Source organism: Neoarius graeffei, chromosome 17, assembly GCF_027579695.1.
Source record: "Neoarius graeffei isolate fNeoGra1 chromosome 17, fNeoGra1.pri, whole genome shotgun sequence".
NCBI classification, from domain to species: Eukaryota; Metazoa; Chordata; class Actinopteri; order Siluriformes; family Ariidae; genus Neoarius; species Neoarius graeffei.
Genome location: NC_083585.1, coordinates 14,180,322 through 14,252,410, shown reverse-complemented (window position 1 = coordinate 14,252,410; position 72,089 = coordinate 14,180,322). Strand labels below are relative to the sequence as shown.

Below are 72,089 nucleotides of genomic sequence, written 5' to 3'. Positions count from 1 at the left end.
TGAACGACCACATGTCAATTCCAAATAGGGCCTACTTATTTATGGGTGGTTAACATAACATTTCAGGGGTGTGGCCATCACAGCTCCACCCCAAATGCACCCCTTGACCACTTTATTACTGCTATGCAAGTTATGAACCTTGATGAATGACTTAATGAATTATCTTAATGTCATATCTTTGGCCAATTGGACTATAGACAGGTTTAATCATTAGAATTAATCCTGAGGCCAAATGTTTATATACACCTAGGCTAAAGACATTCAAACTCACAACTCCATTTCATCTATTTTAATTTTTAAAAACCCAAGTGACAGATTTATTTATTTATTTATTTAATATATCAGATTTTCAGTTGGAAAAATGTTTATATGTTCTTAGTATTTGGTGGGATTGCCTTTGAATTGCTTGAACTTGAATCAAACACTTGGGCAAGCTTCTCACAATACTTTTGGAATTTTTGCTCATTCCTCTTGGCAGAACTGGTGTAATTCAATCAGGTTTGCCCTCCTTGCTCAGACATGCTTTGTCAGGTCAGTCCACAAATTTTCGATGGGAGTCAGGTCAGGGCTTTGTGATGGCCACTCCAATACTTTCATTACTTGTCTTTAAGCTATTTTTTGGACTCTCTTAGTGGTGGCTGTACATAAGTTAGTACCTGATGCCTTCAACTCCTTCACCAGTTCTTTTGTTTTTGTCTTGGGGTTCAGTTGAACCTTTCAGACCAATGTTTGTTCATCTGGGATTTAATTTGTGCCTTCTTCATGAACAATACAGTGTCTGTGTGCCCCTAAGATTTTTACATTTGCATACAACTGTTTGTACAGATGCTCATGACACATTCAGTTGTTCGCAAATTGCTCCTATGGAGGAACCAGGCTTGTGGAGGTTTACTTTTTTTTCTTTTTTTTTTAAGGCTTTGGCTGAGTTGCTTGGATTTTCCCATGGTATCGACAGCAAAAAGGCACTGGTTCTGAAGGTAAGCCCTTTTACAGCTACAGGTGTGCTCCCATTAAATCCTAACTATGATAATTGGCCAAGTAGTAGCTTCCAAAAGAAATAATAATTTTCTGGACTCTTCCAGACTGTTAAAATTTGGGGGCAATAAGGAAAATGCAAGTAAAAAAAAAAAAAGAAAGGAGTGATTTCCAAATTTACTTTGACTTCTATTTCACTGCAGACAGTATGAACCCAATATATTTCATGTTTTGTCGTGAACTTCATTTCATTTGTGAATATACACCCATTCTGTCAGTAATCCCAGTGTGAAGGAGCAGACTACAAACACTCAGGACTACAACTCCCATGACACACAGTTCTGTCCCCAGCCTACTGAACTACAGCTCTCACGCATTTCCTTAATCACCGCTTCTGCTATTTAAGCCGTTCATTCACAGCACTCCAGTGCGAAGTATTGTCCTGCCATTTCAGTACATACTGAAATGTACTTGTATCTTTTCTGACTGTCTCTAGCATTTCCTGATCTTTTGATATTTCCTCTCTATTTTCACTCTTTGTCTTTTCCACGTCACATTGTTCGCCGATCGCCTGACCCTTGCATAGTTTACCAACACTGATTTCAGTCACACATTTTGGCTTTGTTGACAGTCTGCTGATCTGCTTCCTCTGCGCATACATCAGTAAGTGCCTGCACTCTCACAGGATACTTCACCATAATGGATGTAGCAGAGGGTCCTAAACAGACTGCTCTAAATGCGCAGGGGCATTTGCTAGGAGAACATCAACCGCCGCCGCTCGCCGACCTTAACATTCGGATGACACAGCTCACATCTGTGATATCACAGATGTGATATCTGATGATGTGATACCAAGTCTCCTCTTAGCCCAGCGCTTCAACTCCCCACTCTAGAGAAGTTTGCTGGAGATGTCATCGCATGTAAGGGTTTTTTACTGCAATGTTCTATGTATTTTTCCACCATGCCACATTTATCAGAGGAGCACAAGATCACAAAATTTATATCTTTTCTCTCTGGCAAAGCACTTCACTGGGCCACCCCAGTTTGGAATAAGGGGCATGAGCAAACCAAGTCCTATAAACAATTCCTCACCATGTTTAAAAGAGTGTTTGATCATGAACCAGAAGGGATAGAGGTTGGAGAGAGTCTTCTCGCCAGTTCCCAAGGCTCCAGAAGTGTTTCTGAATATGCCTTGGAATTCAGAACACTGGCAGCTGTCAGTGGGTGGAACGATCTGGTGCTGAAAGTGGTCTTTCACCAAGGCCTATGTCCAGAGATTGTTAGTGAGCTGTCTTGTAGAGATGAGAACCTCACTCTGGACTCCCTCATTGACTTAGCTATTTGACTCGACCAATTGTTAAAGCACCGACCATCTATCCACTTCAACACCAAATCTGCCCAGTCTATGGAGGATGGCTCACCCATGGAGGTCTCACGCACCCGTCTAACCCATGCCGAACGTGCTAGGTGGCGCAAGGAGGAGTTATGTTTCCTACTGTGGGAGCCCTGAGCATAGCATCCAGCAATGTCCCATATGACCAGCCCGAGAGACCCCAACAGAGAGGTCTGTAAGCTCCACAAGTCCGGTGAGAAAATTCAGTTCTAAATCCTTTACCATCCCAGTCCTACTCAGGGTAGGGTCCTCCACTCATGTCTTATCTGCTTTTGTTGATTCAGGGGCAGAGGGGAGCTTTATCAGTAGTGCCATCGTGCAGAACCTCGACCTGCCTACCATCCCCCTGCACAGCACACTTAGTATCAAGACCATCAATGGAGGACCCATAGGCAATGGACTGGTCACCACTCGCACACAACCAGTACAGATTCAAATAGGGGCTTTACACAAAGAATTCATATCACTCTATGTAACCACCACTGTCGATCATGACATCATCCTTGGCTATCCCTGGCTGCAGCTGCATGATCCATTGCTTTCATGGCAAAACAAGGAAATTCTTCAATGGTCACCCACATGCTTCTAGAACTGCCTCTGTCTCCCTCAGACCAGAGTAGCTTCTACCGTACCTTCATAGAGAGCCCCAATCAAACTCCATAGACAATATTCTGGATTGTTACTTAGACCTTGCAGAAGTCTTCAGTAAGGGGAAGGCCTGTGGGTTACTTCCTCACAGGCCATATGATTGCTTGATCAACTTACTGCCAGGTATGTCTCCTCCACATGGTCATATTTATCCCTTGTCCCAAAAGGAACAGGCAGCCATGGAGGAATATATTCAGGAGGCTCTCAAACAGGGATACATCTGGCCTTCCAAGTCACCCGCATCAGCTGATTTCTTTTTTGTTGAGAAATGAGGAGGTGGACTGAGGCCTTGCATTGACTACAGAGGCTTAAACCAGGTCACCGTAAAGTATCCTTATTCTCTTCATCTGGTTCCAGCAGCTCTTGAACAGCTTCGATCCACTAAGATATTTTCAAAGCTCAATCTACAAAGTGCATACAACCTGATCCGAATAAGGATGGGTGACGAATGGAATACGGCCTTCAGCACGACCGTGGGGAACTTCAAGTACCGGGTCATGCCGTATGGCCTTTCTTTGGCACTCAGTGTGTTTCAGTGCTTCATCAATGATGTGCTATGGGACATGCTGGGCAAATATGTCATTGTCTATATTGACGATATCCTGATTTACTCTTCAGATGTCCAGAGTCACCAGGAACACGTCAGAACCATTCTCAAGTGACTGTTAGAGAACAACCTCTATATAAAGGCCGGGAAGTGTGAGTTTCATCTAAACAAGATTCCCTTCCTTGGCTTCCCTTCCTTGGCTATATCATTAGCACCGAAGCAGTGTGCATGGACTCCTCCAAGGTAGCAGCCGTCATGTCCTGGCCTACACCCAAGTCTGTAAAGGAGCTCCAATGATTCCTAGGCTTCACAAACTTTTTTTTATTGCCGGTTCAGTCAAGGTTTCAGCTCTCTAGCAGCTCCCCTAACCACACTGTTGAAGAAGGGCCCCAAGCACCTACAGTGGAACTCTGTGGTTGAGGAAGCCTTCGGTCGACTTAAGCTTGCATTCACCTCGGCCCCCATGCTCCAACACCCTGACCCCACTAAGCCTTTCATTGTGGAAATAGATGCATCCAACACTGGGGTAGGGGCATCCTGTCACAACGCTTTGGGGAGAAACCGAAGCTACACCCCATAGCCTTTTTTTCTAAAAAATTAACTTCAGCAGAAAGGAATTATGATGTGGGGAACAGAGAGCTCCTCACTATTAAATTAGCCCTCGAAGAATGGTGGCACTGGTTAGAGGGAGCCACACACCCCTTTGTCATCCTCATGGACCACAAGAACCTCGAGTATCTCTGAAAGGCCAAGAGGCTAAACCCCAGGCAGGCCAGGTGGGCATTATTAACCCAGTTCAATTTCTCAATTTCTTTCTGTCCAGGTTCCAAAAACACCAAGGTAGATGCATTATCCAGAACTTTCAGCCCTTCTCAACAATTTCTCAATTTCTTTCCATCCAAAAACAGATGCATTATCCAGATGCGCCCCATTCATCTCCCACCTGGTCTTCTCCATATGCCCAAGCACCTACACAGTCAACTTATCACCTGGGCTCACTCATCTCCCACCACTGGACATCCCAACAGCCGACATACTCACCAAATGCACCGTCCTGAGAACATCCCCCCCGGCAATTTAGGACCTCTACCAACTTGCCGGGGGGGGGGGGACTGAAAGTTCTGGATAATGCATCTGCCTTGGTGTTTTTGGAACCTGGACGGAAAGAAACTGAGAAATTGAACTGGGTTCCAAAAACACCAAGGCAGATGCACTATCCAGAACTTTCAGTCCTTCTCAACAAGACTCTAGCTCTCATCCCATCATCCCATTGCACTATTTTGTGCAATCCATCACCTGGGAACTGGACAAAGAAATAAGCAAGTCTCAGCCCCAAACCCATCCCATTCATCTCCCACCTGGTCTTCTCTATATGCCCAAGCACCTACGCAGTCAACTCATCACCTGGGCTCACTCATCTCCCACCACTGGACATCCCAAAAGCCGACATACTCACCAAATGCTAAGAAACAGGTACTGGTGGGAGAACATGTTGTTCGAAATCAATCAGTTCATCGCCTCATGCTCCGAATCCACCCAAGCAAAGGTCCTGAGAACATCCCCCCCCCGGCAAGTTAGGATCTCTACCAATTCTGCAAAGACCCTGGTCACATCTGGTGATTGACTTTATCACAGATCTCCCACCCTCTCAAGGGAATACCACCATAATGGTAACTATCGATCGATTCTCAAAAGCTCTGAAACTCATCCCTTTACCCAGCATCCCCACAGCTTCTCAGACCACTGAGCTGTTATTTCAACAGGTCTTCTGATACTACAGCATCCCTGAAGATATAGTCAGTGACTGGGGTCCCCAATTCATCTCACAATTCTGGGAAAGTTTCATGGAAAGGTTGGGAGTATCATTAAGTCTCACGTCCAGCTACCAACCCCAGTCTAACGGCCAAGTGAAAAGAGCAAACCAGGACTGCTTTCTGAGAATATATTGCATGCACAACCAGGGGGACTGGGCACGCTTCCTACCAAGTATGCACAAAACTCGCTCAAACACTCAGCCACCCAGCTAACATTGTTTCAGTGCATACTTGGCTACTAGCCGCCCTTGTTTCCCTGGGATGATGCACCCAGCCAAGTACAGGCCATCAACGACTGGTTTCAATGAAGTCAAACCATCTGGGAGGAGGTCCACCAATGTCTGGAAGCAGTCAGCACCAAGTACAAGGAGTATGCAGATAAACATAGAGGTGAGACTCCCGACTTCCTTTCCAGCGACAGGGTGTGGGTAGCCACAAAGAACTTGAGAGAAGCGAACACCTGCAAGAAGCTCCAGCCACGCTACATTGGGCCCTTCAAGGTCTTGCACCGAATCAACTACATGTCATACCATCTTGAACTCCCACCTCACTGTCGAATATCCCCTACGTTCCATGTTTCACACCTCAAACCTGCTATCCCTGGGCCCCTTGCCCACAACTCACCAGACCAGGGACACTCTGCACTCAACCTTGAGTGAGATCCAATCTACCAGGTAAACAAGATCCTCGACTCCAGACAACGAGGAGGCCAAGTCGAGTACTTGGTAGATTGGGAAGGATATGGACCTGAGGAGCAAAGTTGGGTTAAGTCCAAGAACATTCTCAACCCACTCTTGAAGCAAGAGTTTCACGCCCAGTATCCTAACAAGCCAGCACCCAGAGGTAGAGGTTGTCCTAGAAAGAGTGTAGCTCCCGGAAATAGCTCCTCGGGGAGGTTCTGTCAGTAATCCTGGTGTGAAGGAGCAGACTACAAACACTCAGGACTACAACTCCCATGACACACAGCACCCTCTGTCCCCAGCCTACTGAACTACAGCTGTCACACATTTCCTTAATCACCACTTCCGCTATTTAAGCCACTCATTCACAGCACTCCAGTGCAAAGTGTCATCCTGTCATTTCAGTACATACCGAGCCTTGTGGCTTTTCTGACTGTCTCTAGTGTTTCCTGACCTTTTGCTATTTCCTCTCCATTTTCATTCTTTGTCTTTTCCACATCACGTTGTTCGCCGATCGCTTGACCCTTGCTAGTTTACTGACACCAATTTCAGTTACACGTTGTTGACAGTCTGTTGATCTGCTTCCTCCGTGCATACATCAGTAAGTGCCTGCACTCTCACACATTCCTGCATTTTAGGCCAAAAAACGTCATTCCAAATAAAGTTGGGGTTGAGGAATTTAAGGCTAGTAATGACGTAAAACAATGAAATAATAATGTGATTTGAAATTAAAAAATCAGTATCCAGGAAAGGTCTAGTCTTTGAGGATTCAAAAGACGGGTTGAGGATCTCCAGTTTGTCAACAAATGCATGAGAAAAGTATTGAAATATTTAAAAACAATGTTTAAAGATTAATGTGTCAAAGATAGGAAGGGATTTGGATATTTCACCCTCCATGGTGCATAATATCATTAAATGATTCAAGGAATCTGGAGGAATTTCAGTGTGTAACGGTCAAGGGCACAAGCCTAAGCTAAACACCCATGATCTCCGATCCCTCAGACAGCACTGCATCAAGAACCATCATTTATCTATAGCTGATATAACCACATGGGCTCAGGACTACTATAGCAAACCTTTGTCAAGCACTACAATGCAGAGTTCCATCCACAGATGCCAGTTTAAACTGCAAAAGAACCCTGATGTTAACTGTGTCCAGAAGCACCACTGACTTCTCTGGGCTTGGAGGCATTTGGGATGGACCATCACACAGTGGAAACATATATTGCAATAAGAAATGGATGCTATATGTTCTGGACCAAAGATAAAAAGGACCATCCAGACTGTTACCAGCAACAAGTCCAAAAGTCAGGCTATGGTCTGTCATGGTATGGGGTTGTGTCAGTGCCCTTGGTAACTTACACTTCTGTGATGGAACATTTAATGCAGAAAAGTACACTGAGATTTTGGAGCAATATGCTGCCTTCAAGACCACATCTTTGCCAGGGATGCCAACAAGACAATGCAAAACTACATTCTGCACACATTACAAAGACATGGCTGTGAAAGAAGAGGGTGTGTCCCCTCTGTCCCCAATAGAGAATGTGTGGAGAATTTTGAAATGAACAATATGACAGTGATGACTCCATACTGTTGCACTCTTTAAGACCTGTTTACAGGAAGAATGTGACAAAATAACACCTGAAATGTTTCATCATTTGGTGTCTTCAGTCCCTAAACATCCTTTAAGTGTTGCAAGAAGGAATGGCAACATTATAAAGTGGTAAATTCTTTATTGTCCAAACTTTCTTTTAATGTATTGCAATTGAAATGTTTATTTTTGAAAAAATAAAAAAATGAAGAGAGAGATAAAATATCATGTGCTGTTGTAGATAAATAAAGATAAATAGTTTATTAAAAAACTCACATAGCAGTCACATGACTGAATTGTACACAATTGAAAAAAATATATAAATATACATATAACAAATTTGTAAATACATTTGAATAATTTATAAAATTTAAAAAGTAGTTTGATTAACTAAAATTTCTATAAGATGTTCTCTATTATGAAAACTGCATTGCACACATAGCAGGTATAAAGGTGTTTCTATGCCTGTCCGTTTTAAACTGCGGCAAGCAGAAGTTCCTATTTCATCTTAAAATTTGAAAAATAGTTTGATTAGCTAAAATTTCTATAAGATGTTCTCTATTACGAAAACTGCATTGCACACATAACAGGTATAAAGGTGTTTCTATGCCTGTCTGTTTTAAACCGCGGCAAGCAGAAGTTCCTATTTCGTCTTAGCGTATACTTTGAGCAGTTAACTGGTAGCAAGAGGCAGTTTAGCTTGTGAGTAGGATCACTGGTGATAGCAGTGAAGAACTTGGCACAGATGTTGGAACGTCTCTCCTTGAGCGTAGTGAGACCGAGGTTGGCGATACCTTCGCTATATGACGAGTGTGGGGCAAGAATTTTAATTACGCTTTTCTGCACCTGTTCAAGTTCCTCGCTTAGGTATATTGGAAGCGCATGATGGTAAACTGGCGCACAGTATTCCAATATGGGCCTGATGGTACAAGAGTAAAAATCCAGAATGTCTTTAACGGGAACATTGGCCCTTTTCAATGAAACGATGAAAAACAACCATTTATTCGCTTTCTTGATGCATTCTCATATGTGATCGTTCCATCTGAGATTGTCCAAAATGGTAACTCCAAGAATCTAAGCAGATGTTACAACAGGGAGTTGATTACCTTCGATCACGAGAGGGGAGAAATCATGAGTGTTCTTCTTAAAATCAATAATTAACTCTTTACACTTATCAGCGTTTAGCTGCATGTTGTTCTTCAGTGTCCAATCAGCGACTGTTGACACGGCCTTCTGTGCATTTCCAACATCACCGCGAGGTATGATCTCAGCTACTGTCATCCACGTACTTCCAAATCAGAGAGTCTACCTTCAGGTCATTGATCATGAGTATGAAAAGCCAAGGCCCAAGCTTGGTACCCTGGGGTACCCCGGCTGGGACTGGCCCCCACTCAGACAGACAATCCAAAGATAGTTTGGCGCTCTGTTTCCGATTGCACAGGAAATCGATCACCCAATTAGTAACACACCCGGGGATGTCTAGAGCAAGGATCTTTTGAACCAGTAAATTGTGATCAATCAAATCAAACGCTTTTCGGTAGTCAAAAAGTACTACCCTGACAGCTGCACCAGATCCATCGGTGGCCTTGGACCAGTGGTGTAGCATCGACGTCAATGCGAAGAGCATAGAGGATTTTGGGATACTGCCATATTGGTTGGGGTCAATGATGTTTAAGACTACTGGACCCACATGGGCAGAAACAACAAACTCCTCGGCTAGCTTAGATATGGCAGGTGTCAGAGAAATTGGGCGGAGATGTTTGGAAACATCTACTACAGGTTTCTGCTTGGGCAGGGGTATGACGTCAGCTAGTTTCCATGAAGATGGGAGTTTTTGTTCTTTGAAGCTGCTGTTCAGGATTGTGGTGATCAGATGGACAAGGATTTCAGCATAGTCGCGTAGTAGCCAATTAGGAACGAGATCAGGACCTGCAGCCTTACGAGGGTTGAGCTTCTTGAGAGCCTTTAGAACCATGGCCTCGGTGACAGTAAAGGAAGTATGGTCATCAGGGTGGCGTGACGTCTTGTCAAGAGGAACAAAGGACTCCATAGGCTTGAGAAAGGCAGCGTTGATGGTGTTGGCTAGCTCGAGATTGCTAGAGTTGCCATTCAAACCCTCCAGTTGCAAGTCCGAGAATAAAGATGTTGATCCAGAAGCTGGAACCATCCCTGCAATACATTTAACTGCTGACCACCAATGACTGGGCTTAGTGTCCCTTAGACTACTGACTTTCGACGCATAATTACTGCGTAGTGATTTCTGTTTACGATTTACGACATTACGTAGGTGATGAAAGCGATCAGCATCTCCTTTGATAAACGCTTCCTGACGAAATTTGATGAGCTGTTTGAACTCGGCAGTGACCCAAAGTGGGTCATCAGTGTGGACCTTGAATTGCTTCACTGGCATAATGATGTCTTGGCCAATGTTGATGGTATCGATCAGAAACTTAAGTTTATCATCACAGGATTCGGCGTCATCGACCAGAGACCAGTCGATACAAGAGAGATATCGACCTAGCTCGGACTTGTGACTGGAGCGCAGATCGCGTCTCAAGACTTATCTCCTACTTGAGCCCATTTTCCGTGGTCTGGCTTTGGGACGAACGGTGACTACATTGTGGTCGGATAGGCCAAACGAAGGCAGTATCTGTACGGCGTTGTTATTGTACAATTGGGGCATGTTGGTAATCACCAGGTCCAAAATTTGATCACCTCTTGTTGGTTTGTTAACAATCTGCTTAAGTTTAAACTGAGAAGTAAGGCGTCGAATATCCAATCTGTTGAAGTCCCCGCATAACAGCAAACCGCAACCAGGATACTCTCCTTCAATGGACGTAAGAGATTCGCACAGGTAGTCCAATAGAGTAGAATCGCTAGCGCTGTCGTTGAAGTGTGGGTGGTATACAGTGCCTGCGATAACGGAAGGAATTCCTCGTAGAAGTCTAGTAGGCCTAAGCCACACCCAAAGGACCTCGAGAGTTGGATCTTGCAAATGATCAAGACAATGGAACTCGATCGAGTTTTCGATATAAAGTCCCAATCCACCATGATAGTCCATGATCCAATTCCATTGCAAAAAGTTGTATCCTGGGATTTTTATGTGGTCAGCGGGTAAACTGTCCCTAAGCTACGTTTCCGTGAAGAAACCTAAATGAGGTTTCAATTCCAAAATAACTGACCGCACTTCATCTATTTTAGGTGCTAAGTACATGGTGTTAGCGAGGATCAAACTCAGTCCATGCATAAAACGTTCGGTGGTGCAAGGCCGATGAGACTCACCAGTATTCCAAGGGAACGAATCCAAACACGGTCTTCTAATTATTGGATGCATCGGTGTTTGATTTCCATTGTGAATCACGCTATTGTGTGATATTCTGACAGGTATATTTATCCCTTCACGGATGGGCGACTCGCAAAGGTGTTGCCTATGCAAGACTGCATCAGAGGTGTTGGTCTGAATATTTAATATCGTCAAAGTAGGATTATGCAGGCCAGGAACAGTTGAAACCCGTCCAGAAACCTGCGTAACAGAGAATAAATCACTAGAGATGGAAGGAGTTGGGCTTGATTTATGATGTTGTTGCAGTGGCATAAGTTTCTTGTGTCATCCAGCTCTGCAACCCTGCCGAGTTGGTTTGGCGTTCGATATCCCAAGATAACAAAGGGTTCTCCATAAGTTCTGATTGATGCGAGTTCTGACTGAACAATTAGTTGAAATTGCTCTCAAAGCACTGACAGAATACCTCAATATCATTCTAAAGATGCTGTATGATGAAAGAATAAAAATAAAGTGAAAAATTGTACAAAAAATACAAAATCATGGAGCGCCAAAAAGTGCCGCCAAGTAGGCGCTCATGCGCAGTCGACTTCCGTGTTGTATTGTTTAAAGTGCAAGACATGTCAAAGATTATTTCAAAATCATTATTTTCAGTTTTAAATTCAATTTCAACATACTGTCCCAACTTTTAGGTTGACCTACAGTATGACCTCTGGTCTCTCCACTGGAAGCCCAAGGTAGGGGGAGTGGGAGAATCTATTAAATAGTACACCTAATATGAATGCAGAGTTATAGTCACACTACAAAATGCTAACAAATAAACCTCAATTCATTCATAATACTGTGAATATATACTGTAGTTTCAAAAATATATTGTTGCATTTTTTCTGGTTTTTGCAAACTCATTAAGAATAATATAAAACCAGTCTGTATACTGTATACTTTGTTTAGTCTTAACTCTTGGTTGAGAGTGTTGGGTGATAGGTAATGTAGTGATGCTCGAGTGCCAACTCAATATAAATGCTAACATAAACAGAAACACTCTAGGGTCAGCCATTAGGTGAGGAAAAAAGCCATTAGTTTAGGCAAAAGAGGAAAGAGAAATGCACAAAAAATAAAGGTATGCAGCTATGTCATTACTATATGAGTGTAATATTATACATGTAATGAAATAGGCTAGAATAATGCTTCTATTTGTTAGCCTATGTTGCTGTGTGGCTTTCTATGCAATTATACATAAGATGATGATGATATTCTGTTTTCTGTCCAAATAGCTTACATAATTCTGGATATTATTTCACACAGTTTCAGCATGATAGTATGTGTAGCTTGCAGCAAAAACTTAACTCAAAAACTGCAGTGACATGGCTGCTCTGACGGCTTTTATTCCAGCCATCAAAGTTTCTCGGGAAGAATTACAATTGTAGCTTCCTACTGCGCACTAGCAGCTCCAAAGCATTTATGACTGATCCACGATATTTTACAATTGTAAGAGGTTTTTTCTTGTATGCAGTAACCATTTTTCACCAAATTTGCCAATGGCATTCATGGGCAATATGTCCCTGATTGTGCGTAATAGTAGGGTGATTTCTGTATATTGGTACATCTGGGAAATTGGGACAGTTTAACTTTGCAGAATTTATTTTCTGGTCTGATAAGTCAAAGTCAAAACTTCTGTTACTCAGCTCTTGTAGTGGAAATGGAAATTCTATACTCAGGCGGTTTTGTCAGCTTATAAAATTGTCATGACTGCATGTATGTACAACCCCGATTCCAAAAAAGTTGGGACAAGATACAAATTGTAAATAAAAAAGGAATGCAATAATTTACAAATCTCAAAAACTGATATTGTATTCACAATAGAACATAAACAACATATCAAATGTCGAAAGTGAGACATTTTGAAATTTCATGCCAAATATTGGCTCATTTGAAATTTCATGACAGCAACACATCTCAAAAAAGTTGGGACGGGGCAATAAGAGGCTGGAAAAGTTAAAGGTACAAAAAAGGAACAGCTGGAGGACCAAATTGCAACTCATTAGGTCAATTGGGAATAGGTCATTAACATGACTGGGTATAAAAAGAGCATCTTGGAGTGGCAGCGGCTCTCAGAAGTAAAGATGGGAAGAGGATCACCAATCCCCTAAATCTGTACCAACAAATAGTGGAGCAATATCAGAAAGGAGTTCAACAGTGTAAATTGCAAACAGTGCATAACATCATCAAATGATTCAGAGAATCTGGAAGAATCTCTGTGCGTAAGGGTCAAGCCTGGAAAACCATGCGGGGTGCCCGTGATCTTTGGGCCCTCAGACGGCACTGCATCACCTACAGGCATGCTTCTGTATTGGAAATCACAAAATGGGCTCAGGAATATTTCCAGAGAACATTATCTGTGAACACAATTCACCGTGCCATCCGCCGTTGCCAGCTAAAACTCTATAGTTCAAAGAAGAAGCCGTATCTAAACATGATCCAGAAGCGCAGACATCTTCTCTGGGCCAAGGCTCATTTAAAATGGACTGTGGCAAAGTGGAAAACTGTTCTGTGGTCAGATGAATCAAAATTTGAAGTTCTTTATGGAAATCAGGGACGCTGTGTCATTCAGACTAAAGAGGAGAAGGACGACCCAAGTTGTTATCAGCGCTCAGTTCAGAAGCCTGCATCTCTGATGGTATGGGGTTGCATTAGTGCATGTGGCATGGGCAGCTTACACATCTGGAAAGACACCATCAATGCTGAAAGGTATATCCAGGTTCTAGAGCAACATATGCTCCCATCCAGACAACGTCTCTTTCAGGGAAGACCTTGCATTTTCCAACATGACAATGCCAAACCACATACAGCATCAATTACAGCATCATGGCTGCATAGAAGGGTCCGGGTACTGAACTGGCCAGCCTGCAGTCTAGATCTTTCACCCATAGAAAACATTTGGCGCATCATAAAACGGAAGATACAACAAAAAAGAATAAAGACAGTTGAGCAACTAGAATCCTACATTAGACAAAAATGGGTTAACATTCCTATCCCTAAACTTGAGCAACTTGTCTCCTCAGTCCCCAGACGTTTACAGACTGTTGTAAAGAGAAAAGGGGATGTCTCACAGTGGTAAACATGGCCTTGTCCCAACTTTATTGAGATGTGTTGTTGTCATGAAATTTAAAATCACCTAATTTTTCTCTTTAAATGATACATTTTCTCAGTTTAGACATTTGATATGTCATCTATGTTCTATTCTGAATAAAATATGGAATTTTGAAACTTCCACATCATTGCATTCCGTTTTTATTTACAATTTGTACTTTGTCCCAACTTTTTTGGAATCGGGGTTGTTTGTATACAGTATAGTGTGTAAAAATTATAAGTATAAAGTTAGTTTAAATCATGTGCATATGCTTATAATTAAATCATTTTTAAAGATGGTTTAATAATTTGGGAGGATACAGGACACTTCGTCCAATGACCATTTCGTCCAATGCCATTTCGTCCAATAGTTAAGACACTTCATCAAATAGTTAAGATATTTCGTCCAAAAGCCTTTTCATACTCACTATCAATTATTTTATATTTCAGGTATTTGTTTAGTCAAAAAAAGGAGGAATTCTCAACGGAATTTGACCGAAGCAAAACACATTTTTGCAGCGTGTAGTTTAACCACCCGCCACTCGCCAAACGCTAGCTGTGAAATCTAATGGCATGTAAAGATTGCCCCAGACTCTCCTTTCTCAGCGAGTTGTGTTCAAAACGATGGGTTCCTATCTAGTATTCATGTAAAATCCAAGAAATATTCAACACAAACTCCTTCCTCGCGCAGGACTCCCGGGTGCGCTCCAGACTGTGCCCGCGCTTTATTAAGACTGGCTATATGATAAATTAAATGGCTTCACTGGACTCAAAGCTTGGAGAGCAGCCTGTAATGGTAAGGGTTGCTCGTTTGCTTTACAAAAATGTTTTCCGCTTTTTTCAAATTCTATTGAGAATTCTTCTTTAGGATTGGTTTAAAAATATACAGCAATTTGTTGCACATATTGTTATCTCACTATCATTAGGCATATGTTTCCATTTATTATGGGGAGACGCAGTCATAAACCTGCTTAATGCACTCCCTTAAATGAATAAAATACTATTTAAATAAAATATTTATTGAAACATTTTACTGATTAAGACTGTGTTGGCCTTATTAAAACTGGATATATTATGAATTAAATGGCTTCATTGGACTCAAAGCTCGGAGAGCAGCCTGTAATGGTAAGGGTCTACTTGTTTACACCCCTTACACCACTCTTTTGTGTCAAAGTGCTCATATTACAGCACTCATTTGCTTTACAAAAATTGTTTATTTCCATTTATTACGGGGAGATGCAGTCATACTCGTAAACCTGCTTAATGCACTCCCTTAAATGAATTATGGTTTGCTTATATCTCAATCTTGTCACACATATTGTCACCACATATAAAATAATTGATAGTACGTATGAAAAAGGCTTTGGACGAAATGTCTCAACTATTGGATGAAATGGCATTGGATGAAATGGTCATTGGACGAAGTGTCCTGATCCCATTTGGGCCAGTATGGTTCAGATTCATTTGGGGCAATCTTTAAATACAAAAAATGGTGAAACAACAAATTATATAATTGATACATGAATGAATGCATCAGCATGATGATGCAGTGGTTAGTACTGTTGCATCACAGCAAGAAGATTCTGGGTTTGAACCTTGCAGCTGATTAGGGCCTTTCTGCATGGAATTTGCATGTTATCCCCGTGCCTGTGTGGGTTTCCTTCCATAGTCTGAGAACATGCAGATTAGGCCAACTGGCTACTCGAAATTGCCCATAGGTTTGAATGCGAGTGTGAATGGTTGTTTGTCTCTGTGTTAACCCTGCATTAGTGTGGTGACTTGCTCAGGATATACCCCACCTCTCACCCAGTGTCAGCTGGGATTGGCTCCAGCTTCTCCCTGATGGATAAGTGGCATAGATAGTGGATTGATGGATGAACGGATGTGGCATGTGGCATGTGGCAACTGTGGTTTCTTGATTTAATGATGCATTGATGGATTTTATGTGCATTAAATTGTGTTTTTATTAAACATCTTACTAAGCAGAGGAATAAAGTTGGCAGAGAAATATGGAACATTACTTATGCCTACTCCTTAATCAGAGTGCAGAGATTATTTCTTGTACTGTGTTCATATAATTTTAGCCTTTGCTATGAATGTTTTCTTAAAGCTACTACAAGAAATGAATTATAAAATGTTACTTCACTTTTATTGTTGCTTTTCTACTATGTTTTTTTTACTTGCTCTGTTCATACTGAAGTATAGAAGATATTGGTTGTGAATCTGGAACATTCATTCATTCATTTGTTCATCACCACTTATTCACACTGGGATGCCAGTCCATCCTGGTCCATTTATAGACACACCCATTTACACCTAGGGCCATCCATCAATTAGAATATTTATCAGTGGTCCAAGGAAACTGAAGAACCCAGAGGAAACTCATGCAGACGTGAGGAGAAAGTGCACCAAAGCTCTGAACACCTGAGCCAGGTAGCAGTGCTTTCATATATAAAGGGCCATACGGTATAAGACAAATCAATAGCTACATTGATAGAATGTTTGTAAAAGAAAAATATCGCAATAAAATGCCTAACTCAACATTTGGTTTGCTGCTAAATCAAATTGTTTACAATGTATATTAGGCAAGTACATAAATACAAACAGTCATGTATCTGCTACAGCTGGGTATTTGTTCCCATACCATTAGACCACATAGACAAGAAAATTTATGCCTTTGGCCATCTAAGACTACACAGATCAGAAATGGCTGTAAACAGTGCTATTCAGAACATAGTCAAAAACAAAATCAAGAAACCTGTAATGACCATGGTAATCATGAGCAGGTGTATGGTGTGTGTTCATCCAGATCTTCATAAATAAATAAACAAGCAAACAAACCACCCTGAATTAACAAAATAAACTCAGTTTTAACTTTATGGAAGTGAATTTAAAACAAACTGTTATTGTTCTCTTTGCTGAGTATGGGTTGTCTTTTCTGGGACATTTTTCAGGAATGCACTTTGATAACTGTAAATGAAAACTACTTGGATCTGGTGAATAACAGGCTTCACAGGGGATGTAATTTCCTGCACAAAGAACTGATGGAAAAGTGACAGCAAAGAACAGATTAATTTTTTTTCCTAAAGAATACATCACTGTTAGTCTAGTGTCGATATCTATTAGTTTCTGGCTCTACAATAATATCCAGAATTGTTTCATTGCCAAACTCAGTCATGTTTAGAGCTGGACCACTTTCAGAGCAAAATTTAAACACTGCACAAGCAGTTGGCCCACATCTTATCGTGCTAAAAAATTTATATGCCTAAAATCAGTTAAATTTGGTCCAGATTTCTCAATATAGAATAACAAGTAAATTTAAATACCAGCTGCATCGGCACAAGCAGCTAAACCAGCAAACAAGACTTGCACTAAGTTTAGAATAACATGTGACTTGTGTTGTTCATGAGATTCATTTGAAACACCATAGAGGTAACATTTAACTTCAACTCTTAGACATTTTGCTGAGTTTGCATGTCCAGGTGCATGAGTGAGCCACTATCAACTATCATTTCTGGGGTTGTTTTTTTAGAGATAAGGGTCTTCTTGGTGAGTGACAGAGCCAGCAGTGTGGATGGGTGAGGATTTCAACCCCTGATCCTTAAAAAGGGAATTTCCATTATTGTGCAGCAAGAATCATGGCAGATGAAAAACACACCCTTGTTTGTGGAACACTGGCTTTCCGTTGAGTTAATATGTATCTACTCATTCAGTGATTTATATTGTTATGTTATACTATCTCTCCAGGACTGTTTGAGGAGACAGCTTCATATCAAACAACGTAATAATTTTTTCCCATTGAATTATATTTGAATAACACACAAATAATGTGCATTTTGAGAAATTTGGTTTGTTTTCATAGCTACAGTATAAAAAAATTATATTGCCATTTCCAAATTTAAATTTTAAATTTTAATATTGCTATGAGTGCAATAGCTTACAGGAAATCATAACTGAGATAAAGAACTTGTTTTCATTTCACACTGACACTCCATACATTAAAAAATTCAGGATTCAGCAGAATTTCTTGCTTTTCAGCAGGTAGAGTTTAGGATGTCTTTTGTTTAATAAAATATAGCACGTTCATTCATTCATCTGTTATTTATGCACAATATCTCACCAATTTGAGATGTACAATGTTACATTATTAATTATATCAGTTCTTTAACATGCCATATAAACCACTTTTTTTATTCATACACTCTTAAAAATAGCTTCCTTGTGGCTTTTTTTATGGTTCTAGTTTTGTAAACATTTTGTACTAGTATCATTTCCTATAAACATAAAGCTCAGTTGGACTTTTCAACAAGATCCTTCAGGGTTCTGCTAGAAAGGATAAACCAAAAGAGCACTTTGGTGAGCTAGATACTTCTTATTGAATGCTGATACCAAAGAGCTCTCTCGATCAGAAAGGTTTTGGAGTTCAAATAATATTTCTAAAAACTTATTCTTCTCTGAATTATAGGTGTATTCCATGCTCAAATACATCTCTTGCTCATGTGATATTGGTTAAGTGAAAAATAACATCACTGGATTATGAAAAATAGTAATTTATTGTAAAAAATATAATAATAATAATAATAATAATAATAATAATAATAATAAATGAACAATTTGTTCATCATTGATACTGACCAGGGTTTCAACAAAGGTTCCATGAAAGTAATAACGTTATAGCCTTTGCAATAGAGCCTGTATGTAATGACTATACGAAACCATACATGACCAATTTTATCTGGTTTTTTTTAGTTGATTTTTGATCAAAGCAAAAATAAAATATTGAAATGCTTTCTGGAGCTGTACAAATAACGCTTAGACAAAATGTTATTATAGGTAACACAGCTCTGAGCTGGAGGAATCTTTTCTACAGTAAGCTTCTTCTCCCAGAGCTTGGTAAAAACAGTCTGAGGCACTGTAGTGAGGAGTTGTGTAGTCTGCAACATGCATGGCACCATCCTGCAGACTGGGCCAGTGCGACAGGCAAAAGCAATGCTGCAGGGTGCAATGCTGGTAGTGGTAGTTTTCTGAAGTAAAGCTGGAGCTCATGTCCATGTGTGTTGGGGAGCTGTAGCATGACGAGGACGAGGAGTGAGATTCGGGTGGAGTGTAGCTGTTATAATCAGTTGGACTGGGAAGACCAAATGAGTGTGTTGGTGAACTGGAATCCTGGAATTAAGAAAAGGAAGTGTTTCAGCATGAGATATTAAATAAACACATAGCAAAAATCCCCCAATGTTTAATGAACACCTGCAGTGCTGGACTAACATCCAAAGGACTAAAATAACACATTCAGTGTAGAATGACCTAATTATTGCAGTATTTAATTAGTATGCATGGTGCTGACTAAACACCCTTAGTAATGAATTAACCCTTACAATGTTGAATTAACTCTTACTCATTAATTCATTAACTTGTAAAGTTTAAGATTGAAATTTTACCCAACTGTTGGAAAGTTGGAAAAGTGCCTACACTGTTCAATTATACCAAGAGTGTTGAATTAACTCTCTATGATGCATGTACAATTACAGTGTTTAATTGTCCCAAACAGTCACACACACAGTGCTGAATTAATTCCTATCCTTATTTAACTGTATGATACTGTTCATTTAACACTGATATTTGAGAAAGTTCTAACTGGCTCCAGTAAAATAATATGCCAGTGGATTTTCTTGGATAGTCCCACTTTTACGTGGACTTCTTCATATTTCCTGGTAAAGAATAACATTAATGAACAGTTAGGCCAGTTAGTCACTGAAATCAATTAGATTATCAAGTGTAAGCCACTATAATTATATATTTTGGTTTGTACTGAATTAGTTCATACTGTCATTTACTAATATATATATATATATATATATATATATATATATATATATATATATATATATATATATATATATATATATATAATCCATGCTGTCTTAAAAGGGTCAAACAGAGGCAACATAAACTTAAATGAAACATGGTTTTGGCTAGCAGGTGTAGAAATAATACATACTAAGCTGTTTGTGTAATAGTCCGTGCATGAAGGGTAGTATCCGTGCGGCCACTGCGCAGGAGCAGGAGCACACACCGTAGCGCTGGGACCGAAGTTCTCTGTAGGGATCATGTTCATCAGCAGCTGATCATCAAACATGTCCTCCATGGTCATATGTACGCTTTCTGCAAACTGTCGAGGTTGGAAATAAGCATCCTGAGCCGAGTTCCCGCAGACAATATCGACATGGCCAGCTGGAAGAAGAAAAAAGATGGGAAGAAAAATACTACATAAGCACAGCAGGGTATTTAAATTGGGCATGTAAAGACTTGAGATGATGTCACGAAAGGAACAGCCAACAGCTAAATCACATTTGAATAGAAGTTTATAAAAGGAGTCCTTACACATTTTAACGAATCTTGCATAGGCTACTGTATCGAGTCTTTTCCCCCCAACTGTTTTCATTTGCATGAAGATAGAATTGTTTTATTTTGGAGTAATTTGCTTGTATTTGTGATCATCGTCTATATAAATAGAGTAAGGAGGCTTGCTTTGAGTGATGTTGCACCCCGGTTGGCTCATTAATGTCGCTGGGGTGTGTTTCTTTTCTGCTGCTTCTTCTTCTTTTTTATTCTGTGCACGTGAGGATTGCCACCATTTACCAAAAGACAAAGCCTGCGTGTCACTTACTGTACAGACATTAGTTAGAGAGACATTAACTGTATGAGGTAATCGAATGGAAATTGGCTTAATGATTTCTATTTTGCTATGGGTATCTAATGATTTTAATGATGAATGGAAACAATCTGGCCAATTCCCTTTCGTAGGTAAGTTCCCTCCCAGAAGGAATGCTATTTTTGATGCACGGACTTTATTATTATGATGCTCGAAGAGTTGCAAACTTTGGTTAGCCTGCGTGGGTCTTTGTAATGGAAGATACACTGGGATGAACCTACCAGTCACTGGTGTAGAGCAGATCTCGTGAATTGTAGCTTGTGTTTTCTTTGGAGGGCGGGGTGGGGTGGGGGGAGAGAGAGAGAGAGAGAGAGAGAGAGAGAGAGAATATTTCATTAGCACTCAGCATTTAATCTCTGTGGCTTTTTTATTTGTGCTTTATGCCCATTCCAGTGTACCAGCAGTGTTTGCTTACTCATCAGGCACAAGAGCAGGTGTGGCCATGTCGAGCATTGTAACAGTTAGTTTCTGATTCATCCTGGCTACTGATTAAACACCAGTCCCCTGATTCTGATTCACATGAGAACTACTGTGTGCTTAAAGAAATATCAGCTCTTACTCTCGACTCAGCTGCCTGAAGAGCCCTGCGCTTCTGAAGCAACTCCTTGACGGTGGTCTTCACCCGCACACCCTGATACACCTTAGGTTTGTCTGGGAATCAAGAGAAAAATGTGCACAACAGCAAAATCACTCAATGTCCCGAATGCCATGTAGGCTATACATATTATACATTTATTTATTTATGTATTTATTTATTTGTTTGTTTGTTTTAAAATGATACAAAATAGGCTACATTTTCCACAGTTGTTCCCCCCACAACTATCATTTTGAAGTATTTAAACTTAACATTTTTTTAAAGCAAGTATCAACCTGACCCTTGATTCAAAGCTTATTTACATAGTTGCGCAAGAGTCATCAGTGGTTCTTTGTATAGCAGAGGCGCCAGTTTAAACGCTGTGCATTACAATAGGCGCATGTGCACAAATGCAGTGATATTAACCTCATTACTATTAGTTTGCTCCAAAACTGAATTTGAAATAATATAATATATTTAAGATTTATGCAAAAACAACAACAAATAGTGAGAATTTCTAAATCCAGCCAGCACCCTGCTGTGTCTGGTATGCAGACAGGGTGAGTATAGGGGAAAAGCACCGGACCCACCCAGGAAACACATGCAGCTAAACCCCGCATGTAACAGGCTATGGAGTGTGAGAGAAAGAAATCACAAGCAGCGAATGTAGAATCTCATCAAAACACTAGGGTAAGTAGCAAAACCGCCTCTATATCCTGTACGTTTATAAGATTGCGTTTATAATGCTTCTGAAATCAGCAGTCAGCACGTGGTGCGCAAGAGTCAGGACAGTAAAGTCTGCGTGACTTGTTATAAAACGAAAAAGTGCTTCTTTGTGCTCCGTGGCTAATCGGTGTGTGCTGTAGATTAAACATGCTGCAGAAATGTACCATCAGTGATAAATCATGGATCTCCACTGAAAGGATGCGTAAAATGTGACTTTAAGAAATCTAGCCCCTGAATCGAACACGTAGCCTAAATTGAGAAAATCGTACACGAACCGAGCAGAATATCCGTCTGATGAAACTATCCTCAAAAAAAAAAAAACTTTGTACATCCACAAAACCGATCTAAATAGGATTAAGTCAGGAGTTGTTTTAATTGGCCATGTTGCTGATATTTGGTCAGTGGGCGTCTTCGTGAAATCTTTAAAATATGTCGAAAAGTTCTGTATAAGAGGAAAAGAAATGGCTCAGTTTAAAAACAACGCCACGCCATGGTGGAGCTGATAGAGGCAGCAGAGGTGAACCTGGCACTGACTGATGCTGATAAGATTGCGACAGGTTCGGCGCACACTCACACTTACTCCCATAGAATTATTCATATGACTTATACCCAAACCTCAAACCGTTCTGAAGTTGGAAAAATATCCTGATCACTCTACGCTCAGTTAAAAGATTTAAAAAAAAAAAAAAGGCCGTTATTCAGGGAGGGGAAAAAAGCCTTTGAGCAAGATACACATAAGATACTTAAGACACTAAATCAAATATCAGATTAAAAGAGCTGCCTAATAGCTACATTGATCAGATTTATAAATGTGCCTGTAAATGGGAATACAGAACTATAAGAAGTATGTTGTATGTCTATTTAAAAGCATGTACATGAACACAACACAGCACATGGTCTGCTTAGCTTTTACAGTTATTCCTAAAAAGTGAATTAACGTTACTCCTAAGACAGCTATTTAAAAAAAATCCTTTCTGTAAGAGTTAAGTTTATTTTTGAAATAAATTGTTATCCTGCACGTCAGAGAATGATTGGCTTTGTTGGTCAGAGGTATTTTATCTTTGTCTCCTTCCTGTTTTGACCCGTTTGAATTCAGTTATTTTCTGTAAACTTAGTTTTTAAATCCATCTTCCTTTTGCATGTGTTTTCCCAGGCCCCAAAGGATAACGAATAAAATGAGAAGAAAGAAGAAGAGCATTCACTCACCAGACATTATTGGCGTGAAGAGGAGCAGGACCCAGTGAAACACCCCAAGCGCCTGTTCTTGGCTCTATTATATGGGCAAGAACGAAATATTGATAAAATAGCTACAAAGTCTCAATCAATCACCCTTACAACACTCTCACTATATACAATTATGTAGTAATATAGCCAGGGACGCATTAGTTTGAGTTTTTCAGCCCTCATCCCTACTATTTAAAGTCCCAAGAACTCAATGATTTGACAATGATTTGATTGCGCGATACTTTCAATTTGAATATTCAAAGACTTCGCAAAAATACTTAAATCTTAGCGATATTCGCCATCAGAGCGCATGTAAGAGCATCCCCTTTAATAGAATATTACGTCATTTCACACTTTGACACAAAAACAAAAATATATTTTTGACATTTTATCACCCTTTTGATATTGATGCCAAGAGACTGGCTGTGGAGCTCTCTTTGCACTTTACAACATCAATGAGCGAGCAAATGTCATTTCACACAACACACAATATCATAAATATATCCCACAGTGCATAAGCATATAATTAATTAAGAAATAATATGTTCTGTGGCTTGACTGTAAATCATTTTTCCAGAAATGTAGGCATGGTGGGCGTGGCATAAAGTGGCAGCCATTTTGACCATCAGAGCATGAGGAGCTTGTACTCTCTCACATCCACTTAACACGTGAACAGTTCTGTACTGAATATTATTTTCTTATGATCACATGTAACCTGAATTTTATATTAAATCATATGTAATCTGATGGTTTATGGAAGAGCTGCTCTTAGAGGAGGCTGTTTGTACTAATGTTTATTCCTTATCACAGATATTTTAAAATTCAAATAATCAAATGTTGCTACTGCAATACTGATAAATTATAGGATAACTTTTGTTTTTACATTATTTATATTTTACGTACTAGGAAGCATCTATCTATCTATCTATCTATCTATCTATCTATCTATCTATCTATCTATCTATCTATTTTGAGGATTTTGTCAGTTAAAGTAAAAGGTCATTAATAAAATGAAATGTGGTCGTAGTACATTATGTTTTTTTTCTGATGAAAGTGTGATGCTTATCATAAGGACCTGCCTATAATAATAATAATAATAATAATAATAATAATAATAATAATAATATTATTATTATTATTATTATTATTATTATTATTATTATTATTATTATTATTATTATCCTATTAATTGGCTATTAATAAAGGATGCATTTCAATACAGGACCAAATTTGGCAAACCTAAATTTCTACAAAATAATAATTTTGTAGAAGCATTTAACATTTTTTTTTATTTAACAGGCCTATGTGTGTGCTTTGTCTTTCGTCGGTTTATTTAGATGTTGGGTTGATATTTGGTCAGTTTTTATGGGTAATACTGTACTTACTTGCACTCTTTTTGCGGGATTTATCTTGCAGCATTTTAAGAGATGCAGATGCGAGACATTTGCGCACCACACGTCTAGTATATAAGTTGTGTGCACATGATCCACACATATACTTACTATATGTATATAACTTTATTTATTTATTTGTTTATTTTTGCATTTGTCAGTACAGCTTGTGCTTTAAAGGTGTCAGACATTTCGGCGTCGATGGTCACTTCTGTAAAATGTGTAAAATGTTTAATGTGTAAAATGTTTAATAAAGAAATTGAGCATAAATACATATTAAAAATATTCAACACAATATTTACGAGTTTTCAGAGGGGGTTTTCGTGTATGAAAGCTTTTTGTATTAGGGATGGGTTCTTCAGTCCTGTCGCCACCACGTGGTCTGAAAGGTGATCAGCAGGTCAGGGCAGGACAAAGCATGACTGTGATTACAGAACAAAGTGGGCTTTACTGCTGGTCTGTGTATGTCCTTTTTTTCATGAACATTCTTGAAGGATTTTTAGAATTTTCTTCACTAACAACTTATCTGGACCAATTTTCTACATGTAATTTTTGTTTAATTAAACTAATATTACAGCATTGACCTTTTAGTATTTCTGTAGGGCAGCCATGGGTCCAAAGGGTTGCTTTTTTGATTCCCTGGACCAGCAGGAAAATCCATGGCTAAAGTGCTCTTGAACAAGCCACCTAACCTCCAACTGCTCCCCAGGTGCTGGTTATGTGTGTGCTCATTGTACGTCACTCTGGATAAGAGCATCTGCTAAATGCCTGTAATGTAATTTAGTATATTACATAGACACAAGTGTGTTACTGGGAAATACGCCACTCATATTTTTCATACAAGCTACATCTAGGACATAAATCACGGCAACTGTGACATAAATCTCTATGTGTCACTCGTGAGGAAATCGATGAATTGTTTTGATAAATTTGGGTACTTTTTGTTTGTAAATGTGTCTATATAATAAAAAAGAAAATCACACATTGGCTTGAAGATATGTAGTTTATCTTTTTGTCTTGAAAAACTCGCTTTTTTTTTTTTTTTACATGAAATACATCGCGGATCCGAGTGACATATATTTCCCGATATTTCACTCCGATGCCGTCACTCCCAGTGTTTTCCCGCTGACGAGATGCACATTGTCAAAATGGCGAACCGGTTCAGAATTAAAATTCTTTTGATTAATTTGTGTAGTGTGTGTGTGTGTGTGTGTGTGTGTGTGTGTGTGTCCATATGATATAAAGAACATTAAATAGTGTTTAACTTCTCATGTTGAAAAATATAATCACTCGTTTGCCTGTGATATATAAATTCACCACTCAAAGATAAACTTGATATCTTTGCTACAATGTGTAATATCCTCTATATACTAATCAGATATTAAGTAATATAGTATAGAAATTCTGAGGTCTGAGAGGTCTATTACTTCTGCCCAATTCATGTAGACAAGGCCTAATGATCTATCTAGCTTTGTCATTTGAAACAGTTCTAGTATTATTAACGATAGTATTTTGTGCAAAGGCCTTAAGTATCAGAATTTATGAAGGATTTATTAACCATAAAGTCAATACATCAGATATTCTATTAATTCAGATTTTCGTATACTGTACATAATTGAGTAGTGCCAAGTTTGAGTGTGTTTTTGGTTCCCTTTGGCACACCATGTTCATATCTTGGACACTATACTGATTTGTTTATGCACTTTGTTTCCAACAAAATATTGCAGCATTTTCTGCCTAATCTTTTCTACACCAGCAAAGGAGCCTACCATAAATCCCGTCTATGAGTTGTAATAGGGTATTTGCTAACAATCAGAATAACCAAAAGGCCAAGAAAATGTCTGTGGAAAAATAAACTTAATAAAATAACAATAAACATGGTAAAATGGAGAGGCTCTATGAAAATAAATTTTCTTATTTCAGTTTATTTATCACATAGATATTGTTAACATGACATCACCACAAATCCTGGATTAATCTATTTTGAGAGTAGATTCATATAAAATGATTTATATTCTTAACCATACAAGCATCTAAAACATAATATAAATAGCACATCACCTTACAGATCAGATGATGTGTATTTCATTAAACTTTTTTTTGCTTTAAAAGATACATTACAGTCCTGTCAAGTAACTTTGATAATAGATCAGCAGTATATCAGTGAAACATATATCCATTCATCCATTATCTGTAGCCACTTATCCTGTTCTACAGGGTCGCAGGCAAGCTGGAGCCTATCCCAGCTGACTATGGGCGAGAGGTGGGGTACACCCTGGACAAGTCACCAGGTTATCACAGGGCTGACACAGAGACAAATAACCATTCACATTCACACCTACGGTCAATCTAGAGCCACCAATTAACCTAACCTGCATGTCTTTGGACTGTGGGGGAAACCGGAGCACCCGGAGGAAACCAACACAGACACAGGGAGAACATGCAAACTCTACACAGAAAAGGCCCTCGCCGGCCGCTGGGCTCGAACCCAGGACCTATATAAGCTGGCTGGAGCTAAAATGCAATTAAGTTAAAAAGGAATGCCCTCTTCTATATTCAGAGTCATCTTAGGAAGATGTCTTGTCCTCTTGAGTTCCATGTTTCTCCTTTCTAAGTGGTTTTGTTGAATAGAAATGCTTTAATATCCAGTAGTGTATTCATGTGTGTTAAAGTTTGAACACTTCAATTTGGAACTGATCCACCAAAACTTTATTTTAGCTACTGACATTTTAAAAGGTGAAATGGACTGTCCTTTGTTTCTCCTATATTCAATCAGCTTTGCCTTGTTTGCGATTCAAATGCTTTCCATCAGAAAGTTCTCCTAATTTCACAGTGTGACCAGGCTCCAGTGGCATCTTCTTTGACCCATGGCAACATATCATTCAGGGCAGAGGGCACAGTCTCAGTGTCCTCCGTGGACAGAGCTGGCAGTTTAGCTACATGTTCACTATATGTTGGGCAGGGGAAGTTGGAAGGTAGCTGGAAGGAAGAGGGATATGGTACATCATCCAGGGTGTGCAGGGAGTAAAACTGTGATGAGCCCATGCTGGAGCTCCTGGAGGAGGAGCGATACTGGCTGGGGCTGGATAGTTCCACAGGTGCAGGAACCAAACTATTCCCACACAAAGCCTCTGCAGGCTCCATCCCAGCCTGCTCCCAGGAATCCCTCTGCACACACAAATACAAACATGACTCAGATTCCTGGCTGTGTGTTAAACCCCAGACTGGAGGATGTCAACGATCTTATCAGAGATGAACATGACAGTTTTGCCTGTGGTACCAGGCTGATATATCTTTGATTTAAGGAGGCCAAGAACATTTAAAGGTTGTTTTACATGGAATTAAAAGTGTGTGTATAAATAAAAGAGTGGATTAGAAATGATCAATATATCACCAGCACCATGGTCCTAAAGAAATAACATTTTGTTCCAAAGTATACAAGGTACATAGAGAAATGACAACAAAATGACAACCCACTTGACTTGACTTGACTATATTAATATTTAGTCTGAATTGAATAATGATGCAGTGAAGCCAAAGAAAATCAGATTATGCTAAAGTCTTATGTGCAAATTAAAATTGCTGCTTTGATCATTCTTTTAAAATAAATTATTAATTGCTGCACATTTTTAATCAGAAAATCCGCACTTCCCTAACAACCTTACCAGCATAAAGTGAGAGGTATCTCCAGGAAAATGGGGAAGCCGAGTGGCCAATGCAGTGGATGAAAAGACAGAACTTCCTCCACCAGAGTGAGCAACACTGCGGTAGTCACTGAAAGACTCTGGATAGCAACTATCTATTAGGGATGAGTAAGTCGACATGGGTGTAATGTCACAGGAGAAGGACTTCCCTGTTAGTGCTGAAGAGTAGATGTCTGTCGAGAACTGCTTGCTTGAAGAGCAAAACTCAGCATCAGGAAAGAATGGTCTTCTCATGCCATAGTATCCTGGCAGTGTATGGGAACCTGAACACAATGGGAATGAACATGAGACTTGCACCTGATAAGTAGACTGTGATTTATTGTAATAATAGTGAGAGCCATATCATAAGTTAGCAAATACAGATGTAATAATAATAATAATAATAATAATAATAATATGGCCCTCATTTCATTCTAACACCAAGAAAGAACAACTTGCTTGGTTCTGCTGTACTGTTTTGCAAATGTTGTGGGTGGTGACTCACTGTGCAGACATGCAGACCTTACATACGTGAACTAAGCACTTTATTAGGAACACCTGTACACTTACTCATTCATGCAATTATCCAATAAAGCAATTGTGTGGCAGCAGCACAATGCATAAAATCATGCAGCTATGGGCCAGCAACTTTGGGTAATGTTCACATCAACCATTCGAATATGGAATAAATGTGAGCTTAGTGATTCTGACCATGCCATGGCTGTTCGTACCAGATGGGCTGGTTTGAGTTTTTCAGAAACTGCTGATCTCCTCTGATTTTCACACACACAACAGTCTCTAGAATTTTCACAGAATGGTGTAAAAGACAAAAACACATCCTGTGTGCAGAGGGTCTGCAGGCTGAAATGCCTTGTTGAATGGCCAGACTGGTTTGAGCTGACAGAAAGGCTACAGTAACTTAGATAACCACTCTGTACAATTGTGGTGATTAGAAAAGCATCTCAGAATGCACAACACATCAAACCTTGAGTCAGATGGGCTACAACAGCAGAAGACCATGTCAGGTCGCACTTCTGTCAGCCAGGCTTACCAAAACTGGACAGTTGGAGACTGGAAAACCATATCATGATCTGATGAATTTCAATTTCTGCTTAGGCACATGGATGTTTGGGTAAGAGTTTGGCACCAACAGCATGAATCCATAGACCTAACATGCCTTATTTTAACAGTTCAGTCTTATGGAGGTGGTGTAATGCTGTGGGGTATATTTTCTTTGCACATTTTGGGCATTTTAATATCATTTAATCATCCCTTGAATCCCACAGTCTATCTGAGTATTGTTACTGATCAGGAACATCCCTTCAATTGCCACAATTTATCCATCTTCTAACGGTTACTTCCAGGATGATAATGCACCATGGAACAAAGCAAACTCGTTTCATGAGTATGACAACAAGTTCAATGTTCTCCAGTCACCAGATCTGAATCCAATAGAATCCCTTTGGGATGTAGTTGAACAGGAGATTTGCAGCATGAAAGTCCACCTGAAAATTTGCAGGAATTATGTGACACAATCATGTCATCATGGGTCAGAATCTCAAAGGAATGTTTCCAACATTTGTGGAATCCATGCAATAAAGAATTGAGGCTGTTTAGAAAGCAAATTGAGGCCCTACCCGGTATTAGTATACATTAAGTGTTCCTAAGAAAGTGCTCTGTGAGTGTAAATCTGACATGATTGCTCTCTAAGGACACTATCAAGGAACGATTCAAAATCTGTTCCAATCAATTTTGTTAACATTGACCATTTGTTGTTTTGTCCATGTTATTTGGTTTAATTAGGCAACCTTAACATTAGCCAAGAAACGACTCTATGTTTAAGTATCTAGTCATTGTTTCTTTGGCAGAACATCAAGCAAACTCTGATGTCAAGCCAAAATAAATTTCAGTTATAATTTTTCAAAATAAATTTCATAAATTTCTGGCTCTGGCTCTAGCAGTGGTGCTGGCACTGGCTTTGGTTCAGGTGCTGGCTCTGGGATTAACTGTGCAACAGGCTTGGGACTGGCTCTGGAGTGACAGCCTCCTCTGCTGCCACTGCATCAGCCTCTGGGAGGAGCTCATGAGTGACTGCCTCCTCCACTGCTGCTGCATTGGCCTCTGGGAGGAGCTCAGGAGCAACAGCCTCCTCTACTGCCACTGCATAGGCCAGCATGGCAGGACAATGATGTCTTCATAGCTGGGCGATGGTGGAGCAACGACGTCTTCATAGTAGTCTGGGGCAGAGTCCGCCCCATTGGCTCTGGCACTGGTTCTGGCACTGGCTCTGACCCCAGCACTTGTTTTGGCACTGGCTCTGGCTCCAAATCTGGGGCTGGTTCTGGCACTGGCTCTGATACTGGTTCTGGCACTGGCTCTTGCTCTGGCTCTGGCTCTATCAGTGGTGCTGGCTCCAGCTTTGGTTCAGGTGCAGGCTCTGAGATTGGCTGTGGAACAGACTGTGGGAGTGGCTCTGGAGTGACAGCCTCCTCTGCTGGCACTGCTTTGGTCTCTGGGAGGAGCTCAGGGGTGACAGCCTCCTCCACTGGTGCTGCATCAGCTTCTGAGAGAAGATCAGGAGTGACAGCCTCCTCTGCTGCCACTGTGTCAGCCTCTGGGAGGAGTTCAGGAGTGACTGTCTCCTCTGCTGCCACTGCATCGGCCTCTGGGAGGAGTTCAGGAGCAACAGCCTCCGCTACTGCCGCCTTGTCAGCCAGGACGGCAGAACGATGACATCTTCATAGCAGTCTGGGGCAGAGGCCTCCCCATTGGCCTCTGGCTCCAGTTCTGGAACTGGCTCTGGGAATGACTCTGGTTCAGGCACTAACTCTGGCTCTGGTTCTGGCATTAGTTCTGGCACGGGCTCTGACTCTGGCACTGGCTCTGATTCTGATGCTGGTTCTGGCACTTGCACTGGCTCTGGCTCTTGCTCTGGCTCTTGCACCAGCTCTGGTTCTGGCACTGGCGCTGGCTCTGGCAGTGGCATTAGCTCTAGCTTTGGTTCAGGTGCTGGCTCTGGGATTGACTGTGGAACAGGCTATGGGATTGGCTCTGGAGCAACAGCCTCCTCCGCTGGCACTGCATCGGCCTCTGGGAGGAGCTCAGGAGTGACAGCCTCCTCCACTGGTGCTGCATTGGCCTGGCACTGGCACAGGCTGTGGCACTGGCTCTGGCTCCGACTCTGGCACTGGTTCTGGCACTGTCTCTGTCTCTGGCTCTTATGCTGATGCTGGCACTGGCTCTGATTCTGACGCTGGTTCTGGCACTGGCACTGGCTCTGGCTCCAACTCTGATGCTGGCGCTGGCTCTGGTTCTATCAGTGGCACTGGCTCCGGCTTTGTTTCAGGTGTTGGCTCTGGGATTGACTGTGGAACAGGCTGTGGGACTGGCTCTGGAGTGATGGCCTCCTCTTCTGCCTCTGGGAGGAGCTCAGGAGTGACAACCTCCTCCACTGGCACAGCGTCGGCCTCTGAGAGGAACTCAGGAGCAATGGCCTCCACTGCTGGTGCTGCATCAGCCTCTGGGAGGATTGCATCAGCGTCTGGGAGTGACGGCCTCCTCTGCTTCCACCACATTGGGCTCTGGGAGGCATTCAGGAGTGACTGCCTCCTCCGCTGTTGCTGCGTCAGCCTCTGGGAGGAGCTCAGGAGCAACGGCCTCCTCTGCTGCCACTGCATCAGCCTCTAACTTGGTAGGCCCTCCCCCAAAAAAATTTAATGGTGGTCCTCCTCTAATTTGCCAGTCTCATACAGGAACCATAGCATAACATGAAACATGTGGAAACTTTGTAGGCAAGGATGTTCTGTTGTCACCAAGTAATCAGCCCATCGGTGTGCTCGTCCCATGAGCTAGCTAATCATGCAGCTGACCCAGACAGATTCTGGAGGTTTAGGCTCCTCTAGGTCAGCATAGAAAAATGCACACTGCAGGCTGAATCCCCTTGGGTGATATTCCTGTCCTATCATAGGGTGCCGGGGTGTCCATTCCAGAAAGCAGCTGGAAAAACATGGCCAGGGGCTGAGACATGGAATTCCAGGAATGGCATAGAGGAGCAGTCTGGCTGACTTCTGCTACATCCATAATGGTGAAGTATTCTGTCAGGGGCTAAGTATTCTGTCAGGGATGAGTGTGAGTCGGACATAAGTGCAGAAGGTGTGTTTATTTATAAAAGTGAAGACAGGTAAACAATCCAGAATAGCAGGCAAAATCATAAAAAGGTGAAATAGGCAATAGGCCGAGTGAGGCACAAACAGATTATCACAGGCAAAGGCAGAATCAGAACAGAAAAAACAAGAAATCAGGGATCAGGAAACCAGGAGAACAATCAAGGAAATAAGGCTTGGTAATGTGTCAGCAACACAACTCAATACTTTGCAAACTGCAAGTGCTTTCCAAGTCTTTATGTAGGTTTGCTAATTGTGCCTGAATCCTGTGCAGGTGCAAGTCGTTAATGGTGCATGCGAGAGAGTCCTTTTGGAGCATGCGCTGTCTGGACTGCACCCGAGAGTCTGTCTGATACACGCGCCAAGGCGTGCAGGTGTAAAGATAAGGGGTGAGGAAAAAAAAATCCATGTTTTGGTGAAATGACTTCATTTCAAACTCATCTCATTATCTCTAGCTGCTTTATCCTGTTCTACAGAGTCGCAGGCAAGCTGAAAAATCTCATCTCATTATCTCTAGCCGCTTTATCCTGTTCTACAGAGTCGCAGGCAAGCTGAAGAATAAAAATAAAAAGTAAAAAATCCAACCTATAATTGAATACATTTATTCAGAGAAAAACAAATACTTCATCAATAATTATTTTCAGCAAAAAAAACCCCCAAAAAAACAAAAAAACATGTGCCACTGTTATTGGCATCCCTGCATTTTATGAGGTTGGAGAAAACAGCAGGGCATCTGACACATTCCTCTTTACACAATCTCTCCAGATCATTCAAGGTCCCAGGCCCTCCTCTTCAGCTCACCCCACGGGTTTTCAATAGGGTTCAGGTCAGGGGACTGAGATGGTCATGGCAGAAGCTTGATTCTGTGCTCAGTGAACTATTGTTGATTTGGACGTATGTTTCAGATCATTGTCCTGCTGGAAGATCCAGTGATGACCCGGTTTTAGTTTCCTGGCAGTGGCAGCCAGATTTTGATTTAAAATGTCCTGGTATTTCATGGAGTCCATGTTGCCATGTACCCTAACAAGGTTTCAGGGCCTTTGTAGAAAAAACAGCCCCGAAACATCACATAACTTACACCATATTTTAAAGCTGGGATAGGGTTCTTTTCATTATAGTCATCCTTCTTTTTGTACCAAACCCACCTTGAGTGTTTATTGCCAAAAAGCTCCTTTTTTTATCAGATGATAGATCACGGTCCAAGTCAAAGTGTAGTAATGTTTCGCAAACTTCAGGTGCTTATATTTGTGGTTAACTGACAGAAAAAGCTTAATAAAAAATAATCTGTTGGCATGGAGGTGGTATCTGATGGTGGTTTTAGAGACTTGGAAAGCATAAGATTTGACTTTTTCTGGTAAGTCACCAACAATGATCCTTGGGGATTTTTTTTTTTGGCTTCTCTTAACATCCTCCTCTTGTACTTGGGGGAAAAATAAACTCGGGTCCTCTTCCAGGTGAGTTTGTAACAGTTCCAGTTGGTGTCTACTTTTTTATTATTGCCCTGACAGTAGAAATGGGCATTTTGAGGTGAGTAGCTATTTTTTTTATAACTGTTCCCTGACTTATGAAGGTCAACACACATCTCCTTCATTTGGTTTATGTGTTCTCTTATCTTTCCCATGTTGATGGATGATTAAGGGAATTTGGATGATTAAGGAATTTTGCCAACTCATATTTGTCAGTTAATCAGGAAGTCATGGATTACAGCTTGAAAGTTCCTACACACTCCAGTCAACTCAAAACTGTACAGTTTAAATGGGAAACATGCTTCAGTTACATTGAGTTCACTATAATTTCAAGGGGTGCTGATACGAGTAATAGTGGCACATGTGTTTTTGATGAAAATAATTATTTTTTGATGAGGGATTTTTTTTTCTCTGAATACATTTATTTCAATTAAAGGTTGGATTTTCTCTTTTTTTCAGTGTGAGATGAAGCTACTTCACCAAAAGGTGGATTTTTTCTAATCCTTTTTGTTAGTCTTTACAAGGGGTGTCAATAATTGTGGAGGGCACTATATAAGAACACATTTCACCAAAGTTGAACATGTTGGGTTTAAGAAAAACAATGGAATATTTCTTTAATGAAAACATTTTCTTCAAAAATAAAATCAGTCTCACCTGCCATTTGGATGAGTGGGCTCTGAGCAGACACCCCCTAAAAACAGAGATGAAGTAGAGAGCTAAGTGTCAAATGTATTACTTTATGGACACTCCTCGGCAAACAAAAAAAGGCCAATCCCAGTTTTTTCAATTGGGATTTGGCCTTTTTTTCCCCCAGGAGTGTATGGCATATTTACAGTACAGGGAGTTTAAAAATATATACAGTATATATTATTTGAGATGTAACTATCCCAGAAACTACATAGTCTAGGCAAATGAAACTGAACAGGCTTAATGTTGAGCAATATAAGATTTATTCCTCAAAATTTGATTGAAAAATTCAAAGGTATGTGGATTCCATGAACAATTTCACAAATTTTCAATATGCGCGCCACCTGAAACACAGACAGCCTTCCTCTTTGAACTTTTTTGCCATGTCCAAATCTGCATTGCAGTTGGTGCATTTTTAGAGAATTCTCTTAGAAGTGCACGCTGCACAGTCTTGTTCGACTGTGTTCGAGTGTACTCTAACACACAAAACGCCTTTTCTTTTCCAATGAATGGCATTTCTATACCTAAAAAGATAAAAACAAAAAACATTAAACATAAAATTTTAACCTGTTTCCACACATGCTGTTAAAATTTGAGGTCAATTGAACAAGAATTGGCAAAGTTATTAGATTGTGAAATTATATCAAATTTTTTGAAACACCCTGTATGTGGGATGAGACCATAGATCCCCATGTATTGTATGATGGTCTCAAATAGTTGCATTAAGAAGGCATAAAATTCCACTATTAAATTAACTTTTGACCTGAAGCTCTGCATTTTGAGAGAAACAAGTATGTATTCTTGAAGACTGGGGACTGTAAAAAAGTAAATGCTATCGAGATCCTCACCTGCTAATCATTTTGAAGGAAACTGCAAATGTGGCCCTTGATATGTTTAGTTTTGCACAATTGTCAAAGCCTTCAGGTTAGTTTAGAATAGAAACATTCTCTTTTTATGCAGTAATTGTTGTTGGTGTGCTTTGCACCCAAAGCACACCAACAACAATTACTGTAGTCTGCTATGCTTGAATAAGACTGAGTTTGAATGGTGGTTTTGATAGCTATTATCATTTTACATGGTGGTACATTGGAGTAATTGAACTTGTCCATTAGTTGCTCTTCTTATCCCTTGGTATTCCTTTCTACCTATTTCAGCTTGTCTGAAATAACATTTTCTGATATCTATGTTTTTGAAGATTATTGAGATAACTGGTTATAATAACTATTTTATCAGAAGTCCATTCTTTTTGATATTATATATTACTGCAAATTAATTGTAAAAGTGTAATAATAAAAGTCCAGAAAATTATTCCAATGAATGGAACTTGCTATTGTGTCTTTTAATACTTAATACAACCTACTATACATCAGAAAATGGGCAGCTCTCAATTAAAATTTTAAATATTAAATATCACACCTCACAGCTCCCATCTAGTATTTTCTCTGGTTTTGTTATACAGTCTGTTATGTAGGGGCTAGAAAAAAAATCTACAAAAAAAAAACCTATTACAAAAATAAAGAAAACATCATGAAGTCCACATGGAAATCATGTTAACATGTCAAAAGTGAATGAAGCAGCACACAGCAGACAAAACTGATATGATGGAGCTTCTCTATCATTTGCATATTACAAACATGAAAGAGTCAATATCAGTGTAACCCTGGCTGGAGGGCAAGCAAATTTTGAGGCGTGGATTTGAATGCCATTTGCCCATCACAAGACATCCCCATGTTCCCTACCTACAGCTCAGTGTATCTCTGAAGGCAGGGTATGAAAAACAGGTTGTTGTGCGAAGAGTCAAGCTCTGTACTTGAAGGAAAAAGTGATCAGCTGGAAGCAGAGAGTAAGCTGGATACAAAGATGTTTGATAAATAATTCATCCTAGCATCATTCTGTGGCCCTGGTTCATGTTTTGTTTTGTTTTTTAACCCATTCTGATAGGGACATTGTAGGACTCTACATAGAACTATTAAGAGTTCTCACAGAGGGTCGACTAAAAAAAACATAATTTTATTAAATAAAAAAGACACTTCATGTCGTAAAGTAATGATGGATGTCATTTCTCTTTTAGTTGAGTGGTTCTTGACATAATATGGATTACTACAGTTGTGGAATAGGGCTATTTATTAGGATGCAGTGCTGCAGCACAGCAACCTATGGGCTCCCCTATGGGAGCCCATAGGTTGCAGTGCAAAGCACTGCAACTATTGTTCTTCTACGTGTTTCTTCTTATTAGGATGCAGTGCTGCTGCACAGCAACCTATGGGCTCCCCTAGGGGAGCCCATAGGTTGCAGTGCAAAGCACTGCAACTATTGTTCTTCTACGTGTTTCTTCTTCTTCTTCTTCTTATTCCTACGCAAATTTCAATTTCGAATAACTCAATAACCGTACGTCGCACACAGACAAACAATATATCAAAACGTGCGGCTCGATCGGACTCGCTATGCTATTACTTTTCTCTACAGAATACGATTATTATACAGAATACGACATAGTCGCGAAAAAATCGCCCAAAAAAAACCCCATTCATTTCTATGGAATTAATTGAAAAAAAGCACTTTTTCAAACATCTGCTGCTCTGGCATGCTTTCACCTAGAGACGTGATTCAAACTCTAAAACATAGGAAAACTTCTCCTCTGTGGATCTGGCATTCAACTTTTCTGCTAGGTTCTACACTTTCGGATCAGTCCCGGCTCAAACGCCATGTGGGTTCCGGGAGAAAATCCGGCTTTTGAATGGGTGTCTATTGCGTTACACACCAGTGAAGGTCGTTAACTTAGAGTGTAGACAGCTTGAAAAAAAAGCTCAAACTTTCTCGCTTAAACTGTGTTTTCAGCCACAAATTTCACTCTACAGACATGATTTTCTCAAAAGTAGTAGTAAAACTTGTCCTGATTCACACAATGTGTCTACCTAAACGATAGGATTTACAGTTTTTGAATGACAAGCCTCAAACTGAGGATAGGGCAGCCGAGAGGCCTCATTGACACTCATTATAAACGTGACAGAAAAGTCACTCATTTTTAACTCACTCTAGTGTCCTCATTTTTAACACTACAGACAAAAAATTACATCAGATTATTCAGGAGACCCTTCTAGCGCTCACTGTGAAAGAATTTTGTGAATAGCTGCTTTCGTTGTCGAGTTATTTGTCATTGTTCGAGGCCTGCTCCTTAGTAAAAAATAGCAGAAAACTCAAGACCTTGTGTGTCTTAGCTCATTGACACCCATTATAAACGTGACAGAAAAGTCACTAATTTTTAACTCGCTCTAGTGTCCTCATTTTTAACACTACAGACAAAAAATTACATCAGATTATTCAGGAGACCCTTCTAGCGCTCACTGTGAAAGAATTTTGTGAATACCGTAAATCCTCTAATACTGGCCTGTATTCCATTACTGGCCGGGACTCTAATATTGGCCGGTCAGATTATTCAGGAGACCCTTCTAGCGCTCACTGTGAAAGAATTTTGTGAATAGCTGCTTTCGTTGTCGAGTTATTTGTCATTGTTCGAGGCCTGCTCCTTAGTAAAAAAACAGCAGAAAACTCAAGACTATAAATGTGACAGAAAAGTCACTCATTTTTAACTCGCTCTAGTGTCCTCATTTTTAACACTACGGACAAAAAATTACATCAGTTTATTCAGGAGACCCTTCTAGCGCTCATTGTGAAAGAATTTTGTGAATAGCTGCTTTCGTTGTCGAGTTATTTGTCGTTGTTCAAGGCCTGCTCCTGAGCAAAAAAGAGCAATGCCGACTGGGGCCAGTGAGGGAGCAGAGAGAGGGGGGGCTGCTGTCTCAAGCACACACATAAATCATGGCATTGTAGCTTCATAGCAGGTCACACATTCACGGCCAGCAAACATGCGTGACCGAATTGCTTCGCGCACTGCATCCTCTCACAATTTCCCCCGGGGAATTGTCCGGTCTAGTTGTATTTTTTATTGTTTATTATTTGATTTCAAATGCATTAAGAAGGCGAGAAATTGCACTAATTAACTTTTGATGAGACACACCTGTTAATTGAAAAGTATTACAGGTGATTACCTCATGAAGCTCATCTCATTTCATCATCTCTAGCTGCTTTATCCTGTTCTACAGGGTCACAGGCAAGCTGGAGCCTATCCCAGCTGACTACGGGCAAAAGGCGGGGTACACCCTGGACAAGTCGCCAGGTCATCACAGGGCTGACACATAGACACAGACAACCATTCACACCTACGGTCAATTTAGAGTCACCAGTTAACCTAATCTGCATGTCTTTGGGGGAAACCAGAGCACCCGGAGGAAACCCACGCGGACAACATGCAAACTTCACACAGAAAGGCCCTTGCCGGCCACAGGGCTCGAACCTGGACCTTCTTGCTGTGAGGCGACAGCGCTAACCGCTACACCACCGTGCCGCCCACCGCATGAAGCTGATTAAGAAAATACCAATAGTGTGTAAAGCAACATCAAAGTAAGGCCAAAAAAAAATAATAGTGTGTTTCAGGTAACATGAAATTCTAAAATAGGTAGGTAGGAAAAAGTTTTTTTTTTCTTAATTCTTTTTTTTATTGTTTGAAAAATTTAACACAAACATCTTACAAAATAATATTTTGGCACAGAATTCTTTCAATATACCACAGATAAAATGTGTTTTAAACAAATTTTTAAAAAACTTGAAAAATTGTGACTAGTCAATATATAAATTGAAACACTGAAACATTCAGCATTTTAATATATCGAGGAAAATTTGTAATAAAAACTTTACGGTCGGCAATTTCGCCGCCGAAATTCTCGGTCAGTCGGGTTACCGGAAACACACTATTTTTTTATTTGGCCTAAACACTGGATACTTTGAAGAATCTAAAATATGAAACATATTTTGTTTGTTTTTTAGCACTTTTTTTTTTTTTACCACATATACACTACCGTTCAAAAGTTTGGGGTCACCCAGACAATTTTGTGTTTTCCATGAAAAGTCACACTTTTATTTACCACCATAAGTTGTAAAATGAATAGAAAATATAGTCAAGACATTTTTCTGGCCATTTTGAGCATTTAATTGACCCCACAAATGTGACATTCCAGAAACTCAATCTGTTCAAAGGAAGGTCAGTTTTATAGCTTCTCTAAACAGCTAAACTGTTTTCAGCTGTGCTAACATGATTGTACAAGGGTTTTCTAATCATCCATTAGCCTTCTGAGGCAATGAGCAAACACATTGTACCATTAGAACACGTGATAGTTGCTGGAAATGGGCCACTATACACCTATGTAGATATTGCACCAAAAACCAGACATTTGCAGCTAGAATAGTCATTTACCACATTAGCAATGTATAGAGTGTATTTCTGATTAGTTTAAAGTGATCTTCATTGAAAAGAACAGTGCTTTTCTTTCAAAAAATAAGGAAATTTCAAAGTGACCCCAAACTTTTGAACGGTAGTGTATGTTCCATGTTATTTCATAGTTTTGGTATCTTCAGTATTGTTCTACAATGTAGACAATAGTCAAAATATAGAAAAAACTATGAATGAGTAGGCGTGTCCAAACTTTTGGTTGGTACTGTACTATACATATAGCTTAAGAAGCATTAACATAATTAACCTTAACTAATGAATCTTCAGTTATAAAAACAAAAATAAATTAAAGTTGGTGACCCTTTACTCACAATAATTTATAAGAGAAATGTTTGTCAGTTTTTCTCATGTATTCTGTTTTCTTTAACAGTTTCTTCTTTTCTTTATCTCAATTCATAATTTACTAAATTTTCCTTAAGATTTTTGCAAAAACACATACAAAATACTTTAATGAGGCCTGACTGAATTAAAAAAAATCATGTGAGTATAAAACTCTCTAAACTGCCTTGTGTTTACTTAGCAGTGTCCCTCCCCCACATATCCGGCTCGTCCTCCACAATACAATAGAGATCTTGCAGTCACGTGACCGGAAAGTACACAACCGCCATCTTGTCGGTCAAAAACACAGCTGAATACTGCTGCACTCGTGTACAGAATGGATCAATTTCAACCGACGGACTACACGGCTCATTTTTCTAATGAACAGATAACTAGATATACCGTAAAATACCAAATAATAGCCGAGTTCCAATTAACCGCCGAGTTCCCTTTAACGGCCGGGTGTACGCGTGTGTTGTGACAAATAAAGGCCGGTTCCGAATACTCGCCGGGGTCTAAAAAAAAAAAAAAGCATCCGAACGTTCTATCTAGAATCTTGAGGCCCAGCACTTTTCTGGTTTTCTGGTGTTTAAATGATTTTGCATTGCATAGTTTTCTACCGAAACAATATGAATGAATGAATGAATGAATGAATGAAATTATTTCTATAATACTGTTTACAACATTTTGTTACGTGATAATAAACATGCCATTTCAATGTTATAATTTTGGTCTACCGTAATATTTCTTGAGGAATGCAACTCCGTAACTTTTGACAGATGTCTTAGCCAATTACGTTTGACATGGGTGTGTGGGATATCACTTACGTCATCGAATGAGGAATACCCCTTTGGGTATACCCAACGAAAGCCAGCGTGTGTGGTGACATTGAGGACTGCGGGTTTCCAAGGTTGGACTGCTGCTTCTGTTAAACGACCTAAATTGCCGAATGCATGCGTCAAAGCACACACTGAGTTTTATTAAAGACCTTATACCATTTCACTTGCCCTTACCCATTCGGATCTGGAAGACGCTTTACAAAAAAGGTGAGAGCGTTCTAACATGCATTTCAGTCTGCTCGCGGCCAATCTAATCCAAGGGGCCTTTTCAACAAGTAATCTGTCGTGCAAGTTGGGCAGAAGCACGCGTCAGGCAGGCAACATGTAGGCCTACAGGTCAGTAACCTATTCAACTAACTTTCATCCGAACTTTAAGTTTTCTACGGGGTCGAGCCACCGTACCAACTCACTCGGGGAATAGGCTCATATCGGCCAAATAGGGAGACGTCTTGGAGAGAAACGTGAGAATGCAAGATGACAGTATGTAGCCACTGCAGGTCACTTATTTTTCAGCATAAGAAAAAACCCTTTGGTTTGACACTTCGCACCCTAATTATGTTGCTTCAACGTCGCGCCCTCCATACAATTTCAGATTGACAGACATCGCGAAGCGCAAAGGGTGGAGGTGCATGGGTGAGGGTGATAGCAAGTGACAATAACTTTGCAGAGTAATTAAATCACAGTGCTGCGCACAGACAATGGTGTGGTTTCTTGATTATTTTGTAAAGCATGCACTTAACTAGTCATTAACAGGAAAAGGTGTGTGATTTATCCTTTATCCACCCCGACTGTGCCATGCGAAGATGCATTCTGCGTCTTCAAAATTCCCCGAAGTCGGCACCGTGCTATCTGTAATCTAACTCTAAACAAACTGTAAGTTATACTGGTTAAAAGTAGGCCTATCTGAGAATGACTTTTTCCCCGTTTTGAGGTAGATTTTGGGGAAGGTATTTGTGAAGAAGGAATTAATCGCCTGTTCCAAATAGCCGCCTAGTCTCTAATACGCGCCGGGTCTCTTACGTGATTGAGACAAATAATAGCCCGGGCTATTATTTGGTATTTTACGGTATGTCTAAAATAAACGATCTACAGATTTATGACCCTTATGGCTTACCGGACGGAGTTTTCACGACCGGATTTTGAACTGCCAGAGGTGGAATATCCAGACGTGTATAATTACCTCATTAACTTTCCCTCGCTGTTCAGTGGTGAAGCACTGCATGCTTATAAATCTCTGGACAGTTATCTTTACAGAAATTCAGGATTTGTCAGCGACTCAGATGTGGCATCTTGTAAACAAGAATCCTCATTGGATGGGTAAGTCACTTAAGTATTGAGTATAGCACTGACCAGCTGATTATAGAATAGACTAAGGTAATTCCAGCTGTAATTCCAAATCATCCGTCTTGTTTACATGGATCTGGCGTTGGAGAGGTAGAGGCTTGGCAGTGGAGATTTGAGTGGCTGTTTTCTGAGCTTAGTCAACAGGCCGGCTCTGCCTGTAGCCTCACTTTTGCTTCCGCTCCCAGCGCCGCCTCCTTTGCTTTGCTTCCAATAACAATCCACGGAGACCCCGCTGGTCTCGCTATCTCGTCCGGAATGTTGTGCATGCGATGGAAATCGCTACAAACCGTCATTTTCTGCTGGAAACCAATGTCCAGTAAGTCCATACGGTTGTAGTGGATATTGAAGTCCGGTACAGACGAACAACACGCAAAAATACACACAAAAAACATAAAAAACGTGCACAGGTAGGGAGAGCTTGTAGCCGCAGCCGTTGTAGTAGAATTGTATATAGTAGGGTTTTCCAGAAGAAAAGGTAGAAGTAAAAGCAGAAGTAGAACCAGAAGTAGAAGGCGGAATATGGCGTTTGACTGACAAGATGGCGTCTGTCACAATCTGGATCGGCTGTGACGTCACATGCAAGTGCTCCATTGATATAGTTCACATGAGTGGCAGGCACATGAGTTGTAAAGCAATAAGGTTTCATACAAAAAAATGAACATTGCCATCTGAGGACTACTGGACACATGTTGATATAATAGACACTGCAATGTGTAAATGAAGCCCAGAACAGTGTAATTACCTCCGCCAAGGAGGTTATGTTTTCGGTAGCATTGGTTTGTTTGTTTGTTGGTTGGTTTGTCTGTTAGCAACATTATGGAAAAAGTTATGAATGGGTTGCTCTGAAATTTTTTTCCAGAGGTGTGACTGGGCACAAGTAACAATCCATTAAATTTTGGCAGTGATCCGGATCACCTTCTGGATCCTGGATTTTTTTAAAGGATTCTTGGCGGAGGTCTGCGCTCTCCGAGTGCTTTTCTAGTTAAATAGAGCATTCATCTCACCATGACATTATCCTAATCATGAACTGGTGAAAATCCCTCCAGCTTTCACTATGAGCAGTTATCATCATTCACAAGATAATTAAGTCATGTGCAGAGAAAAGACAAACAGTATACATTAAATAAAGGGCAATAGTGGTTTCACAGTTACTTGGAAAAGGTCCATGTTATACATAAAAAATTTATAAGAAGTACCATCTCCAGTATAACAGCTTCACTAATGACAACTGAGCAGTTATCAGTGTAATTGGATTGAGATGCAAACCTAAAAAAATTTTTTCACACAGTCAGTCAAGCACTACTGAGAGCTCATCAACAGGTAATGTGAGCCCAGTTAAATGTTTTTTAAAAGTCTCTACATCTGTGCATGTTGTGTCCATCAACACCTGAGGCTGTTAAACAGATGTACAGAAACCAGCAGGATGTATTTACAGTGCCATCAATATTGCAGGAACATGGAATATAGTCATGCCCTGGAGACCATGACATCCAGGATTCTTAATAATACAATTAACTTTTATTTATTCATTTATTTTTAATATACAATGCTTAAATATATGTGCGAGATCTTCTCTGGGTTCCAATACACTGCCTTACACTAAAGTTCTTATTTGTGTATTTTCTTATTTTGCATGTGTAAACCCAGAGATGCTAAGTCTTGTTATCCTCATTATGTTTAGTTGCTTTATTCTGTGTTTGTTGTTGTTCCATATGGCTCATAATTTTCTTGACAATATATTGATATGCTGCAATTTGAAAAGCCTGGATTTTCTTGTGATCAACATCTCTTGTCCAGAACATATGATTTTACCAAATGTTGACACATTATAGTGATAATGAAAACAATTTCAGCCAAAATAATGATGTTTTCCTTCTCCATTATTTTAAAGGTCAGAAAATGCTATTTTTTGTTGTAAGAAAAACAGACAAATTGAAATACAAAAAACAAACAAATTTTCAATAAGGGTGAAAATGTTTGTTGAAATGAAATATTTTTGGATTACAAGTACATGCAAGTTTTTACTTTAGTACAATAATAAGTTTCAAAGACTTGCTTTCATCTGCAATAGATCAATGAATTGATCATTAATATTCACATAACAGTCTACCCACTATGTTGGATAATGTTAAACAGCTACTACATAACATAATTACAAATTATAATTCCTCTTTCTGCTATTTTTGGTGGTGTAGTGGTTAGCACTGTCACCTCACAGGAAGAAGGTTCTGGGTTCAAGCCCAGTGGCTGATGGGGGCCTTTCTGTGTGGAGTTTGCATGTTCTCCCCGTGTCTGCGCAGGTTTCCTCTGGGTGCTCCAGTTTCCTCCAGAGTCCAAAGACATGTAGGTTAGGTTAATTGGTGGCTCTAAATTGACCCTAGGTGTGAATGGTTATGTGTCTCTGTGTCAGCCCTGCGATGACCTGGCGACTTGTCCAGGGTGTACCCTGCCTCTTGCCCACAGTCAGCTGGGATTGGCTCCAGCTTACCTGCGACCCTGTACAGGTTAAGTGGCTATAGATAATGGATGGATGGATGAATATTTCAATATGTTTTAAAGGAGCTAATATATGCTCCTTAGAAAATTTCATATAGAATTGGTTATCCCAATTGCATTCAGTAATTCAATTAGAAAAACTGAATTACTTTTATTAATCTCGGCATCAAAAGCCTCAACTTGTGTACTAGATCCCTTACCTACACGTCTATTCAAAAAGAAGTAATTGTACCGCTTCTAAAAATAATAAATTCTTCTCTTAGGATTGGCTATGTACCCAAATCCTTTAAACTAGCAGTTATCAAACCCCTGATTAAAAAACCTGACCTTGATCCCTGTCAGCTGTCCAATTATCGGCCAATATCAAACCTCCCCTTTATCTCCAAGATCCTTGAAAAAGCTGTGGCACAGCAGTTATGCTTATATTTACATAGGAATAACATCCATGAAATGTATCAGTCAGGAATTAGACCTCATCATAGCACAGAGACAGCTCTGGTTAAAGTAGTAAACGACCTACTGTTGGCGTCTGATCAGAGCTGTGTCTCGCTGCTTGTGTTGCTTGACCTTAGTGCAGCATTTAATACCATTGATCATTCCATTCTTCTGGATAGACTAGAAAATGTTGTGAGAGTTAAGGGAACAGCCCTCTCCTGGCTCAGGTCTTATTTCACTGATCGCTATTAGTATGTTGATGTAAATGGTGATTGTGGCAGCGGGGGTGTGGCCAAGCAGCAGTCTGTGAATGGAGGGTGGGGTCAGGGAAGGTAAGAGGCTAAGTCATTCCACCTGCTGTCAATTATTGTGTGTGTGTGTGTGTGTGTGTGTGTGTGTGTGTGTGTGTGTGTGTGTTTGTTACAGGGATGGAGCATAAAAGGAGAGAGGGAGCAGAGAAAAGGGTCTCTCTCCCAACCACAACGCGTGAGTGAGTGAGTGAGTGAGTGAGTGAGTGAAAGAAAGAAAGAAAGAAAGAAAGAAAGAAAGAAAGAAAGAAAGAAAGAAAAGCTGAAAAGCTCAAAGTGTTTGGGTGTAACATCAAATATCGCCTGCTGTGCTTCTGTGCTCCACCCACATAAGGAACTGTTACAGTGGTGCCGAAACCCGGGAGCACAGAAGGGAACCACCCCATGGAGTCCTCCCCATTCGAGGAGCTCATCCTTGCCCTCACTACCGCTCAGCAGAACCATCATCAAGTGCTGATCACCCTCTGAAAGGAACAGGAGCAACGCTTTGAAGCCTTGATGCTGGCCCAGCAGGAAGATCACCAGGCATTCTGGCACCTGCTCACGTCAGCAGGGGCGTCAACCACCACTGCTGCCACCCTCACGAAGATGGGACCGCAGAACAATCCAGAAGCGTTCCTCACCCTCTTCAAGCAAGCAGCCGAGGCGTGGGGGTGGCCGCTGGAGCAGTGCACAGCGCACCTCTTCCCACTCCTGACTGGCAAGGCACAGCTTGCAGCGCAGCAGCTCCCTGCTGACAGCCAACTGATCTATGCTGACCTGAGGAAAGCCATCCTGCAGCGGCTCAGCCGCTCCCTGGAGCAACATTGCCAGCACTTCCGGACACTGGCATTGGAGGAGGTCGGCCGGCCATTTGCATTCGGCCTGCAACTCCGGGATGCCTACCGGCGGTGGCTGAGGGCAGAAGACTGCAATGCCAATGAGATCATCGATCTGGTGGCACTGGAACAGTTTATCTCTCGACTTCCGGGAGGAACGGCGGAATGGGTCCAGTGTTATCGCCCAGAGTTGCTGGAACGAGCCATCGAGCTGGTGGAGGACCATCTGGAGGCGGCTCTGATGGCAGGCAGATGAGGCGTCTCCCCTCGCTTCTCTTCTCTCTCTCTCTTCTCCCCCCTTTCTCTCATCCCCCTTTCCCCTGCCATGGAGGCGGCAGCTGGCTCCTCCCCAGCTGGCCCGTCGCACCCATGGTGTCCTCCCATCTCCCTCTTCCATGTCTGTGTTGTCTCCCCCTCAGGTGAGTGACACCCATAACACCAGTGCAGAGGGAACGCCTGGGCCAGTGTGCTGGCGCGGCAGGGAATTGGAGCATCTCCAGAGTCAGAGCTCCGCAAGGGAGGTGGGTGCTGTAATCCAAATCCCCGATGCACCAGAAACCGCCCCCGATCGGGCCGGAATGTATCGAATACCGGTGAGAATTCAAGGGGATACATACAGTGGTGCTTGAAAGTATGTGAACCCTTTAGAATTTTCAATATTTCTGTATAAATATGACCTAAAACATAATCAGATTTTCACACAAGGCCTAAAAGTAGATAAAGAGAACCCAGTTAAAGAAATGAGACAAAAATATTATCAGAAATATAGAAAATTCTAAAGGGTTCACATACTTTCAAGCACCACTGTATCACGCTTTGGTGGATTCCAGTTGTAATCAGACCTCAATTCACCAACACCTGGTGCAAGGTGAGGCACTGGGGGGGAGCACAAGCGGTGAAAGTGTTGTGTATGCACGGGGATGTTCACCATTACCCTCGAGTGTCTGTCCATATTCTATTCCGGGGCCAAATGCATAAAATAAAGGTGGCAATTAATCCTTGTCTCACCCTTGTCTCACTTGCTAATTTTGGGTACTGATTGGCCAGGGTTTAAAAAACTGATGGAATATTTAACACATAGTGGGTCCTGCACTAGTAGGTCACAGGAAGATCCTGGTGTGGCATTGACTGGAGAAGCTGTCTCAGAGCCGTCTACATCAACACCACGTCAGAGCAAGGAGCAGCCCGCTCCTCCTCCCTCTCTTGGGGATTCCCTTGGGGATTTCCTGTTAGAGCAGTCATGAAACAAGACTCTGCAGCATGCGTTTGACCAAGTGAGAGTAATCGATGGTCAAACTCCTCAGCCAAGTGCGGCACCGACCTTCCAACCCACTGACTGATCTATTATTAAAGATAGATTGTACCGAGTGACGCAGAACACTCAAACTAATGAACGAATAACTCAGTTGTGAACTCGTATTCCATGCGGCTCACTTTAATCCCATGGCTGGACACTTAGGGCAAGATAAAACACTAGCCCAGATAATGGCTCAGTTCTATTGGCCAGGGATTCTCGGGGATGTCCGTCGGTGGTGTGCGGCATGCCGTGAATGCCAATTAGTAAATCCCGCTGCCACTCCAAAAGTGCCGTTGCTCCCTTTTCCCCTAATCAAGACCCCGTTTGAGCAAATTGGGATGGATCTCGTTGGGCCATTAGATCGGTCACCACGGGGATATCACTTTATTTTAGTTCTTGTGGACTATGCAACGCGATGTCTGGAAGCAGTGCCTCTCCACAACATCTCAGCATGCAGTATTGCGGAAGTGCTCTTCCGTATTATCTCCCGGGTCGGGATTCTGAAAGAAATCCCAAGGCACTTCGTTTATGTCACACAAACTGCGTGAACTGTATGGGTTATTAGGGATTAAGTCTATCCACACCAGTGTCTATCACCCACAAACGGATGGCTTAGTAGAGCGATTTAACCAAACACTCAAGAATATAACCCGGAAATTCGTAAGTGAAGATGCGCATAATTGGGATAAGTGGCTCGAGCCCATGTTATTCGCAGTACGAGAGGTCCCGCAAGCCTCCATGGGGTTTTCTCCCTTTGAATTATTATATGGGCGTAAGCCGTGTGGCATTCTGGATGTGCTACGGGAAAACTGGGAGGAGGGACCTTCACCTAGTAAAAACTAAATCCAATACGTTCTTGACCTGCGTGCCAAACTCCACACCCTCATGCACCTAACCCAGGAGAATTTGCAGTAGGCACAAGAACGTCAAAGCCGACTGTATGACAGGGGCACGCGCCTTAGAGAGTTCACGCCGGGAGACAAAGTGCTCGTATTATTGCCCATGTCGAGCTCTAAATTAGTCGCCTAGTGGCAAGGGCCCTTCGAGGTCACACGGCGAGTCGGGGACATCAACTATGTGGTGAGGCGAAAGGATAGGGGCGGGGCACTGCAAATCTACCACCTCAACCTTTTAAAACACTGGAATGAGGGGGTCCCCATGGCGTTGGCGTCGGTAGTCCCGGAGAAGGTGGAGCTGGGGCCGGAGGTGAAAAAGATAACATCTCAGACCACTCCGGTCCCTTGTGGAGACCACTTCTCACCGGCCCAACTCATGGAGATAGCCAAGTTGCAAAAGGAATTTTCCGACATGTTCTTGCCCCTTCCTGGTCATACCCACCTCATAGAACACCACATCAAAACGCCCCCGGGGTGGTAGTGTGTAGCCGCCCTTACCGCTTGCCTGAACACAAGAAAAATGTGGTTCGGGATGAACTCAAGGCCATGCTCAAAATGGGCATAATCGAGGAGTCCCACAGTGACTGGAGCAGCCCAGTGGTCCTGGTTCCCAAGACCGACGGGTTGGTCTGGTTCTGTGTGGATTATAGAAAGGTCAATGCGGTGTCTAAATTTGATGCATACCCAATGCCTCACATTGATGAGTTGCTTGATTGGTTAGGCGCTGCTCACTTTTATTCGACACTGGATCTAACAAAGGGATATTGGTAGATCCCCTTGACTCCTCTATTCCGAGAGAAAACGGCCTTTTCCACACCGTTTGGTTTACACCAATTTGTCACGCTCCCTTTTGGGTTGTTTGGGGTGCCCGCTACATTCCAGTGGCTTTTGGACAGAGTCCTCTGCCCTCATGCTGCCTACGCGGCCACCTATCTAGACGACATAATAATCTACAGTTATGATTGGCCGTGGCACTTAGAACACCTGAGGGCTGTTCTAAAGTTGCTGAGGCGAGCAGGCCTCACAGCTAACCCGAAAAAGTGTGCGATTGGGCAGGTGGAAGTATGGTATTTGGGGTTCCACTTGGGCCATGGGCAGGTGCATCCCCAAATTAACAAGACTGCAGCGATTGCGGCCTGCCTGAGGTCCAAGGCCAAAAAGGAGGTGAAACGGTTCTTGGGGCTGGCTGGCTATTATCGTAGGTTTCTACCTAATTATTCGGACATCACCAGCTCACTAAGTGATCTCACTAAAAAGTGGGCTCCAGATCCGGTCCAGTGGACGGAGCAGTGCCAACAGGCCTTCTCTGAGGTAAAAGCTGCACTGTGTGGGGGGCCAATTTTACACTCCGTTAACTTTTCTCTCCCCTTTATTTTGCAGACTGATGCATCGGACAGAGGTCTGGGGGCTGTTTTGTCCCAGGAGGTGGAGGGCAAGGAGCGCCCTGTGCTGTACATCAGCCGGAAACTGTCGATGCGCGAAAGCAAGTACAGCACAATTGAGAAAGATTGTCTTGCCATCAAGTGGGCGGTCCTTGCCCTCCAATATTACCTGCTGGGGTGCCCTTTCACTCTCTGTTCGGACCACGTGCCCCTCCAGTGGCTCCACCGCATGAAGGATGCCAATGCGCGGATCCCCCATTGGTATCTCGCTCTCCAGCCATTTAAGTTCGAGGTGATCCACAGGCCGGGGGCACAGATGGTGGTGGCAGACTTCCTGTCCCATCGGGGAGGGGGAGTCAGCTTAGGCCAGACAGCCCCCCGGCCTGAGTCGGGCGGTGGGAGTATGTGGCAGTGGGGGTGTGACCAAGCAGCAGTCTGTGAATGGAGGGCAGGGTCTGGGAAGGTAAGTCACTAAGTCATTCCACCTGCTGTCAGTTAGTGTGTGTGTGTGTGTGTGTGTGTGTGTGTTACAGGGATGGAGCATAAAAGGAGAGAGGGAGCAGAGAAAAGGGGCGATCTCCCCGACCACAACACGTGTGAGTGAGTGAAAGGAAAAAAGCTGAAAGGCTCAATAAAACATCAACTCTTGCCTACCGTGCTTCTGTGCTCCACCCACATCAGGAACTGTTACAGTGATTTTTCTAGACATACTAAAGTAAAGTTTGGTGTTCCACAAGGTTCTGTCTTGGGTTCACTGCTTTTTTCTTTATATATATTACCTCTGGGTGATATTATTCGTAAACATTGTATTAGTTTCCACTGTTATGCTGATGACACACAGTTGTATGTTTCTGCAAAACCTGATGAGAGACACCAGCTTAATAGAATTGAGGAATGTGTGAAGGACATTAGACACTGGGTGCTTATTAACTTCCTTCTGCTTAACTCTGACAAGATTGAAGTACTTGTAGTAGGACCACATGCAGCTAGAAGTAAGTTTTCTGATTACACAGTAACTCTGGATGGCCTTTCTGTTTTTTCACGTGCAGCAGTAAAAGACCTCGGGGTGATTATTGACCCCAGTCTTTCATTCGAAACTCACATTGACAACATCACCCGGATAGCTTTCTTTCATCTCAGAAATATTGCTAAGATAAGAAATTTAATGTTATTACATGACACAGAAAAACTAGTTCATGCTTTCGTTACCTCCAGGTTGGGTTATTGTAATGCCTTACTGTCTGGTTGTTCCAATAAGTGCATAAACAAGCTCCATTCATTCATTCATTCATTATCTCTAGCCGCTTTATCCTTCTACAGGGTCACAGGCAAGCTGGAGCCTATCCCAGCTGACTACGGGCGAAAGGCGGGGTACACCCTGGACAAGTCGCCAGGTCATCACAGGGCTGACACATAGACACAGACAACCATTCACACTCACATTCACACCTACGGTCAATTTAGAGTCACCAGTTAACCTAACCTGCATGTCTTTGGACTGTGGGGGAAACCGGAGCACCTGGAGGAAACCCACGCGGACACGGGGAGAACATGCAAACTCCACACAGAAAGGCCCTCGCCGGCCCCGGGGCTCGAACCCAGGACCTTCTTGCTGTGAGGCGACAGCGCTAACCACTACACCACCGTGCCGCCCTAAACAAGCTCCAGTTAGTTCAAAATGCAGAAACAAGAGTCTTTACTAGAACTAGAAAATATGACCACATCACCCCTGTCTTATCCACACTGCATTGGCTCCCAATCAAATTTCGTATTGATTATAAAATACTACTATTGGCCTTTAAAGCACTGAATGGTCTAGCACCACAGTACCTGAGTGAACTTCTGGTCTTCTATGACTCGCCACGCCTACTTAGATCAAAAGGTGCAGGCTATCTGCTGGTACCTCAGGCTACATCAGGGGGCAGAGCATTTCTTACAAAGCCCCACAGTTATGGAACAGCCTTCCAAGTAGTATTCTGGAATCATACACAGTCTCAGTGTTTAAGTCTAGGCTGAAAACATATCTGTTTAGTCAAGCCTTTTGTTAATGGTGTTTACGAGGTAAAGGTGTAGATCTGGAGGGTCCTAAAACATAGTGTTTTGGTAAACTGGGATGTATGGATGCTGTCAGTCCCCCACTTGTTTGCTCACTTGAGTTTGTTGATGGTGTAGTGGCTGGCTGCTTTATGTCCCAGGGCTCCATCATGCCTGTGTTATCTTCTGTCTTTCCCCTTTTAGTTATACTGTCATAGTTAGTTGCCAGAGTCCCTGCTTGTACTCAGTGCAATATGTATACTGTTCCTACTTATTCAGGTGACAGTGGGCATACCTAACAACTTGTGTTTTCTCTCTCTCTCTCTCTCTCTCTCTCTCTCTCCCCAAAAAAATTCTGTCCCTCTGAGTTACATGTCAATCCTGAGATCGAGATGCTGACCTCTTCTACTCCTCGGACCTGCCTGATCCATCCTGGTGCCCTGTGTCTGGTTGGAGTCTCATCGCGTTGCTCCTGTGGAGGATGGCCCCATGTGGACAGTTGAAAGTCACAACTGGAGGACTCTCTGGACACTTACAGTAATGCTTTTATGGCTGAGGACTACAGTTGACTTGCTAACTTTAGGACTGCAGTTGTCATGAACAGTTTTGCACTCAAGTTTCCATCAATGAAGAATTATAACATCAACGAAACTGACTTCATGTTAAAACTGTTAATGTTATAGTCATGTTGTCTGTTGTTGCCCAAATAAGGATGGGTTCCCTTTTGAGTCTGGTTCCTCTCGAGGTTTCTTCCTCATGTCGTCTGAGGGAGTTTTTCCTTGCCACCATCGCCACAGGCTTGCTTATTGGGGATAAATTTGGGATAAAATTAGCTCATGTTTTAAGTCATTCAAATTCTGTAAAGCTGCTTTGCGACAATGTTTATTGTTAAAAGCGCTATACAAATAAACTTGACTTGACTATATGCATTTGTTTTGGAAATATTTGCCAACAAATAAATTCCACTCGATGTCTGTCCATTTTAATGAGTTAAGTAAGCTGGTGAACTTTGACCTTGCTGATGACTTAACAGAGCACTATCGATCAATTAGAAAGTAAAAATGTTTACACATCTCAGGCATCTACTGAACTGTTGCAAAATTGTTATGAAAAGATTTTTTGTTTGTTATTTTAAGCCAACAAGCATGTTTGAATTTCATCTGTTCAGATGTTACACAAGTGTTACATGAGTGACAGTTGGTAAGTTATGTGAATTAATTGTATTATATTTTCAACTCTCAGTACGAGTGTTTATATTTTATAAAATGCAGTCATCACTTTGAAATATATTGAAGAATATTGTTGGTAAATGCCTGATGCAGTACGGTACAATGTTTTGATCATCAAAATTCACACAAACGCTAGCCTAAATTAGTTTTACTAAATTCTCACCAGCAATGAGAAGTTTGTTTTTCAGTAAGACAGATAAATTGCCATTGCAGATCACTGCTATTTCTGTCTATTTTCTGTAAAATGAGGTCACAGTAGGTGTGTGTGTGTGTGTGTGTGTGTGTGTGTGTGTGTGTGTGTGTGTGTGTGAGAGAGAGAGAGAGAGCGTGTGCGCATGCATGTGTGTGTTCACTGCTTTAGATGGGTTAAATGCAGAGAGGAATTTCACTGTGTACTTAAATGTGCATATGATGAAATAAAGTTCTTCTTCTTCATGTGTAAAATGCAGATTACACACAAACTGACATATAGTCAGTCATATAGTCAGTCCATGTTACCTGATTTAGTTAGTCATTTTAACAATTCATTATAACAATAATAAAACAAACAATCTATAATAAATTTATATTAAAAATTAGAGTTATATAATAACATAATACAAATATATTATAATTATGGTACATTTGAAAAGCCTAGATTTTCTTGTTATTTTTCACCAAGTCCTGTCATGTTAGATTGGTTGAGTAAATAAAGTTCTTGGTGAATTCGTTTTTTAACACATGTTGATTTTTATTGCTTTCTTACATACAGACTCATTATTTAGGGTTGTTAATACCATTCTCTGTGTCAAAATGAATCATATGATGCTGTTTGGCTGTGCAAAAGAGATTTAAATAATCAAAATGTACAGAACTGGTAAAAGTTGTTTCTAATCTCTGTATTCCCAGATTTAAAATCTCTAGACTGGTATTTTTCTTATTTTTGTAAACAATAGTTATTGAATATGCCACAGTTCATTGTTTCAGTCTCTGTAACATATACTTGAGTAATTGTTAAATGATTTCATCCAAAGATGTACAACCCCAATTCCAAAAAAGTTGGGACAAAGTACAAATTGTAAATAAAAATGATGTGGAAGTTTCAAAATTCCATGTTTTGTTCAGAATAGAACATAGATGACATATCAAATGTTTAAAATGAGAAAATGTATCATTTAAAGAGAAAAATTAGGTGATTTTAAAAATCATGACAACAACACATCTCAAAAAAGTTGGGACAAGGCCATGTTTACCATTGTGAGACATCCCCTTTTCTCTTTACAACAGTCTGAAAATGTCTGGGGACTGAGGAGACAAGTTGCTCAAGTATAGGGATAGGAATGTTAACCCATTCTTGTCTAATGTAGGATTCTAGTCGCTCAACTGTCTTAGGTCTTTTTTGTCGTATCTTCCGTTTTGTGATGCGCCAAATGTTTTCTATGGGTGAAATATCTGGACTGCAGGCTGGCCAGTTCAGTACCCGGACCCTTCTTCTACGCAGCCATGATGCTGTAATTGATGCAGTATGTGGTTTGGCATTGTCATGTCGGAAAATGCAAGGTCTTCCCTGAAAGAGACGTCGTCTGGATGGGAGCATATGTTGCTCTAGAACCTGGATATACCTTTCAGCATTGATGGTGTCTTTCCAGATGTGTAAGCTGCCCATGCCACACGCACTAATGCAACCCCATACCATCAGAGATGCAGGCTTCTGAACTGAGCACTGATAACAACTTGGGTCGTCCTTCTCCTCTTTAATCCGAATGACACAGCGTCCCTGATTTCCATAAAGAACTTCAAATTTTGATTCGTCTGACCAGAGAACAGTTTTCCACTTTGCCACACTCCATTTTAAATGAGTCTTGGCCCAGAGAAGACGTCTGCGCTTCTGGATCATGTTTAGATACGGCTTCTTCTTTGAACTATAGAGTTTTGGCTGGCAACGGCGGATGGCACTGTGAATGGTGTTCACAGATAATGTTCTCTGGAAATATTCCTAAGCCCATTTTGTGATTTCCAATACAGAAGCATGCCTGTATGTGATGCAGTGCCGTCTAAGGGCCAAAGATCATGGGCACCCAGTATGGTTTTCCGGCCTTGACCCTTACGCACAGAGATTCTTCCAGATTCTCTGAATCTTTTGATGATATCATGCACTGTAGATGATGATATGTTCAAACTCTTTGCAATTTTACACTGTCGAACTCCTTTCTGATATTGCTCCACTATTTGTCAGCGCAGAATTAGGGGGATTGGTGATCCTCTTCCCATCTTTACTTCTGAGAGCTGCTGCCACTCCAAGATGCTCTTTTTATACCCAGTCATGTTAATTTACAATTGACCAAATGAGTTGCAATTTGGTCCTCCAGCTGATCCTTTTTTGTACCTTTAACTTTTCCAGCCTCTTATTGCCCCTGTCCCAACTTTTTTGAGATGTGTTGCTGTCATGAAATTTCAAATGAGCCAATATTTGGCATGAAATTTCAAAATGTCTCACTTTCGACATTTGATATGTTGTCTATGTTCTATTGTGAATACAATATCAGTTTTTGAGATTTGTAAATTATTGCATTCCGTTTTTATTTACAATTTGTACTTTGTCCCAACTTTTTTGGAATCGGGGTTGTACATCTGTCTTGTTACGTTAGTTATAACAGGTGTAAACTGTAGACTTGCTTGAAATTCATGAGGATTTTTCACCTCTCATCCACTTCTTCACTTCTGTCTGACTAGTGGGGAGTTCCAGGTGTTTATCCTGTAGTGGACCAAAAGCAAACCTAAGGAGAGTCATTAAGGTCACGTGGGTTGTTGACCCTCTCAATCATCCTGTAGGTGTTAGGGTCCCGGAAGCCGGGTGTGAATGGTGTTTGCAGCCGAGAGGGTCGTCAGGGTGATCTGTGGGTCACTGGCTCTCTGCCATTATGTAAGTCGTTAAAGTCAGCTGAGTCTTGATGTGGATGTGTATTCAGTTTTCTGGGAAGTGTGCCAAGGACTGCACACTTCCCAGTGGCTGATAAGTGGTGTCCATACGGCAACGGATTCAGGTGAATCCGATACAATTGTTTATCGTTTCGGCCTGGCGTCCACACGGCACCGGCGTTTTGGGTGCCCCAAAACGCAATCTTTTGAGAACAGGTTCCAGAGTGGAAAGATCTGGCAACGTTGCCGTTGCGAAGTCGTCTGGATGAGTAGAACGGATTTGTTTACGATGACGTCACAACCACATGACTGTCAGTGCTTCATGCCGGGTAGAAGTGTAACGAACTTGATGCGAGTTGTCAACAAATCCTATAACTTGGTTCATGAAACGCGCTTACAAAATATTTTCACTGTGAATATTTATTGTGTAATGGTGCAAAGTGAGAGAGAGAGAGAGAGAGAGAGAGAGAGAGAGAGAGAAAATAGCCCTTAGGGCAGAGTCAATCCCGCCAGCAAAAATAGGGAAAAAAAGAGCGATCTCACCTCTTCAGATGTTGGTTTAAGTCCTACAATACTCGTCTCGTCTTCTTCCGCTTATCCGGGACCGGGTCGCGGAGGCAGCAGTCTAAGCATGGAAGCCCAAACTTCCCTTTCCCCAGACACCTCGGCCAGCTCCTCGGGAAGAACACCGAGGCGTTCCCAGGCCAGCCGAGAGACATAGTCCATCCAGCATGTCCTGGGTCTTCCCCGGGGCCTCCTCCCGGGGGGACATGCCTGGAACACCTCCCCAGGGAGGCGTCCAGGAGGCATCCGAAAAAGATGCCCGAGCCACCTCAGCTGGTTCCTCTCGATGTGGAGGAGCAGCAGCTCTACTCCGAGCTCCTCCCAAGTGACTGTGCTTCTCACCCTATCTCTAAGGGAGCGCCCAGCCACCCTGCGAAGGAAACTCATTTCAGCCGCTTGTATCCGCGATCTTGTTCTTTCTGTCATTACCCAAAGCTCATGACCATAGGTGAGAGTCGGAATGTAGATCGACCGGTAAATTGAGAGCTTCGCCTTTTGGCTCAGCTCCTTCTTCACCACGACAGACCGGTAAAGCGACCGCATCACTGCGGAGGCTGCACCAATCCGCCTGTCGATCTCACGCTCCATCCTTCCCTCACTCGTGAACAAGATCCCGAGATACTTAAACTCCTCCACTTGAGGCAGGACTTCTCCACCAACCTGGAGAGGGCAAGCCACCCTTTTCTGGTCAAGAACCATGGCCTCGGACTTGGAGGTGCTGATTCTCATCCCAGCCACTTCACACTCGACTGCAAACCGCCCCAGTGCATGCTGAAGGTCCTGGTTTGAAGAAGCCAACAGGACAACATCATCCGCAAAAAGCAGAGATGAAATCCTGTGGTTCCCAAACAGGATTCCTTCCGGCCCCTGGCTGCGCCTAGAAATTCTGTCCATAAAAATTATGAACAGAACCGGTGACAAAGGGCAGCCCTGCCGGAGTCCAACATGCACTGGGAACAGGTCTGACTTACTGCCAGCAATGCAAACCAGACTCCTGCTCCGTTCGTACAGGGACCGGACAGCCCTTAGCAAAGAGCCCCGAACCCCATACTCCCGAAGCACCCCCCACAGAATACCACGGGGGACACGGTCGAATGCCTTCTCCAGATCCACAAAGCACATGTGGACTGGTTGGGCAAACTCCCATGAACCCTCGAGCACCCTATGAAGGGTATAGAGCTGGTCCAGTGTTCCGCGACCAGGACGAAAACTGCATTGTTCCTCCTGGATCCGAGGTTCGACTATTGGTCGAATTCTCCTCTCCAGTACCCTGGAGTAAACTTTCCCTGGGAGGCTGAGAAGTGTGATTCCCCTATAATTGGAGCACACTCTCCGGTCCCCTTTCTTAAAAAGAGGGACCACCACCCCAGTCTGCCACTCCAGAGGCACTGTCCCCAACCGCCACGCGATGTTGCAGAGGCGTGTCAACCAAGACAGCCCCACAACATCCAGAGACTTGAGATACTCAGGGCGGATCTCATCCACCCCCGGTGCCTTGCCACCGAGGAGCTTGCAAACCACCTCAGTGACTTCGGCTTGGGTAATGGACGAGTCCACCTCTGAGTCATCAGCCTCAGTCTCCTCAGTGGAAGACATGACGGTGGGATTGAGGAGATCCTCAAAGTATTCCTTCCACCGCCCGACAATGTCCCCAGTCGAGGTCAACAGCTCCCCACCCACACTGTAAACAGTGTTGGCAGAGTACTGCTTCCCCCTCCTGAGGCGCCAGATGATTTGCCAGAATTTCTTCGAGGCCAACCGATAGTCCTTCTCCATGGCCTCCCCGAACTCCTCCCAGTTCCGAGTTTTTGCCTCCGCAACTGCCCGAGCTGCAGCACGCCTGGCCTGCCGATACCTGTCGGCTGCCTCAGGAGTCCCGGAGGTCAACATGGCCCAATAGGACTCCTTCTTCAGCTTGACGGCATCCCTTACTTCCGGTGTCCACCACCGGGTTCGGGGATTGCCGCCACGACAGGCACCGGAGACCTTGAGCCACAGCTCCGAACAGCTGCGTCCACAATGGAGGTAGAGAACATGGTCCACTCAGACTCAATGTCCCCCGCCTCCCTTGGAAGCTGGGAAAAGCTCTCCCAGAGGTGGGAGTTAAAGACCTCCCCGACAGAGTGCTCGGCCAGATGTTCCCAGCAGACCCTCACCATACGTTTAGGCCTGCCAGGTCTGTCCAGCTTCCTCCTCCGCCAGCGGATCCAACTCACCACCAGGTGGTGATCAGTTGACAGCTCAGCCCCTCTCTTCACCCGAGTGTCCAAGACATAGGGCCGGAGATCAGATGAAACGACTACAAAGTCGATCATCGACCTCCGACCTAAGGTGTCCTGGTGCCACGTGCACTTATGGACACCCCTATGCTCGAACATGGTGTTCGTTATGGACAAACCGTGACTAGGACAGAAGTCCAATAACAAAACACCACTCGGGTTCAGATCGGGGAGGCTGTTCCTCCCAACCACGCCCCTCCAGGTGTCACTGTCATCGCCCACGTGAGCATTGAAGTCCCCCAGTAGCACAATGGAGTCCCCAGTCTGAGCACCCCTCAGTACCTCTTCCAGGGACTCCAAGAAGGCCGGATACTCTATACTGCTATTTGGCCCGTAGGCACAAACAACAGCAAGAGCCCTCTCCCCAATCCGAAGGCGCAGAGAGGCGACCCTCTCGTTCACTGGGGTAAACTCCAACACATGGCGGCTGAGCTGGGGAGCTATAAGCAAGCCCACACCAGCCCGCCGCCGCTCACCACGGGCGACTCCAGAGAAGTGGAAAGTCCAGCCCCTCTCGAGGAGCTGGGTTCCAGAGCCCAAGCTATGCGTGGAGGTGAGCCCGACTATCTCTAGCCGGTACCTCTCAACCTCCCGCACAAGCTCAGGCTCCTTCCCCCCCAGCGAAGTGACATTCCATGTCCCAACAGCCAGCCGCTGTGTCCGGGGATCAGGTCGTCGAGGCCCCTGCCTTCGACTGCCACCCAATCCACATTGCACCAAACCCCTACTGCTACCTCTGTGGGTGGTGAACCCACAGGAGGTTGGGCCCACATCACCTCTTCGGGCTGAGCCCGGCCGGGCCCCATGGGCAAAGGCCCGGCCACCAAGCACTCGCATACGAGCCCCAACCCCGGGCCTGGCTCCAGGGTGGGGCCCCGGCTGCGTCCTACCGGGCGACGTCACGGTCCTGGATTTTTTCTCCATAGGGGGTTTTCGGTGAACTGCTCTTGGTCTGGCCTGTCACCTAGGACCTGTCTGCCTTGGGAAACCCTACCAGGGGCATAATGCCCCCGACAACATAGCTCCTAGGATCATTCAAGCACACAAACCCCTCCACCACAATAAGGTGGCAGTTCTAGGAGGGGGTCCTACAATACATTCCTCAAAAAGGGCATAGAACAACAAATTAATCCATCAACGTGTAGCATTCAATTTATTCCGGACCATTAAAGACGCCGCCTTCCGCGTAGAATCATACGTCATCCTCGCCACCATATTGGATAGGTCAAAGCGGAGAATAAAGATGCCTCATTCATGTGCTACGTTTAATTGTACCAACAGGTTTACCATCCAAACGAGATCACATGGGATTACCTTTCACAGGTGAGACTGGAAAAATACTTTTCATTGTATTTGGTCATTATAACGTAATTTTACGAACAGATTTTCCTGACTTTGTGGCTAATATGAAGTCTTGCGCATAATGGTTTATGCGCATGCGTCCTTACTTCTTCTATTGTTCTGGTGTCTCCGAAGGGACCGTCTTACAGCGCCCCTAGAGGTGTGGCATGTGTATTGCATCGTTTTCAGCAAGCGTTGCGTTGCCATATGGACCTGATATTTTACTGATCGTTGCCCATTTGGACGCGATATTTTTTTAAATAACATCTCGTTGCCATTGTCGTGTGGATGTAGCCTCAGACCGCATCCTCTGTTCAGTGACGGTCATTCCAGGTTGATGAAGGTGGCTTCTTTTTCTCCTCTTTTAAACCACCGGTCTTCTCTGGCTAAAATGCATACATTGCAGTCCTGAAACGAGTGTCCTTTGTTATTGAGATGAAGATAGACTGCAGAGTCCTGGCCTGAGGAACTGGCTCTGCTGTGTCAAACCATGCACTTGTGAAGCAGTTGTTTCATTTCCCCAATGTACAGGTCTGTGCATTCCTCACTGCATTGAATTGTGTACACTATGTTGTCCTGTTTGTGTTTGAGTATTCTGTCCTTAGGGTACACCAATTTCTGACTCAAAGTGTTACTGGGTCTGAAGTGTACAGGGATGCTGTGTTTGTAGAAGATCCTCCTGAGTTTCTCAGATAGTCCAGAAATGCATGTAATGACAATGTTCTTCTATGCGTTGCTGTTTTCTTCCCTGTCCATTATGTTTCTTTTTCTGGTCTTGCTGAAAGCCCAGTTGGGATACCTACACTTCTGAAGTGCTTCCTTGATGCATCTTTTCCCTCTACCATTGTAGGAATTTCACACTGTATGGGGTATCTTTTGACCCTACAGAAAAGTTGGCTATGTTTAACTCTGAACGCAAAATCTTGTATGAGGAAAGAAAAGCCCTGAGCCCTGTACTGTAAGGGCCTAATGACCCCAAATTTGTGTTCCAGTGGGTGGTGAGAGACAAACAGTAGGTACTGTTCTGTGTATGGGGGTTTCTGGTAGACCTCGATGCTAAGGCTTCTGTCTTGTTCGACGTGCATGCTGCAGTCCAAAAAGGCTAGGTTATTTCCACTGACATCCTCCTGAGTGAACTTGATGTTGATATCCACTGCACTGATATGCTTTGTGAAGGCTTCCACCTCATTGTGTTTTGATTTTAACCCAGGTGTCATCCACGTACCTGAACCAGTGGCTGGGAGCGACTCCTGAAAAAGTGGTCAAGGCTTTGTTTTCCACTTCCTCCATGTATAGATTGGCCACATATACATTGGCCATGGATGTGCCATGGGCTCACCAGTGTCCCCTATAGTGGCCAATCTATATGTCAGGTTTTTTTCTGACGTAATTACGTTCCTGACTTTTCTTCCTTCATACAAGATTTTGCACTCAGAGTTAAACATAGCCAATTTTTCTGTGCCTTGGTAGGGTCAAAAGATACTCCATACAGTGTGAAATTTGTATTTTATACCATTAGCTTGAGTACTGCAACTAAAAAAATGTTACCACATTTTGCTGTGAATGTAATTCCGTTACCGAAGAACTACCCATATACAACAGTCTGTCAATTTTGATTTTCAAATTTTGACCCATTTGTCCTCTAAATGTATAGCTCTAAGGCAAATTATGAGCCATATCCAAGTTTGCCTGTGATTATACATTGTGGGAAATAAGTGTTCAACAGGTCAACTATTTTTCCATTAAAAACATATTTCCAGTGCAGCTATTCAGATGAGATTTTGAGCAGACATTGGCATTAAAACTACACAGAAAAATAAATCATAATATTCAAATAAAACATTTATGTGCAATAAAGTGAAATGACACATGAAGAAAAAATATTGAACACCATTGTACCATGAGAAGAGAAATAGCTCCCTACCATGATGCTTCCGCCACTGAACTTTACTGTAGCTATGATATTTTAGGGTCATATGCAGAGCCAAACATGGGCAGCATGGTGGTGCCATGGTTAGCACTGTTGCCTCACAGCAAGAAGGTTCCAGGTTTGAACCTCACAGCCAATGGGGGCCTTTCTGTGTGTTCTCCCCATGTCTGTGTGGGTTTCCTCTGGGTGCTCCAGTTTCCTCCCACAGTTCAAAGACATGCAGATTTGGTAAAAATACCCAGCCACCGGGGTTGAACAAGCATACTTAGAGCTGGTCCCAAGCCTGGATAGATTGGGGAGGGTTGCATCAGGAAGGGCACATGTGATGTCACATTGTCTTGACAACCATGCAATATCGTAAACCATATTCAATGCTCATTCTTCATTGGGTAGAGTGATGTAATACAGGTAGGATAAGCGATATGCTAACAATATTGCATGCTATCAAACCAAATTAAGGAAACCCACTGGAAGGGAATAGAATACATGTTTTTATTCCATTGAAAAAGTGTCCTGTATGTATAATAATACAATTTATTTTTCTTGTTTTATTGCATTAATACCAGTGTCTGCACAGCATTTCTTGAGAATAGTTGAACCAGAAATATGTTTTAATGCAAAAATAGTGTAAAAACCTATGCCAAATCAAGTATGTGGATCATGATGATCTGCTGTGGTGACCCCAACGGAAGAAGCCAAAAGATGATGATGATGATGATGATGCAGAGCCAAAAATAGCACTTTGAAACATTGCCTATTGTAGTGCATTGTACCATATATTGTTTTCTCTGTGACAATTGTACCCACTGCTTTCTTTTCAATTGGTCCTGGGCTACTTTCTCACTGCCCAATCAGAAATCTTGTGAGGAGCTCCTGTGCTTGACTGGATTGATGGTTGAGTGATGTTCCTTCTATGTGCAGATCCTCATGGCAGTGTTTATAGGAACAGTTAGAATTTGAGAAATCCACCGGTAACCAGTGCCATTGCTTTGCTTCTCAATAATCTAGTAGTGAAGGTCTTGAGTGAGCTCTTTGCCTCTACATATCATGAGATGTTTCTTGCATGACAGTTTGGTGCCAAATAATTAGTTTACTTGCATTCAGGGGTGGGTTCCTCTTTTTCAAAGTGTAGAAGTATTAACCTACCAGCATGCAGTAACCCACCTGATTCAAATTAGCACAATGAGGAGAACTAATTAGTGCAATCGGCTGGGTTTCTTACTCTGTTCAATACTTTTTCCTGTGTCATTCCTCCTTATTGCACATAGATTTTTATGGATTGAGATATTTAAATAATATTAGCTGGCATTTAGTGGGCTATCAAAAAAATTCCATTCAGCTAGCATGATATCAAACAAGTCAAAGACAAGTGAATGGAAAACATCTGATATACCATGAAAAAAGCCAGCCATATTATTATATGTACACATTTAATGGAACAAACCTAGCAGCCATATTTGTTTACAAATTGTCACAGTCACTCGCTAGGGCAGACATTTTACTTGTAATATGTATCTTATGGGGGTGGCACGGTGGTGTAGTGGTTAGCACTGTTGCCTCACAGCAAGAAGGTCTGGGTTTGAGCCCCGTGGCCGGCGAGGGCCCTTCTGTGTGGAGTTTGCATGTTCTCCCCGTCGGTTTCCTCCAGGTGCTCTGGTTTCTCCCAAAGACATGCAGGTTAGGTTAACTGGTGACTCTAAATTGACCGTAGGTGTGAATGTGAGTGTGAATGGTTGTCTGTGTCTATGTGTCAGCCCTGTGATGACCTGGCAACTTGTCCAGGGTGTACCCTGCCTTTCGCCCATAGTCAGCTGGGATAGGCTTCAGCTTGCCTGCGACCCTGTAGAACAGGATAAAGCGGCTACAGATAATGAGATGAGAAGAGATGTGCAGTATGGTCCACAAGATACTGTAGTTCATAGTGCACACATACCATGCAGCACAAATGTGCCAACAGCCAATACAACATACTAGTGTGGTGAGAGGGGGAAAAAATGAAATGCAAATAGTCTTTCCAAACAGAGCAGTGTTGGCATTGCTAACACATAGGAGAGCTGATGTGAGCTGACAAAGTAACCAACTCTATATTATTATTATTATTATTATTATTATTATTATTATTGTTGTTGTTGTTGTTGTTGTTGTTGAACTTTTGATGCTTATAGCTTTCTGCACTTCTGACCCACTTTCGGTTGTTGTGGTTTGTCTCACATGGATACACTATACTTGCATTTCCCAAAAACAATTTATGTTTAAGTCTCACTCTTTTTTTCTGTAGATAATTTAACTTGCTACAGTGGACTTGTACCTTCTAAAACCTGCTGCGATATTTACAAAATCTACCCTGTGCTTATCCTAGGGCTCTTATTCACACTAATATTGCATCTCAAACAATTAGAATGTCATGAAAAAGTTCAATTTTTTGTAATTTAATTCAAAAAGGTAAACTTTCATATATATTCTATATTCATTACACGTACAGTGAAATATTTCAAGCCTTTTTTTGTTTTAATTTTGGTGATTATGGCTTATAGCTCATGAAAATCAGAAATCCAGGATCTCACATGATTATAATATTTCCTAAGATCAATAAAAAAAAAAGGATTTACAATACAGAAATGTCCAGCATCTGAAAAGTATGTTCATTTATATGTTCATGGTAATGGAGCCCTAACCAAGTATTACTGCATCAATGCAGCATGGCATGGAGGCGATCAGCCTGTGGCACTGCTGAGGTGTCAAAGCAACCTCAGCAGTGCCAACAACCACTATCAAAGCCCAGGTTGCTTTGATAGTGATAATTGCTTTGATCGTTCTCCATCAGTGAACAGTTGAAAAGTCTGGGTTCATACAATAGACTTAACATTAAAACTCTACTCAATTTCCTGTTAACACTTAGCACTATTTGACTTTCATATACAGTTATAGAGAAGAAATTATTTACAATCACACTATCAAGGTTTCTTCCTCATGTTGTCTCAGGGAGTTTTTCCTTGCCACCATCACACCTGGCTTGTCCATTAAGGATTTTTTTAAAAAATATTAATTTAAATTTTATATCCAGATTTCCATGAAGCTGCTTTGTGACAATGTTCATTGTTTAACATGTTATATAAATAAAATTGAAGTGAATTGAAGTGAATTGACTGAGATGCTTCTGCCAAGGTTTATTTTTATATTCTGATATTTTTTATTTATTTTTTAAGTAGATAAAGTCAAATGATTATTTTTCCATGCAGTACTATGCAAACATCTTAGACACCCAGTTTCTTTTCTTTGAATACTGGGTTTGTTTTAGACATTTATTTGATGATGTTTGCATTATTGGGCCAGGAAAAAAAAACCCAAAACATTTCCAGACATTACTTTTCAAAGCAAAATAAAACATACTAGAAAAATGTTTCTGAGTCAGTAAAGAAATTAATGTGTTATATAATATACCACTGTTCAGAAAAAAATAAAATGATGCCGACTGCCAGGGTTTAGCTGAAAAAACAGTAGCAAGTGTGACAGTCAGAAGTCTCCACATGATCTGTGGCAGATTCTCCTACCAGCCAACTTACTTATTAAGCTTACTTCAAAGTGTGCCTGGGATGATAGATGTGTTTTACTGATGTGGGTATTTTTTGTCCAACCAAATATTTTGTTCAGTTTAGTGCTGTTTACGTCTCTTTAAAGAAGTTTTTATTGTTAAAAAAAAGGTTTGATGTAATTCTTTTATTTATTATGGCGTTTCTTTACATGTGCTTAAGACAATTGCACAGTATTGTACATTTCGAATAACCGATCATCAGAAACCGTTCATAACTAGAAGTGCACTCAGTAGAGTGCATGCCTCTGCCAAACCACATATTATCAACATGAAAATCAAATCAGTTGAATGTAGGCTAATACTAAAGCTGCATACCAAATTTCATCAAAATCCGTTCACTACTTTTTGAGCAATGTTGGCAACAGGCAAAATAAAAAAAAATCCCTTATCCACATACATATCTGGATATGCATCAAAATGTAATCATTTGTTCCTTGGCCCATGGCTCACATTTCCTCAAAATTTCATCAAAATCCATTCAATACTTTTTGAGTTACATTGGGAACAAACAAACAAACAAACTAACTAACTAACTAACTAACTAACTAACTAACTAACTAACTAACTAACTAACAGAGGCAAAAACATAACCTCCTCCAACAAAGTTGGCAGAGGAAATAAAGAAATATTTTCATTATGTTACAGAACAATACATGAAACAATTAGTAGGCCATATCAAATCCATTTCCCAAAAATTTCATTTATAATATGTAAATATGACAAGATTAGGCTCATACTCAGGATGGATTATACTATAAGAGAGCAAGCTATTTAACTCTTCTACTGTTGCTATTATATTCAGACAGCAAGTGTAGCAAGTGCCTCCCTTTACTGTATGTCAAGTTTAGGCCTGAAACCTTGTTTACACCTGTAGATTGTCCATCTCTCCTTTTTAGTTAAAAGGCCACAGAATTTACAAAGGCCATTGAAACTCAAAACACTTTTGTGTTGTCCTGGATTTACTCAATTTACTCTTAATTTTTTTCTTCTTTTCAGGTATTGTTTTATTTCTGTGATCACAATGAAACTTGAATGTTCACAAATATTTGCAGTTACCTTTCTTTTTGTACAGATCTTAAAAGGATAAATGCATTTTATTCATTAAATAACAAACAGTACAAAACATGAAAATTACAGATTGCCTCAATAATATATCTCAATATTTGAATAAAATAAAACTAATTGGTCTCACTATCATTTTCTACAATTGTTAAGTGATGATCAACAATATAATAATCTTACTAAAATAGAATACTTTGCATTAAGGATTGCTATTTACTAAGGAAGTAGTGACCTAGAATTTTAAATAAAATGAAAAGCATTTTAAACCACTTTTTTTTCTGACATGCTTCTTACAGGTCATATTTGTGCCTTTAACATAAAAAAAAAAATCAGTGGACAGATATTTATTCATGCCTATGCATGATTTGTGTGCTGCCGTGCCGTGTGCTGCTGTGCATAAAGTAACCTGCTTTTTGTGTGCTTGTATTTTGGCTTTTTCTTTTCTTATATTGCGTGAATGAATCCAAAGTTAAGATGGCAATGCAAACAGAAGCGGCTCCCCTGAGAAACAATAGTGAGGACTTAACCATGAAAGGCTGGCATTGCTGGTGCAGCAAGATGTCTAAAAGCCTTATTCTAGTCTGTCTGGGGCAACAATGGCAGACTTGTCTGTGGTCTGCAGGATGAACAATATTACTGGGCAGGTGTGCAAGACTTTGACTTTGCATAAGCAGACCACAGACCAAAACGGCAGCTTAACTTGCTGTGGCATGGTGTTCGTGATCATTTCCATTGTTGGTTATTGTTGCTGCCTTCATTGTGAATGCACATGTGATTGCCGTGTTCCTTTTTGCTACTTACTGCTTATGTTTTGGTATTTGCTGATGGGCTTTACATTACCACATGGGACGGAGAAAAGAGCCAGATTGAAAAAAAACAACAACAACATGTATCTAAGACCAACGACTCAAGAATCATTAAAATACAATGATAATCCTGTGGGCAAATAAAAGTGCAAAGCCATGCATGTTACCAGATAGCCATACCAACTGTTTTAACTGACTGTTTGCATGCAATAAGGAAGACAATGCATGGGAACTGTGATCCAGACTGAAGTTCAGTTTAGTTTAATGGCCAAGCATATTAGATGTTAAACTTACAGCAAAACGTGGTCCACTGGTTTGTCGTGATCTCTTTTCAGCCAGCAGATCCTTGACAGTATGCTTGACTCTAACTCCCTGATACACTCTTTTGGAATACTCTAGGAAAGGCAGAGACATCACAACACTAATTCCCTGGTCACAGTAAAATAAACATCTGACAAAAGCTTAATTCCTTAGGGACAATTAAGTAGCAAATTTCAGTTTGCTATTTGTCAGTTTCATTTCATTCCTTATCACAAAATCAATACATGAATATTTTGATTTGCCTAAACTCATAAATGTTGCTCTTTAAAAAAAAAAGGGGGGGGGCCTTTTCCCTCAGAATTAAAGATTTGCAATTATGGCACCCAGTAGTTAATTTATTATTATATTTTTTAAATCCCAATTTGTATTCATTACATTTAAGTTAACAAATGTCAAAAATGTTTTTTTATAACAAAAGTGATTCAACTGCATGATAAATACCAGCACTTAAGTTCCATTAATGCATGCTATGCTTGCAGAAACTTATAGTTTCTGTAAAAATGCTGACAAAACTCTTTGATCAGTAGTTCATGAACTGCTGATCTGAAAATGATATTTGTAGCTAATTCATTTGTTAATCATAGGCATGCTTCTGTTTGAAATTTCACAGGTAACATTTTGATAATAGTATGTGTACTGTGCCTCCAGGCTTTATCTGTCATTGTTACGAACATTAGGCAAGCCTTTATCAGTGCAAAACAGGCCCATATTAAATCTAGGACTACATAATATCATTGATGACTCGAAACTACCTCAAAGGCTGGGCAGACACTGTGCGATTTTTTCAATTGCGGTATTTAGCTGCTGCTCACACTGTACGAGTGAATCGCAGGGGTAAACAGCACGCATCTTACGATTCCTGTTCTCACACTATACGATCCGATGCTCGGATGCGATCTGACTGCTCACACTGTACTTCCATACTTCCAGATTCTTGTATCCGGAACTGCAACGTGAATAGTGTTGTGACGTTCGCGAACGAACCGATTCTTTTAAACGGCTCCTAGGCATGAACGATGAGAACCGAGTCTCGAGCTGTGGGAGCCGTTCTTTCTGTCGTTCTTTTTCTGTACTGTGTTTCAGATAGTTTATAATGTTGTTGTGTGATATTAATGATAATATTGTGGGAAAACTACTTTGCACGGACGTTCATTTAATTTATTCTATCGTCATTTTGTTTGTTCTATTTTTGTGTATTTTATTTATTTACCTGTTTGTCTAGTTGTATCTATTTTGTATCTCAGACTTAAATATTTTTGTAAAACAAGTGTTTTTCTATAAAATATTCTTGCGTTCTTGATAACTATGTTCTTGAGTGGGTTCTTTTTTTTTTTTACAGAAAAGCCGTTCTGCATGGACATTCATTGAAGCCCTCATTGTTTTTAATGGTTATTTATGAGAGTTTAGGGGTTACAGTAATGTAAGTCTAGGTTGCTTTATATAAAAGGTATGTCCAGAAATATTGATGTCACTGTCTAAGCAGAGGGATCTGGCTTCTTTAGACGCTGTCTTCTTAAAACTGAATAAATATTTTAAAAAAGAGCCAAATGAGCCAGTCTTTTGAACGGCTCTTTTCAAAGAACGGATCACAAAGATGCGGATCCCATCAAAGAGCCATAAATCCCATCTCTAAACGTGAAGAAGAGGAGACCGGAAGTGCTGCTCAGTGTTTGTTTTCTCTTTCGTATCTGTGTTCGCGCATGTGTAGTGTGACAGGTTGAGGTAAATTGGCTCGTGACACTGCTTCAACAGTGCGATAGCCTCACGATGGGCGACCAGGATTTCAACCATGTTTGATTTTCATCCGATCGATCGGGAGGAGGTCGTGAGGTGTTAATCGCTTGTCGTTACCCCATGTATACTACATGATCCGAGACGCACGATTGAGCCCAAAATCGGCCCGATCTCCAAAATAGTCGCACGAGTGAAAATCGTGTCAAAATCGGGTCAAAAATCGCACAGTGTATGCCCAGCCTAAGGATGCATCATCTGAGCAACACTTAAGGACAAGTGAAAGAACAGCTCAGCTGGTGGGATGAGTTATTAACCACACTGATTACAATTTTTATATTTATTTTTCTATTTTATATTCTCAAAATATGTATTATAAATCACTTGGATTAACATTCCTGGGTAGCACATATCCCTGTTACCAAATGCCATATTTGCAATTTAAAATGCTCTGAGATAGGAAATTGCATGCAAAAAGCATCATAGTGTTATGTAAAAGACCACAGATTTGTGAATGAACTGCAGAGGGTATGATGAGTTTCAGCGCCACCCCTGCCTTAAAGACAAAATGATTAAAGTTATGTTTTCAATTAAGCTAAGCAAAGTTGTCTGAGCTTTACATTGGCTTTTGTTGGGTATATTAGCATTGTTAACTTTGGAATCTTCAAAATGGCAGTGTAATACCATGAAGTAATAAAGACCAAGGAGGTACAATTCTAAGGACAATACTATGAAAGAGATACAGCTTCAGTACTGTGTGTGTGTGTATATATATATATATATATATATATATATATATATATATATATATATATATATATATATATATATATATATAAACAAAAATCACTATAACTCTGCTATAGAATGCATCAAAGCACAGTGTCTTGACCGCCCCTAACAGAAGTTAGCTCACTGACAAGTGTTATTGTAGATTATTCAGCTTACCAGCTTCCATGTTGACCAGGATTTCTTGCGTTGAGAGTAACTGGAAGGCCAAGTCACTATTCCAGCAAAATGGCAGTGTCTACTTCAAAACTTGAACAGAATTTGATCATTGTACCATAGACATCAGATTTTAACTAAGCCTAAATGCTACTTTTCCATCAAAGCTGAATGAGTAGGCAGCTTTTGAAATGACCATCACCAATTTGTTTACATGCAAATAATTGGTGGGACGTTTTTTCAATATTTGCATCGATGTTCGAGATTAAAAAGGAGAGGACACTGAAAGCAACATCACTGACAAACCCTATTTAGCTCGCTTTTGCCATTTCGTTGGTATTTTGTAATTGCTTTCAGAATTGTAATGATTGAGTACAATGTAGAAAAAGTTCAACAAATGTGTTCTACAGATGTCTGTACTAACCAGTGGTACTAAAAAAGAAACTGTAGTGACATGCTTTACAAACGGTGTGACAAAATGTTGCTGAAATTTTCAGCACGGACATGCTTTACAAACGGCGCCCCATACTGTAGTATACTTAAAAGAGTGTGTAAATTTCTAAACATTTACATCCAAAGCCCATTTATCATGATGTGCTAAAAAATTAGATGAGTTACACCGTTGTTCCTATAATCTATTATTTGTTGTCGCTTCAGAGTGAGTTAGCACCTTCCCTCTTCTCAGTGCAGAACAGGTGCTGGCTTCTTGCCAAATTTTTGAACATTAACCTTATTTTTTTCTTTTTCATGATTTATTTTCAATAACAGAATGAGAGCTTTTACAGTGGTGCTTGAAAGTTTGTGAACCCTTTAGAATTTGCTATATTTCTGCATAAATATGACCTAAAACATCATCAGATTTCCATACAAGTCCAAAAAGGAGATAAAGAGAACCCAGTTAAACAAATGAGACAAAAATATTATTGTTCATTTATTTATTGAGGAAAATGATCCAATATTATATATCTGTGAGTGGCAAAAGTATGTGAACATTTACTTTCAGTATCTGGTGTGACGCCCTTGTGCAGCAATAACTGCAACTAAATGTTTCCGTTAACTGTTGATCAGTTGAGATGGTTTTGTAACCTTTTCCTGCCTGATGAGCATCAACAACACTTTTTCTGAGGTCCTCGGAAATCCTTTGTTCATGTCATGATACACTTCCACAAACACAAGATCGGACTTTGATAGATC

The 72,089-nt window shown here is 41.4% G+C and overlaps 2 protein-coding genes across 4 annotated transcripts; both read right to left on the bottom strand.

Moving 5' to 3' along the window:
• Positions 1 to 18,591: 18,591 nt before the first annotated feature.
• On the bottom strand, positions 18,592 to 23,380 carry linc.pou2af1 (lnc RNA pou2af1). Of its 3 annotated transcripts, none has more exons than XM_060943751.1 (5): positions 23,276 to 23,380; positions 21,329 to 21,420; positions 20,991 to 21,036; positions 20,056 to 20,288; positions 18,592 to 19,223 (listed from the first exon to the last, which is right to left on the bottom strand). In XM_060943751.1, the coding sequence occupies exons 1-5, from the start codon at positions 23,280 to 23,282 to the stop codon at positions 18,885 to 18,887; spliced, it is 717 nt and encodes a 238-aa protein (XP_060799734.1). In that variant the 5' UTR covers positions 23,283 to 23,380; the 3' UTR covers positions 18,592 to 18,884. The 3 variants fall into 3 exon arrangements, with proteins under 3 accessions (XP_060799734.1, XP_060799733.1, XP_060799735.1); XM_060943750.1 differs by lacking the exon at positions 23,276 to 23,380 and adding an exon at positions 21,667 to 22,320; XM_060943752.1 differs by lacking the exons at positions 20,991 to 21,036; positions 21,329 to 21,420; positions 23,276 to 23,380 and adding an exon at positions 20,439 to 20,702.
• Positions 23,381 to 26,815: 3,435 nt separating this feature from the next.
• On the bottom strand, positions 26,816 to 71,004 carry si:ch211-213d14.1 (POU class 2 homeobox associating-factor 2). The gene is made up of 5 exons (XM_060898026.1): positions 70,899 to 71,004; positions 68,193 to 68,293; positions 34,651 to 34,687; positions 28,350 to 28,651; positions 26,816 to 27,852 (listed from the first exon to the last, which is right to left on the bottom strand). The coding sequence occupies exons 1-5, from the start codon at positions 70,906 to 70,908 to the stop codon at positions 27,493 to 27,495; spliced, it is 810 nt and encodes a 269-aa protein (XP_060754009.1). The 5' UTR covers positions 70,909 to 71,004; the 3' UTR covers positions 26,816 to 27,492.
• Positions 71,005 to 72,089: the final 1,085 nt, after the last annotated feature.

Excerpts from the sequence above, each read along its gene's own strand:
- si:ch211-213d14.1 (XM_060898026.1), bottom strand. Across the intron at positions 34,688-68,192 it reads CCAGTGGACCACGTTTTGCT|GGGGTGTCTGCTCAGAGCCC; the intron begins GTAAGTTTAACA and ends CTCTGTTTTTAG. Across the intron at positions 27,853-28,349 it reads ATACCTCTCACTTTATGCTG|AGGGATTCCTGGGAGCAGGC; the intron begins GTAAGGTTGTTA and ends TTGTGTGTGCAG.
- linc.pou2af1 (XM_060943750.1), bottom strand. Across the intron at positions 20,289-20,990 it reads CTGCTCTACACCAGTGACTG|CTGGCCATGTCGATATTGTC; the intron begins GTAGGTTCATCC and ends TTCTTCTTCCAG. Across the intron at positions 19,224-20,055 it reads ACTATTACACAAACAGCTTA|GATTCCAGTTCACCAACACA; the intron begins GTATGTATTATT and ends TCTTAATTCCAG.